Source organism: Benincasa hispida, chromosome 9, assembly GCF_009727055.1.
Source record: "Benincasa hispida cultivar B227 chromosome 9, ASM972705v1, whole genome shotgun sequence".
Taxonomy (NCBI): domain Eukaryota; kingdom Viridiplantae; phylum Streptophyta; class Magnoliopsida; order Cucurbitales; family Cucurbitaceae; genus Benincasa; species Benincasa hispida.
This window is the reverse complement of record NC_052357.1, coordinates 14,059,560-14,123,167: the sequence shown is the minus strand read 5'-3', so window position 1 is coordinate 14,123,167 and position 63,608 is coordinate 14,059,560. Positions and strand designations below refer to the sequence as shown.

At 34.9% G+C, this 63,608-nt stretch overlaps 4 protein-coding genes across 5 annotated transcripts; 2 read left to right on the top strand and 2 right to left on the bottom strand.

Annotated features, from left to right (window-relative positions):
* The first annotated feature begins 11,962 nt into the window (after positions 1-11,962).
* LOC120085091 (cation/H(+) antiporter 28) lies at positions 11,963-16,272 on the top strand. 2 transcript variants are annotated; one of them, XM_039040945.1, is made up of 5 exons: positions 11,963-12,230; positions 12,307-12,515; positions 13,506-14,483; positions 14,575-15,165; positions 15,432-16,272. In XM_039040945.1, the coding sequence occupies exons 1-5, from the start codon at positions 12,143-12,145 to the stop codon at positions 16,044-16,046; spliced, it is 2,481 nt and encodes an 826-aa protein (XP_038896873.1). In that variant the 5' UTR covers positions 11,963-12,142; the 3' UTR covers positions 16,047-16,272. The 2 variants fall into 2 exon arrangements, with proteins under 2 accessions (XP_038896873.1, XP_038896872.1); XM_039040944.1 differs by having other exon boundaries at positions 11,965-12,515.
* Positions 16,273-17,667: 1,395 nt separating this feature from the next.
* On the bottom strand, positions 17,668-20,594 carry LOC120086665 (DNA-directed RNA polymerases II, IV and V subunit 11-like). Its single transcript, XM_039043408.1, has 5 exons — positions 20,499-20,594; positions 20,269-20,358; positions 20,098-20,176; positions 19,293-19,388; positions 17,668-18,622 (listed from the first exon to the last, which is right to left on the bottom strand). Exons 1-5 carry the CDS (start codon positions 20,549-20,551, stop codon positions 18,590-18,592), a joined length of 351 nt encoding a protein of 116 aa, XP_038899336.1. The 5' UTR covers positions 20,552-20,594; the 3' UTR covers positions 17,668-18,589.
* A 2,944-nt stretch (positions 20,595-23,538) lies between these two features.
* Positions 23,539-31,195, top strand: LOC120085718. The gene is made up of 12 exons (XM_039041876.1): positions 23,539-23,794; positions 24,003-24,363; positions 25,048-25,225; positions 25,299-25,348; positions 25,950-26,042; positions 26,126-26,214; positions 27,140-27,218; positions 27,346-27,428; positions 28,391-28,469; positions 28,568-29,309; positions 29,450-30,083; positions 30,626-31,195. Exons 1-12 carry the CDS (start codon positions 23,763-23,765, stop codon positions 30,765-30,767), a joined length of 2,562 nt encoding a protein of 853 aa, XP_038897804.1. The 5' UTR covers positions 23,539-23,762; the 3' UTR covers positions 30,768-31,195.
* A 984-nt stretch (positions 31,196-32,179) lies between these two features.
* On the bottom strand, positions 32,180-34,779 carry LOC120087346 (protein TAB2 homolog, chloroplastic). Its single transcript, XM_039044336.1, has 5 exons — positions 34,139-34,779; positions 33,925-33,994; positions 33,636-33,807; positions 33,351-33,494; positions 32,180-32,664 (listed from the first exon to the last, which is right to left on the bottom strand). Exons 1-5 carry the CDS (start codon positions 34,630-34,632, stop codon positions 32,405-32,407), a joined length of 1,140 nt encoding a protein of 379 aa, XP_038900264.1. The 5' UTR covers positions 34,633-34,779; the 3' UTR covers positions 32,180-32,404.
* Between the last annotated feature and the right edge of the window lie 28,829 nt (positions 34,780-63,608).

The window sequence follows — 63,608 nt, the reverse complement described above, 5'->3', positions numbered from 1 at the left end:
GGCAATCTTGAGGAGACCATTTACATGGTACAGCCTGAGGAATTCATTGCCCAAGGTCAAGAGCAAAATATTTTCAAACTAAGTCCATCCATTTATGGGCTGAAACAAGCGTCTCGATCTTGGAACATTCGGTTTGATACTGCGATTAAATCATATGGCTTTGAATAAAACGTTAATGAACTTTGTGTTTACAAAAAGATCGTCGACGGTTCAGTAGTTTTCATAGTGTTGTATGTAGACGATATCCTACTCATTAAGAATGGTATAGGACTACTGATTGTAGTTCAAAACTGGCTAGCGATCCAATTCCAAAAGAAAGATTTAGGAGAACTCAGTTTGTTCTGGGTATACATATCTTTTGGGATCATAAGAACCATAAGAGTGTATTAACATTCAGCAGATGTAACAAAGATCAATAAGCATTCAAATTCACAAATTTTGGCATAAACTAAAGCATGCTCATCTAAATAAGAAGATTTTAGATCATACCTTTGTAGAACTCTTCAAGATCTCGATCAATCAGCAACAGTCTTCTTCAAAGATCACCACGAACCACCTCAAGATCTTCCCCACTATTCTTTTGGAGCTTTAGATCGAGTTGTGGGACTCAAGAATTGCTTGAAGCAATGTAATCGCAAGGAGAATCTCACAACCTCACTCGATGAACAGTTCTTCAGCTGAAACTTTCTCTCAAATTTCTATAGAATGCATGCTTCAAAATCACTCCATTATTCTTTATTTATTTCAGGTGAACATGCAAAGAAGAATTATGCATGGCTTACAGCTCATGCTTGGAGTTAATGAAGAAGAGAAATGGGTTTTGTGTAAGCATGAAGCAGATGATATGGAAAACTTTGAAATTCCATTTTGTGCATGTATTTCAAAATTCCAATTTATCTCAAAATCAAATTTTGATTTTAAAATCCATTTTGATTTTAAAACTGAAATTTTAATTTTTTAAAATTAATTTCATAAATTAATTTTTAAATAAAACTAATTGATTTAATATCAAATATTAAATTAATTTTTGCACAAATCCATCTTCATATATTTAAATCATATTTAAATATATATTTTCCTATTCCATTTAATTTGAACATTTTAAATTAATTTCTCAAGCTACTCTAAAGCTTAACCATTTACGAGATAGTAGGGAGACCTCGCGGACTTACAGATCATGGGCTCCAACGATCCGAGATTAATCAGTTAAACTCATTAGACCGATATAACCCTCATTTGTTAACTGATGGGTCACTCCACTATATCCCATAGTTGAACTCCCCTCACTGTAGATATATTATATCCACTTAATATAACCATAATCAGTAAGTCGATCTGTCACAGGTTGTTCGTAATCACAGCTGGGTCAATATATCAATTTTACCTCTGTGAATACATCTTGCTCTTTAAGTTTGCACTGACCCTCTAATGAACAATTATGATTCGTAACATCTATGAATTAAATCCTTTCTTTATCATGAGAATGGGGCCTCGATTGTTCAAGACTTGGAATCAGTACTTAAGAGAACAACCTATCTGCTAACCCTAAATCGAGTAGGAGTAAATTTCATCTTGCAAGGCTATGTCCCAGCTATTCATCCAGTCTTATCCCCAAAATGGAAAGCTTATTGAGCAGTGTTATTGAACTACTCTCACCGTTTGCAGTTCAAAGGATAATCTCGAACAAACAGGAGTTCATAGCTAGCTCAGGTTAAGATCGAGTTAACCTAGGTTATATTAATAAATGAAATAGTCAGTTTTAACAGTAAACGGTTGTTATAAAGAAAAGTGACTATTTTCGTGGTCTAGTCTATATGCAAACTCATTACATAGGATGCCCCCACTCACATGTCTCAATATGAATGATCTGTGGATCACATCGTTTGTAGCACTTTACAACTTCTTGTAACAACTACAAAATGGGCCGCATCCAATAGTGTTACCAGGATAAGATACCCAATTTCATCCATATACTTATTAGACCATTTGGGATATATACTGTTAACTTGATCTTATTTATGTCACTACATAAAGTTACAGTATTCAGACTATAGCCATGAATATGTTTACTGGGTTTTCACAATAAGATGCAAAATCAACAATTTATTATTATTGATAAATAGAATGTTTAACACAAACTGCGAGTTCTAGGACATTCCCAACAAGAACAAAGTGTTAGCACTGTCTTAGGCATCATACATTGGCAAGATGTTGCTTAAGTACTCGATGCAGGACTTCAAAAGGGGCCTACTGCCATTCAGGCATAGAGTCACTTTGTCTAAGGACATGTGTCCTAAGACGCCTCAAGAAGTTGAGGAGATGAGACGGGTCCCATATGCATCTGTCGTTGGCAGTTTGATGTATGCGATGCTTTGTACTAGGCCAGACATCTGCTATGTTGTGAGAATAGTCAATAGGTATCAGTCTAACCCAGGCTAGGGTCACTAGACCACAGTTAAGAACATCCACAAGTATCTTCGGAGAACGAAGGACTACATGCTCGTGTATGGATCTAGGGATTTGATCCTTACTGGATACACGGATTCTGACTTTCAGATTGATAGGGACTCTCGCAAGTACACTTCAGGGTTAGTTTTTACTCTTAACAGAGGAGTTGTAGTGTGGCGAAGCACTAAGTAGGGGTGCATCACTGACTCCACGATAGAGGACGAGTACGCAGCGACTTACGAAGTTGCTAAGGAGGTCGTTTGGGACAAGTGGGAGATTGTTGGGGATGATGCCCTAAAGTCTCATGTCCTGTAGTTTGTATACACATTTTGTTCAAATGCTTGTGATGTATAATATATGATATTTTCTTCACTACTTGACTTTGCACATTGGATGTTTTATTTGCTTTACCACAAACCAATAAACTAAAATCCTTGGTTGTCATTATGTAACTTAAACATGTATAAGGTAACATACAAGTTGATCATATATTAAGTGATAACCAAAATGGTCTATAGTATATGGATATAGGAAGGAAACCGTATCTTAGTAACGCTACGTATGTGACCCGCTTTGTGGAATGGTTACAAGTGTTGTGACTTACCACAGATGGTCTGATCCTAATCATTCGTGTAAGGACATGCGAGCGGGGACGCTCTATACAAAGATTTTGTATAAGACCTGATCACCAAGTATTAATGTCTCGTTTATATAACGTCGTTCATGATCACTTCACTAGGATAACCATAGGTAACATGACCTCAATCCTGAGTGAGTTGGGAACTCCTGCCATTGAGGGCAGTCTTTTGGTTTGCATGGGTGCAAGTGGCCAGGTCGCCGACTCAAACCTTCCACTTTGGGGATTCGTCTGATTTGGGAGCTGGGAATTCAGCTACACAAGATGGAATTCACTCCTTCCCCGAAGCACGGGTAAGTAGATAGATTGTTCCCTTAAGGGTTGAAACCAAGGCTTGAACGATGTGGTACCACACACCTTCTCATGGACAGTTATGATATTAAACTATAGGTTATGAATATAATATGATTATATTTATTATTTTATTAATTGGATAGTTATGGGATAATTGCCCGGCGTTTTCTCTGTAACATACGTTAGTGGGAAGTTCCATTCGGTTTTTGTAACTAAAGAATAAAATGAAAATTGTTTTCATTTGGCAAGGAACACGATTAATTGCTCAACAAAGTGTTTGTATTCAATCGCTTAGTAAATCAGAGCCTATATGATAGTGCGAGTTTACTAGACGATCGCTTACATCCGCGCGCGCTTCTTCTAAACGATCGTCCACATTTTATTATACGATTGCTTGGCACCCGAGCTTTACTAAACGATTGTATAGATGATCTCTTAGATTTTCCTATATGATCGTGTACTTCACCTAAACGATGAAGCATCATGTCTATACGATAGACGTTGCCTTTCTCCCACTTGCTTGATCGTTGTATACGATCTGTTTTTCTCCTACCCTCTACCAAATCCGAACAGAACACACTCTTTGGATTCTCACTTCGAGAATATTAAGGGTTCCAAGTGGTAGTGTCATCCCCGTCTTCTTTCTATTCGTGTGGAGTCCGTTTGTGGTAGACGATCGGAGTTTTGCTGAACATTAGCATGTTGTTCCAGCGAGAGCGAGAGCATTCATTCGTGGAGAGAGCGAGTTTTTCTTAGAAGAGTCTTTAACTGGTAAGTTCCTTATTCTCTTATTGTTTTATCTTTAAGCATGTCGGTAATTTAATAGTTTAATGCATATTTGTATGTGAGAATGTAAATTTGGAAATTCTGTCACAATGTTTTGGAAAGATACGCTTCAACTCAGAGGTACTCTTGTATAAGAATTCCTTCAGGCTAGACACTAGTAGAGGTGATGGAAGCTGCCGATTGAGGTCCCTGCAGATGGCTAAGAAAGAGAGGCAGAGAGAGTTTGCAGGAGAGGAAAACTCAAAGAGAGAGGTTGAGGTTTATACATGTTGGGATTGCCGTTGATACTAGAGACTTACATCTCACCTAAACGACCATAGATGACATGACCTCAATCCTAAGTGTTTTGGGAATTCTTGCCTTTAAAGGTGGTCCTTTGATTAATATGAGTGCGAGTGGCCAGATTGGCTATTCAACATGCCTACCATTTTGGGGACTTGTTGATCTGGGATCTGGGATCTCGATCCACAAGATGGAATTCACTGCTTTCTCGAAGCAGGGATAAGTAGAGAGATTGCTCCCTTAAGAGCTTATTTCAGGGTTTAAACATAGTGACCACAGCTTCTCTTTGGAAGAGAAGACTCAGTCATAGTAGGGGTATAACTTATGTTCATTAGAGGGATCAGGGGTACTTAAGGAGACAGATGTAACTACAGGGGCATAATGGTTATTGGCCCAGTTGTACTTACGAGTGATCTGGGTTGTCGCACTGCTGATTGATTACGATGAACACATAATATATCTATGGTAAGGAGAGTTCAACTATCGGTCTTTAGTAAAGTGCCTGGCAGTTAACAGATGGTGGATCCCGTGACTAAAGAGTTTAGTCAGTTATTCACGTACCATTGGAGCTTCAAGCTACAGGTGCATAATGTCCCTTTGGTAGCTCAATGGATTCAGTTGAGGATCAGTTCTTGGTGTTGATTTGAAATTTTCAAATTAAAAAGAGGTAATTTGATTATATATGAAATAATCGGGATGATGTATGAGATACAACTAGTGGAGGATTGATGTAAATGAGATTTACATTAAACACCATGGAATAGAAAAAGAACTATGGTTTATATGTTTAATGAGATGAAATATTAAAACTATAGGTAATAAATATAGTATGATAAGTTGGTTATATTTATATTTATAATAATATTAATTATTGGATAATTAATTATTTTTCTTTAATAACCAATTGAGTGGGTGGTTATTGGATTTTCATGGTAACCATGAGATAAAAGAAAAATGGTTTCCCTAATTTTAGTAAGATTTACAAATTGTTGAAAAGGTTTTCATAAAAAGTTTTTTAGATTTCTCTCAGCGCAAAAAGGATCTCACGGTAGTCGTCAAGTAAATATAGATTTACTAAACGACAGCTTGGGCGAGCTAAACGATCGTACAGTATTTACTAAACAATCGCAGAGCTTTTGCTAGACAATCATTTGCCAAAGTAAACGATCGTATAGTGTCTGTAGGCAATAGATCGAGCTAAGCGATGAGCTAAACGATCACATAGATTTTGCTAGACGATCGCATAGCTTTAGCTAAACGATAGGGCATCGACTTATGCAATAGGTCTCCGCCATCTCCTACTTGCCCAGTCGTGAGGATTCTCACACCGAGAATACCAACATAGCCTTCTTGGTGGTGTCATACTCAATTCGACATTGTCGAGGTGTTGTGAAGGTCGTTCGTGCTATTGCTGAGGAGTTTGTGGCCGAGGCTATCATTGAGGACGAGCGCGAAGTGTTCGTGCAGTGTTGCGGTCGTGTAGATCGAGCTTTCGAGGTTGTTGTTGTTCAAGCGTCGTTGTGCGAAGGAGCGTGGAAACGCATCTTCAAATGTTCGTAGAGTTTTTTTCTTTGTTCATTTGACTTTTCATGCTCTAAGAGCGTGGAAACGCATCTTCAAATGTTGTTCTTCAAATGTTCATGATGCATTATTTTATGATGTGAAATAATGGATAAAATGCGTTAAGCACTCAAGTTTTCTCAGTGGAATCCAAGTGTAAACCCCATTGAGTTCCTGGTAAGTCCGGGGTCAAACTCAGGGATTTGTGAAAACAAGTTGCAATGGTAATTTTTAGAAAACCTTACGGTAACCGGTAACTCTATTAATTGTTGGTTTGTTATTGATTGCGGTAATGAAAATAAACAATGCAGTGGATTTGAGAAAAGTCTGATTGTGTGATAGATGCACTAAGTATTCGGATGAATGGGTTGAGAAGGTCTTTAGCTAGCGTTACTTGGGAATGCGTCAAACTATGCGATTGTGCTACAACATGCACAACAAGACATTTTCCAATGCAAATAGGATGCTCCTAAGTCTAGGACGCATGCGTGAATGCAAAAGTGTCCATAGAGCTTATTCCTAAGTCTCTACTCTTTTCCTATGCGATGATGCAAGATGCATAAAGGCAAGGTGACCACACACAATCATATCCTATGTCTAGGATGCATGCGATGCGTTAATAAGAAACAATGCTTATTCTTAAGCTCCTATCTCTTGATTATGCGTTCTAATCTGACTTTCCCGAGCCTAGATTCTAACCTGACTTTCCCAAGCCTAGATCCTATCCTTACACTACCCTCTTGAGTATCTCTAATGGACGAATTAAGCATACATAGTAAAGATAATCGCATAGAATGAAGATTCCTAGTTGTGCTAGCTAAATGCTTCTCAACCCATTCAACAGATTTAGCTACTCATGCGTAATAACAGAGAAGTGAACAGATATAGAGAAGTAAATTCCATTTTTATAAATGAGTTTGAGTACAAAATAACAGTGGAGATAAAGGTAGAGAGCCTGGTAGCAATTCTTTGCTGACTGAGGCTTTTACACTGTCAATCTCTATTCGGTTCAAAAGATATTCCTATTTCCGCAAGAGTCGGCCCTCTCTCTGTTCTTGAAGCTTCTGGTGTTCTCCCAAGTTTACCGGAATGATCTGTCGGCACAACCTTCTTCTCTCTGTTCTTGAAGTCTCCCTTATGTATTCCAATCTTGAGCTTTGGGTTTGGGCCCCAACGGGTACCCATGTTTTGGAGGGAGTGAGGAGATAGACCAATGTGGGTTCGGTGGGCGTCCCACACGCGCACCACCGTCCGTTCGTCCAATTGATCGGGCGAGGCGTGTATATGATTATTAATTTTTAATAAAAAGGAAACGATCCTCCTGTTCTTTTCGTCCGTGCACATTCTAAGGCTCACCGCCTTTTTCGCTCCCTACCGTTCCACGCTAAAGGCCTATAAAAGGCGTGGCCTTCAGCAGTTCAAAAATACAATTCATTGTTCACTTCATTTCATTTTCCTCTCCTCTTCCATTTTAGTTTTCCGAGCAGTGAGTTTAGAAAGGGTGTGTATTTCGGTTGGTAACGGTGCATTTTCGATCGGGTTTCTTTTGACTGTTTTATCCGAGGACGACATGGCAATTTTCAGAACTGCTTGCACATTTTAGCAGAGCCACGAAACGTCTTAAAGAAAGCGAGCTCCGCGACTCAGCCTATAACGAGTTTCTGTTTTGCAGGTCTTGCTCTTTGCTTGACCGTCGTGACTTGATCGTTTACTGTTCGTCGTTTTGAGGGTCCTGCCCTTTCCAACAAGACCACAATAGGGAAGAACCGTTCATGGAAGAATACAATGAGTAAAATTATTATGCGTGGTTAGATATCATTTGAAAGATTTTAAACCTTAAAGATTTGCTAAAAAGGGAAAAAAATACGAATTTGATATATTGAGTTTGAAGTTGGTGTATGCATAGTCGTGCAGTTTTAAAATATGATGTCAACTGATTATGGAAGACGGTTAGTTTACTAACGAAACAATGCGATAATTAAATTAATTACTTTACTTTACTAAAAAAAAATGTAATAAAATGATCACTTGATCATACATGATGATTTGTGTGTGCGGAAAAAATCAATTTACATACAATACCCCTCAAATTTGAATAGTGTTTCATTTATGTCAAATTTTCATTATATAGAAAATTAAAATAAAGTTGCAAATTAGGAATTGAATATGTGTTAATACGTCATTTGAGTCCAATACACCAAATAAACATGTTAAAAATTTTAGTCATAATTTTGAGGATGACACCAGTAGGAAGGAAAAGAAATGAAATATATGTCTTACAAAATTTATAGTGGCGAGACTTTGTTGATCATTTAAATCAGTATATTTGGTGCAGTTACTTAAAAAAGCTTTTCAGGATTTAAGTTGATATTTTTCAGCTCTTTTTGTATTTGGCAATTCATTGTTTTGTTTAGTTTTAAGGAGAAATTTTTATTTTGGAATTTTGTGGCATTTTCTACTTTAACATTAAGTTTTGTGTTTTGTTTGGTTGTTAAGAAAATTGGTTTAAGAAATGAACAACTAAGAAATATGTGAGTATCTACATAGAAAAAAATTGACTATAATAACGATAAGAACATTTTAAAACTTTTTTTCTTTTTAAGGTTATTGGTACGATTGTAATAATACAAATTTTGAAAGTTAAAAGTATTCTTAAAAAGAGATACTGACATTTTTTTCCCATATACTAACTGTTTGAATATTTTTTTTTAAAAAAAATGAAAGTATTATTAAACTTCTACCAGTTAGTGGTTTTTTTGAAATAAAAATATAAACAATTTCATACAAAACAAAAGACGAGAATATTTCTTTTAACATTTTTTAAGGGAAATTTGTATGGATAGCCTCTTAAAATTTGACCTCGTTTTAAAAAATGCTCGAATTTTGGCTTTCTGCTTACGTCAGCTGTGTGTGAAAACACCGTTTTAACCCCAAAACGCGCGCGAGGCCAAACGCAATCCACGCTCTTTCCTCTCGTTCCTTCATCTCGTTTCTTTTGCTCTTTCATCTTGTTCCCCGATTTACGTTGCTCTCCTTTATTTCTTTCTTGATTTTCCCTTCTTTTGAATTTTTCCTCTCATTGATTTCTCTTATTTCTTCCTCTTGCTTCTTCCTCTCACTTCTTCCTCTCATTTCTTCCTCTCGTTTCTTCTCTCGTTTTTTCCTCTAGCTTTTTCCTCATCATTTTTTTTTAGTTTTTTCCTTTGAGTTTCTTAACTTCATTTGAATTCTCACTCTTGTTTCTTTCTCTCGTTCTGATTCACACTCTAACTTACATCTTTAATCTTAGAAGAAGAAAAAAATGTAGACATAAACAGAAGAAATCACAAGAAAAGGAGGGCAACTAAAGAAAAGATGGTAGGAAAGAAATCTTGATGGAAAAATGAAAAAAAAAACGACGTAAACATAAATTGTCGGAAAAGAAAAAAAAGAGAAATTGCTAGAAAAACAAATGGCGTCATAAATATAAGAAATCGCTGGAAAAGAAAAAAGAAAAAAAAAACATAAGAAAGACGGAAAAATGGAAAAAAAAACCAACAAAGGGGAAGGAAGAAGGAATAAGGCTTAACATGGTAAATTCACAGGTTGATGACATCAACAAAGCCAAAACTCGAGCAAATTGAAAAGTGAGGTCAAATTTCCAGATGGTACCAAATTTTCATTTTTTAAGCTTAGAATATCATTGGAACTTTTAAAAGTTCAAGTTTATTTTTTAAACAAGGTATAGGGTTGAAGAGTATTTTATAATTTAACCTAAAATAAAATCAAGAAAGTTAGAAAATACGAAGGAGAAAAAAAAGGGTATTTCCAAATTTAAGAAAAAGGCCCAAACTATTTATAGTGGATAACAAAATTTAAAAAGAACCCAAAACCGGTGGAAGAAAGCCCGGCCCAACTAGTGAAATACGGAAACTATCCACGCCTAATCACGACTCGATAACGATTAAATTGGACTATCCAAATCCGCCCGACACCCACGTCCCTCTTCCACATCTTCTTCTTGCAACAACAAAAGATCTTTGTCTATCGCCCTCTATCTCGCGACTTCTACCTTTGTTCCTTATTTTTTTTCTTCCGCCACTATTGCTTTAGATTTTTTGGTCTCTCCTTCGTCAATAATCATAAGCCAATATCCATAACTTATTTCGTCGCCTCTTCCTCTTAAACCAAAATTTGCTTCATCTTCATCTTCTTCTTCGTTGCTGCTTTCAATTTTTCAATGTTACAATCTATCATCATATCCTTCAAGGTAATAATCATCATCTTTTCTTTTCATTTCATTAATTCTTCTATTTAATCATAATTATTAAACAATATTGATCCTAATTTTGTTTAACTAGATGGTAAGCAAAAAAAAAAAAAAAAGCCAAAGTTGATGGAAGCAAAGGCAAAAGAAAGAAAATATTGAAAGCTGAATCATCAATAATCAGAGCAAAAGTAAACAAATCTAAAGAGAAAAAAAAAGTAGACTATCAATAGAACTTTAACATAAATACATACTTGTGCATTATGTCAACTATTTATCTTAGGAACTTTAGCAAAAATTTTAACATCAATCCATCTATTCTTTATATATTTGAATTAAGATAGACGGAAATAGAGCTCTATTTCTGTCTATCTTCTATCACTTTCTATTTGAGATAGACAAAGATAGATATAGATAAAATACTATCTTTGTAATGATAAATATTTAACACTAATATTTGTTTCTATAGTTTCTATATGGTTTGTATTCTAATTTGTTTAATTGAGTGGATCTATTCATAACTTTGAATTGAGATAGACGGAGATGAGATAAACAGTGACACAACACTATCCCTAATAGACAAAGATAGACGTCTATATTTGTCTATCTACAAAGATAGGCGTCTATATCTATCTATCTACAAAGATAGGCGTCTATATCTGTCTATCTGAGGTAGACAGAGATAGAGCACTATCTTTATCTATATCGACTCCTTTTAATCTAATCTTGTACTAATTTGGAATTTTTGACTAACTGGCTTTCAAAATAGCTTCGCAATGTTGTATGAAAAGCTTGTTGGAATTGTGGAGAAAAAGTTCAATAACTTGGTTTATGAATTGGTTCAAGAACAATTAAAAGAAGAATAATTGTTCTTCACTCGACAACGCAATGTGAGACATAACAAGACAATAGAAGAAGGAGAAGAAGAGGTACCCGTGTGATCGATCCAATCGACAAAGAAGAATAAAATCTTTGAGTTATGTGGTGACAATGAAATGATCAATTGAATTGAAATCAGAGAAAAAAATGAATTGAAATCGACGATGAATGGAATTGAATAAAATTATTTTAGAATTGAATGAAAATGAAGCTCGGAAGAAGAAGAAGAACGAAAATCGTCGTAGGAAATCGAGGGTAGTTTTGGGATTTTTTTAAAAAATATCCGTTGATACGATTTTTTTGCATAATATGTAAATACTTTAGGGGCGTTTGGGGCAACGAGTTAGTTATTATAGTCCTATGTTATTATAGTTGGGTTATAATAGTTTGTGTTTGCGTTGTAAATTATTTTAGTTTGGATTATAATAGTACGTGTTTGAGGTACAAATTATTTTAGTTTAAAAAAAGAAATAGTAAACTAGAATAAAAAATTGATGAATGTAAGATAATAAAAACTTTAACAAATAGTAAATACGGTAGTAAATGAGGAGTTTTGAAATAGTGTTAAATGGAGAATACAAAGCCAACAAGAGCGTAGCTCAACTAGCATAGTGTTCATATTATCGATCTCAAAGTTTGAAGTTCGTTTCCCTCACCCCACACTTTAATTACAATATCTTTCAAAAAAAAAAATGGAGAATACATAATAGTATTTAATGTAGAAATATAGTTATTATAATCTTAAGATAATTTTTGCCCCGAACACCCATTTTATATATGTATATATATATATATTTTTTCTATTTTTGACCATTTCCCTCCAAAAGAAAAAAACTGATAATTGTTGTTTCTGCGCATGCGAGCATTTGTTTGTTGTTTCTGTTTTTTTTTTTTTTTTCGATCCCTTACATGGCTCTTGTTCCTCCTCAGAATGCTCCTTCATTTTCTGCTTAATTTAAGGTGAAAATCCCAGCCATTCGATCAGGAACAGGTCTGTTGGATCAACAACAATGGTGCAATCCTTCATCAGTTCCAAGGGAAAAACTAGGATCAACAACAAAAACTTCATCACAGAGAAGAGGAGGGGAAAAAATAAGGGTAGAAAACTTGTTTTCTTCATCTTCTCGCAGAAAAGCAGAAAAGGGATTTTTATGGTGATTGGGAATCCCGCGAGGAAGAAGAAGAAGAAACGCAATGGCGAGGACTAGAGATCGTGAGCCATCGCGATCGTTAGCAAATGCTACATGCACAATTCGGCTGACTGAAATTTTCGGGAAGGCGACCAGGTCTATTTTGGGCTTCTTTCTCATGGTGGGTCTTTGCAATGGCGTTCATTACCTTCTGAGGCCATTTTCTCAACCTCGCATTACCTCTGATACGATCGTAAGTGTCTCTTCTTCTATTCTCTGCTAAATTCACATCCATTATTGAGATTTAGGGTCTCGTATTTAGTAGAATAATCTGATTCCTGAGATTTTGGGTCTGCGTTTGGTAGAATAATCTGATTCCCGAGAATCTGAGATTACGAGTCTGGTTTTAGGTAGAATTATGTAATTCCCAGATCTTGGGTGTTTCAAAAATTCACATTTCCTGCTAGCCCGGACACTCACGGAAAAAAAAAGTAAGAAGAAGAAGAAGATCAAGTTCCCTGGTAGAAATAGAGCAGTGAGATGGGATGGTGAAAAGGGTAGAAAATCTGCCATTACTACTATTGCTACTGTTCTTATTATCATTATTACTAGGCTAAATGTATCAGATGTTCGTTAAATCTCTTCTGAAAATTATCAATTTGGTCCCTCTATTTTTTTCTTTTTTATTTTTTTTATATTGAAATTTGTTAAAAAAGAAACTCGTGTCTCGTTAAATGATTGGTTTATTAACATAGTTTGCCATTGGGCAAACATATGGACTTGCCCTGTTGAGAAATTGGATTTTGTTAACGGGTGAGTCGAATTTCGAAGATAATAACAATAGTGTAATGATCAATCATTTTTAACAAAGGGCCTAACTGAGATTTTTTTAAATCAAATCAAATAAAACAAAAGTTTAAGGTCAAATTGAGAATAACTAAAAAGATGAGGGACCATTATATATATGTTGCCTTATGATTATGATTATTTATTTTTGGTCAAAATTGCTCCACTGTTTTGGGTCCTTGAGAGTCTCAACTTTATTTCTGGATGGTTATTAGTGTATTCACGAGTGACTTCTTCTTTTCAAGTCACTCTCATAATAACTCAAGTCATAGCTGTATTTATACCGAGCGTCCCCCCCCCCCCCCCCCCCCCCGCCCAATTAAATGGTTTGCAAACCGCTTGCTTTCTTGGTCTTAATTTAAATGCTTATGATTTCCAATGTTCTTTGAACACGCAGGTAGGTTTGGTTATTGGAAACTTCATAAGGAAGCAACTTGATATATCAACGATTAAGACACTGCGTTATATCGTCGACTTTGGTATGATATGCTATATGTTTGTGCTAGGATTGGAGGTGGATCCATATGTACTCTTCAAAGCACCTACACGTGATGCTAAGGTAGCTTATGCTGGAATGATTTCGACACTCATCTTAGCCTGTTCCATAATCCCATTTATTAGCTTTGCAAAGTCAAAAGAGATCAGTTTCATAATCTCCCTCTCAACTGTCCTCTCTAGCACAGCTTCTCCTGTGCTAACCCGTTTGATTACCAGTCTTAAAATAGGCAAGTCAGATATAGGCCGGCTCGTCATTGGTGCCGGAATGCATTCTGATTTTATATCCACTCTCATGATTTGTATTGGTTATCTCTTTTGCAAATGCCAAGAGACACGCATTTCCCTTATAAAAGGTTTTCAATTAGGTATTCTATTATTGATCCAAGCAGTACTGACAGCGAAGGTTTCACCGGTATTCATGAACTGGGTAAATAATGAAAACCCCGAGGGTAAACCTATGAAAGGTCCTCACCTGGTTCTTGCAGTTGCTTTCATGGCCTTCCTTTGCTGCTGCCCTACTGCATTTGGTTACAATCCGATTCTCAGTGCATTCTTAGCTGGAACGTTTTTACCTCGAGAAGGTAGAGTATCAAGATGGGCAATTGGAAAAATTAACTACCTGCTCACTACCATTTTCTTTCCCATCTTCTTCGTTTGGATGGGGGTTGAATCCAAGTTGAGTGACTTTGAACCTGGACAAATAATGACATGGGTCAGGTTAATTCTGCTTTTTGCTATTGCAACCGTAGGAAAAGTTGTTGGTACTGTCATTGCTGGGGCAATTTTGGGGTTTCATTGGCCCGAATCAGTAGCACTTGGACTGCTGTTAACCATGAAGGGCCATTTTCATATATACTTGGCTATTGCTGCAAAAACAGTAAGTACACTTTCTGCTAATGCACTTTTATCTTGATAAATACTATACTAAAATCGAACTATATCACCTTATAAATGATGAACAAATGCAGGCTGGAAAGATAACTACATCTACGAGCTTGGTGATGGTAATTGTAATATTCTTTACAGTCGTGCATGCTCCAAAAGTTGTAGCGCATATAATTCAAAGGGCAAGGAAACGCACGCCTACACATCGAATGGCTCTCCAATTGCTTGATCCATCAAGTGAGCTTAAGATCTTGTTATGTGTACATGGACCTCAGAACAGTGCAGCAGCCATTAACATCATGGAGATTTCTCGGGGGACAGCTAACCCTGGGGTTGTTGTATATGTCACAGACATGATTGAACTTACAGATGAAATAGCATCCACATTAGTTCAGGGTGAAGGAGTGGACACTGTGACTGTAACCCACACAGGAGTGACACAAATGAGAGACCAAGTTACTTCTGCAGTTCAGAGCTATGTAGATGAAAATGGAGAAGGGATTACCCTTAGAAGAATGTTGGCTCTCTCAACATTCAATTCTATGGCTCAGGACATTTGCATTTTGGCAGAGGAATTGATGGGAGCTCTTATCATATTGCCATTCCACAAGAGCCAGCGTGGAGATGGGTCGTTGAGTGAGGGCCAATCAGCTTTCCGCTATGTGAACCGCAAGGTAATGATTTTAAAGGACTGGCAATTCTGCAATAGCTAGAAACTTAGAACTGGTTCATTTCACGTACAGTAGTATGAAGATAGTATAACATATATAACTACAGTCTCAAGGATATTGGTTGATTATAGGATGTGTAGTGCTGAGAAAGTAAAGATTATTGTTGTCTTAAAAGTTTTGAGAATTTGGTATTCCATTAATCCATACAGACATTGTCATCAGTACTTCATTCTAAATGCATCAGTGGCTGACAAATTTCATTCAAATAGGTTCTCAGGCATGCCCCCTGCTCCGTGGGAATCCTAGTGGATCGAGGTCTTGGATCAGTAGAGAAAGTTTCAAGGTCGTATGTATCTCAAAATGTGGCAGTCATCTTCATTGGTGGTAAAGATGACCGAGAAGCATTAGCCTACGCCGGTCGAGTAGCAAGGCATCCTGGAGTTAAACTTTCTGTGATTAGATTCTTGGTGGATGCTGATGCAGAAAATGCTGCAAGAAGAGCTGGGACTTACAGGATAAGTGTTGCCGAGCAGGAAGAGGAAATGAGACAAGACGACGAATGCTTTGCCTACTTTTACGAACGGCATGTGGCTGGTGGGCATGTTGCTTATGTCGAAAAACACCTGGCCAGTTCCTCGGAGACTTATTCTACTTTGAAATCACTGGAAGGGCAATACGCCCTCATAATTGTAGGTCGAGGTGGGAAGGTCAACTCGGTGTTAACTTTTGGGATGAATGACTGGCAACAATGTCCAGAACTGGGTCCCATAGGGGATATTCTTTCCGGGTCTGAATTCTCTGTTAGAACCTCGGTTTTGATCATCCATCAGCACAATCTAAAAGGAGAACTAGATGGACTTGATGATGACTTTTCAATTATGTAGATGTCAAGAAACGATGAGATTAGTTGTGATAGGCATTTAGAAGCTAATTGTAGAATTGGAATACAGTGATTTGTAGAACTTTAGTTGCTGGAAATGATAGAGAAAGTGTAGAAATTAACCGGTATATACAGTTCTGACCATTTGACTTATTCTGTAAAACAGTGATTTCTAACCAGTTGAAAACCAAAGCGAATTCTCATTTTAATCGACTACTAACAATTTGTTGAACATCTCATCCGCAAGTTATTTATTTATTTATCTTTTTCTCTACAATATGTTGGAGAGTTGAATCTCTTTATGGTACAAATTGTATTCCAGTTAAACCATGCTCATTTTAGTATCTAATCTTATATGTTCCTTTTACGTTTTATTCTTTTGAGTCAAATAATCTCTTCATCGAAGTTAATAAACTTTTATGAAGAATGGAAAATAGCCCATAGCAAATTTCCAAAATTCTTTCTTGATTATTGTTGTTTAGCTTACTGTCTAGTAGACTAAAAAATTATATAAAACTTACTCGAATTTGAGTTGAACGTTGGTAGAGTTTATTTCAAAGAACACTTTAAGTGCTTAAAAAAATATTTTTAGGCACCAAAAAAAAGTATTTTTAAAGACTTAAAATGTCAAAACATCTTAATTTAAGGGATGTGTTTGGTGCGTGATAAAAGTAGAGAGTTGAGTTGAGTTGGTAATTATTATCTGGATAGTTAAATTATCTGAGGAGTTAAATTGTTATGTTTCTTTGCAGAGTTAAGTTGAGATCTGATGCAATTTTTTGTGAACGATATTAGTTCTATTTTTTTTTGTTTCATTCTTTTATTTTTTTAGTTTTATGATTTGTTATTGTTGATTAATTTTCAAATATACACGTATTTTCTCAAATCATTTATGACATAAATTGGACAATCTCAATTTTTTTCTCAATTTATAGAACATAATAAATTATTTTTCATATATTCTTTTCGAAAATGGTAATAATTCTAATTCTCTTCAAACCATGGGAGAAGAGAGAAGATGATGGAAGAAACTGAACAACAGACTCGGAAGAAGAGAGAAGAAAAAAATGGTGTAAAAAAACACCAGAAGATTCCTGGGAGATTCCGCCTTGGATGAAAGTAACTGAGAAATTGTTACCAATGACAACCACTATGGAGAAACTTTGGAAAGTGAAAATCAAATTTGGGGAAAAATCCAAATGGTGGAGATGAAGGAAGAGAGAAGGAAATGAAAATATAAACATGTGGTTTTAATAACCCACAGTTTTTCTTTATGGATTTAACAAATATGGATAATAAATACCCACCCAACCTAACAATTTATATCCATTTATCAAACACCCCTCAATGATATTTCTCTAAATTCTCTCTGCCATTTGCATTTCTTTAAATTCTCTCTGCCATTTGCACACTGACCTCCTCTTTATGCCAGGGAGTAATTTTATTTTTCTTCCAGGTTTCTATAATTATGTCATACTTTATTTAGCTGTGAAAAAATCTAAGCTAAGATCGTGAATGGCTGTTCCTTTTCGGAACAGGGAAATGCAGGGAAAATTTTCCTACACTACAATCAATGGTCCATTATGTCAACATGTCAACATGCTTTTTAAAATAAGGTTGAAACCACTGATATTAAAATTAACGTAGGATCCACCAATATTTAAAATAAGATTGAAATCACCCAATATTTATGAACATAAATTCAAAAAAAGTGTTAGACACATTGAATTGATAGTCCGTAGAAGTTGAGAGCTCAAGCGAAGGGAACATAGTACCCGCAGTACTAGAAAATTTCCTTGGCATCTATGGCAATTAGCAAATGGCGGTTGCCTTTCTCTACCGTTTCTTCTGTCTTTCATGCATTATCAACAACTTGAGCTATTTGCATGGCGTTGAATGAAAGCCCCTTATCTTGTGCTCTCTTCCATTAGGTGCAATCATGGTGGTGAAGATAGCTTCTATATCATCAATTTGCAGTGCTTTTTTGGGCTTCGTTTCTCTTCCATTCTGTGTTGTCTCTTGGTGGTGAAGATTCCTCTAATTTAATTTTCATGTTGGAAGAATTTGCAGAGATTGGAAGAAAAACGTTTATGTCCTACTAAGGACCCGTTTAGATTGACTTAAAAAAAACGTTTTTCAAAAAACTCATTTTAATTTAAACATTTTTTATCAAAACAGTTTAAAATACACTCCAAATATTATTTTAAATGGTTGTCAAGAATTTCAAAATGTATTTCAAACACACCCTAACAATAAAGGTATTTTTCAAAATTTTTGAAACGACAATAGTATCAATGAAAATTAGAGGTATAATTGAAACGAAGTTCAATTTTATTTCAAATCAAATACTACCTAAAATGCCTTTTTCTCTCTCTATTTTAAATGAAAATTTGAACATTTAAAAGAAAAAAAGAATACAATCAACTCCCACCAAAACCAACGGGAGCCAAACTAAAAAGTGGCCGTAAATTTTATTATTGGCATTCCATTTCCAACTCGAGATTATTGATCATTTCGAACTTTCCCTTGGTTTTCTTGGAAAGCAAACTAATAGTTCCTCGAGAACCTTGAAATCTCACCCTGCATCAAGCAATTCACGAATGTAAACAACAATAATAATGTTATTATCTTCTCTTTTTATTTTTTTTTCCTTTTAGATATTTACACTTGTAACTTTTTATCCCTTAAACTTTGCAGACAAGTTCTTTTTTCCTTTAACTATTAAATTATTATGCTGCAGTTAACAAAAGCTTCAAATAATTTGAAATGGACTTGTATTATAAACTACATGTATCCCATCCATGTTTTTTAGTACAATAATTGCAAGATATGGGGATTGAACCTCCGACCTCTAGGGATGGAGCATGTGCCAATACCACAAAAGTCGAGCTCACTTTAGTCCCATGTCGCATCGGAGTTGAATTTAAAATAAGTGATCCAAGTTCTATACAGTATATTAAATGTAATATGAACGTTTAACAAGACCACACAAATATTCATGTGAAGATCAAGGATTGCATACCCATATGATTCCCTTCCTTGGATATTCAAATTCAGATATCCCACTTAATGTACCAAAACAAATAAAAATAAATCAATCATTTACAAATACAAGAACAAAAACAAAAGAAAATAGGCATAAACCTAAAATAATCAGAGGACTGGATTCCCCCATTATGAATAAGAACAAATCATACTCATACCACCCAAATTGCAGAAAGAAATAGTCAAGGGGGAGGGAAAGCATTACCTCAAGCTCATATTTCAAAACGTCAAGCTCCTTGTCCAAATCATTGATAGCCTGATTATATGCCTGCATCGGTGAAGACTGGCTAGCCGTTTGTATCTGCAGAAAAATTACATCGAAATAATAAAAAAGTAATGATAAAAGAACACCATCAGAACTTAATGGCCAACTGTAATTTAATCAATAACAGAGCACAGTAAAGCTATTTAGAATCGTATTACTTAAAACCAATCAATATCTGCCGAATCTTTGCTATCTTCAAGAAATTTCTAATCGTGGTTTTCTCCTCAGGAATTCAAAATCTTTCTGGGGGGTAAACGAAAATGTTACTAGAATTGGATAAGGAGCTTAAGCATTCAACTAACGTTTCACTTCCTCGAAGGAAAATTGATTTTATGAACTCCAGTTGAAGAGCCGAATGAAGAATAGAGGAGAGACAATTACCTAATTCATCTAATGACTAAAAAAGTTATACAAACAAAGGTTGAGATTGTAAATATTTCATCATAAAAAGTACTTAAAATGTATAATTCGAAATTTCCTGTGAAAAGTTTCTGCTTTGCCCTGCCAGTCGAGGAAATTCTCATTCGATCAGTCATTCTCAAATAACCGATAACTAACCATAAGAATTAAGAAAAAATCAACGCTAATTACGTAATAAAATTCGATCAGTCATTCTCCTCAAGATTATAATCTTCCATTACCAAAAACCAACATTGCTTTGGAAAGATGCTAATAATGCTATTCGTTTAACCATTCATGCAATAGAGCAAAGATTATACGATGAAAAGATAATCGAAGTACTAACCCGAACAAGTATTCTGTACTTGAGAGGATGAGGAAGCTGGTAGCCAGCAAACAACACATTATCGTCTCTGTGAAGTTGCCTGATTATTCAGGCCATATATGTTAATAAACAAGAACGAAGAAATGAATTAAAATTGCCAGAAACTATCTCCGATTAACAGAAAACCCTTACATCCGGAGGATATGTCCGATAGTATGATCCTCTCTCTCTAATATAAAGGTCGCCGCATTCATGATCTTCGTGTCTCTCTCGTATGAAACCCTACAATGTTCAACAAAATCGACGACCGTCCAGAAAAGAAAATCACAACAGAGACGGTGGCAGTGTATATGGAAAGAAAGCAAAATATCCGTCGTGAAAATGAAAGAGATAACGAAAAAGCTAGGGTTTCAAAAATCAACTTCTTGGCGCCCTCGGGGACGACGAAGCGCTCGTAGCGATCAGGGACATTCATCGTATTTTCTTCTTCTTCTTCTACTTTTCCTCTGAAACTGAACTCTCTCTGAAAATAGCTTTATGAAGATGGCGACGTGGTTATTTATATACGAGCAACACTTGGCCCTTTTTGGCGGCCCAGCCACGTGTCATCGAGTTTTTTTTTTTTTAAATAATTAAATTACCGATTTAGTCCAATTTTGGACTTGTGTTTTCGTCCAAAAATTTCAAAATTATAAATTTAGCCACTTTATTGATTTTGAATTTGTTAAAAACCTACCAACATACGATTAAAATTTTAAGGATCTAATTAAACTTGTTATTTAAAAATTCTTTAATTTATATATGGTTTTTCTTTTTCGTTTATTTAGTTCAATGGTATACGAGGTAGGATTTGATCGATAATATATGCTAATTATTGAATTGTATCTTACTCATGTTGAATTGTATCGAATGGGAAGGAGAATCTCCGGTTAGATGGAAAATGAGAGAGGGATTGAGGATAATTTTTTTCTTGTTGGCTAAACGGAGACGAAGACGGGGATTATATTCCCCATCCGCATCTACGTCCCGATTTCCTATGCCGCCCCAATGTATGTATTATATAATTATATTTATGTAATAACAATTACTTATTATTATTATTATTTTATCGATATACTTTTTACAAAATTTGTGTCATAAAATGTTAGTTATTTTCTAATTTTCATTTAAACATTTTCGTATTTCAATACATTTCTAAATTGTTTTAACATTTAAGACTTTCGATCTTAAGCCATAAATGTTGTAATATTTAAATGGAAAGTTAGACTATGATATTGTAATATTTAAATTTTAACTTTTATAAATTATAGGATTAAATTATATTTTTACATATAATAGTATTATTTTTATAATGAATTTTTATACTATTTTCTTTGAATGAAAAATCTATTGGAAATAAATCATTTAATATATATAATTTTATTTGATTGAGAATAAACAAAATTGTTAAAAATGAATATATTAAAAAAAAAAAGGAAAAAAATTCTCGCAAGAAATCCGATCCCCGCGAATTTCCTGCGGGAAACCCTTGTCCCGATTCTCGCAAAAAATTTGGTGGGAACTGGGAATGAAATGGAGGGCGAGGATAGGGACGAGAAAGTCTTCCCCATCCTGCTCTGTGGATATCTCTACTCATATTAGCTTTTAAAATTTTCTTTTTAATTTGTCTTTTCTTAAACAAAAAGAAACGATATATATGTATATCCCATATGTTTGTATTCTATTCTTTTTGTTTCTTTACAATTTCTTTTACAATATGAACATTTATTTTTAAGACATTAGATGAAACTTGGTAGGATTTGAATAGTTGGCGATGGTGTTACATAGGATAGGAAGGAGTTGAATGTGAGGGGATGTCATCGGGAGTCTCCATGTCAGGTCCAAATTAGTAGGGGTTGACATTGTGTAATGGTTGCATGACACTTGATGCCATGTCTTTTATATTTTTCAGTGTTTGAATTAGATTTTAGATGTAGGTAGTTTATTTTCATTAATTAATAAGTATTGATGTCGTACTAAACAATATAAGTAGATATGTTGTCTTATTTTATGGTTAGGTTGCACTAAATCAGATTTTAGTGTGTAATGTACCTATGATCTTACTTAGTTGGCCCGTGAAATGTAAATGTACCTATACTCAGTGTTAAGTTGCATTGAACAATACTGCGTATAAGCACAAATAACAATGAAAACTAGGTGATTCTCAGTTTCATCAATTTGTGACCTATCTTAACTCTCAAGGATCTACTAATCTCATATAGTTTGTTTACGACTCATTTAGACATAAATTTAACTTCATTATAACAACATGCACTATAACTAACTTATTAACTGCCAGTTTTTTTCTTCAGTGTTAATTTTATCTTACTTAAATCGGGTCATTGAGTATTTAGATTTTATAACAATTATGTCAATAATAAGCCGTTTAAGGCAACATTACTTGAATTACATACTATTTCAATAGCTAAACTACAGATATTTTTGTGAATATTGTTTTACTTAGAAAAATGCTGTCCATAACAAGTGTTTTGGTATATTTCTCGCCCAAAATTACTAGGTCTCATACATATATCACTATCCGATCCTTCCATTTTGGGAATAATAAATATTGATAATTGCTTCAAATAAAAAAATTGATAAACATTAAATACAATATTCACAATATCGAGGATTAAATAGATGAATTTACATCAACACCTACCTACTTATTAACACACATTATTTGGTATCATATTTTGTTTCCCAAAATGCAAAAGAAAATCAAAAGGTAGCCATCAAAATTACTATAGCCTACTAGAAATTTAAAAACACAACACTTAATACATAAAAATCCAATCTCTTTATTTTATCATTCCTAATCTAGATAATAAACTAAAAAGAAAAAAAAAAAATCTAAAACAGCCCATATTATACATAGGAAATATATTTCACATAAATAAATTAAAATTCAAACTCTCAAACGTAGGTTTTATGATAAAACAATATTTAAAAACAAATATATGATGGAATACTCTACCTATTTTACATTAAAATTTGAAAAAGAAAAAATAAATTCATTAATTTTTTTTAAAACAATACTACTAATATCAAATTATTGTAAAGTTATTATGTTGCATTTGATCTAATTTCATATAAAAATACAGATCTTCAATTTATATTCTATAAAGTCAATGGTCATTTATATGAGATATCTAAAATTTTATAATTTTTTTAACGACTAAATGTTATAAAAACATTAAAAAATATATTTGATTGAAATTTTGTTCAAACTATTGGTGAAAAGCTAAAGATTGATGTTGCCATGTATGAGTGAGATTGTGAGAAGGTGAAGAGGTAAGGCAAGTAGGGTGACTTCTGAAAATTTGACTTGAAGCGAGGGGTATTTTCGTCAAACCAAGAATAAATTGACGGCATTTAGACAAAATAAAAATACGGTCTTTGTTTCAAACAGAGCGAAAAAAATTTTACTTCGCTCAAAATCTCTGCCCCGCCCCGCCCTTCGTCTTCGATTCTCAAAACTCTCTCCTCATCGGTCCTAATATTTATAAAAATTTCAAATTTTTTTTTCGATTTATATATATTTTATATAATTTTGGATGAGATTAAAATTTTAGAGGGAGAGAGAGAGAAGAAAGAGATCCCTAACGCACAATCAAAAATTCAAAATCTCTAAATCTCTCGCAAATATGGCATTTCACGTAGCTTGTCCAATTACATGGTATACACACTTCCCCTCTTTTGCTCTCTCTTTTTTATTTTTCTTCTCATTCTTCTAATCCCATTTTACTTCTCTTTTACTTTCGCTTTCTTTTGGGTGTTCTCTCTTTCGTTGCCGTTTCTCTTTCTTTTCTCTCAACTACCCATCTCGTTTTGGGGTCTTTCCGCTTTGAAACTTCACACGGGGTTCTTTGTTTTTTGTTGTTTAGTCGAAGGATTTGCTTCTGTTCGCTAGGATTTGCTCCAGGTTTGCAGAATGGGAGAGCTAAGAATGAGTTTCTTGATGGGGTGCTTAAGGTGGAGGAGTTTCTCAAGGATCCTTGGGGAATTAGGGTTAGAGATGGAAAGGGAACGACAGTTCAGGTGTGGGTTCCGAAGGTTGCGCCGCCGCCTCCACCAGTGCAGCCTGTTGGGGTTGTTGGTGAGGCGTTGGGTGGAGCTGATGGGGTCGATGAGATGGCGGCGGCTATGTCGGCTCAGACAAAGCGTATTGCTCTTCAACGTAAGGCTGCTGCTGCTATGATTGCTGCTGAGGACTATGCCAGGCGGTTTGAGTCTGGGAATTTAGTGGTGAGGGTTTTAGTTTTGATTGTTTTATTTATGATGTTGGAGATTTGGCTTTGTATTGTTGGTTAGTTGAGTATGTTTTTGTTGTAAAATATTGTTGAGTAGAATTTGTGTATGGGGATTTGTTTTTCTATTGTTGTGATGCTGAATTTAGCTTGATTTTTGCTGATTAGCCAGTACGTATGGTAAGTCATTTACCCCTTTTCCCTAGAAAAAGATGTAGCAGATCGTGCATTTTAGATTACCACGAGTACTATTTGGAATTTATAGGGGGCAGATCTTTAATAACTTTTATAGTCATTTTGAATACTTGGACATGCTCTGGATGGATGAGGTTTTCTTTCCTTCTTTTGGTCGGTAGTTACTAACCGCAGATTTGCATTTGGCTTTTAGCTAGTGAGAAATACAAAAAACTTAACTCGGGATTATGCAGCTGCTGATAGCAATTATATAGTCATTTGGTTTTTACTAGAAAAGTAAATGACCTATACTGTCAGGGCTGCCTCGTGCCAAAATTCCCTCTGGTTCTTTTTCAGTATGGAATGCCATTTATAAGATATTTTTGAAGTTCCCTGTCAGCTGCAGGGGCAATCCAATGTGAATGTAATGTGCAGAATATGTTTTAATAGTGGGTTTTCCCCCTTGAACAGCGTACAGTTATAATAGTGGGTTTTCCCCCTTGAACAGGATGCCTCCGGTAATGTTGTAGGGGAAGAGCAGGGGCAATCCAATGTGAATGTAATGTGCAGAATATGTTTTTTTGGTGAAAACGAATCTAGCGAGAGAGCAAGGAAGATGCTTTCATGCAAAACTTGTGGGAAAAAATACCATCGCAGCTGCTTGAAATCCTGGGCTCAACACAGGGGTAAGGCTACTTGGTCACAAGATTTTTTTGAGACGAGAATTATTTTGAACACTTGCTATGTGCTTGTTCGCAGATCTATTTCACTGGAGTTCTTGGACTTGCCCTTCCTGCAGAGCATGCGAGGTAATAAGCAATATGCAGCATTCCTCTATATTATCTCTTCATCAACGTCACTAATTATTAGTTACTTCCATTTCAAAGGCAACACATTTTCATTTAATAGCCTGATGGTCTGTAACCACCAAACTTGATGTTTTCCATTATCAATAAACTCCAATCATGGGCATTATGATGGGGTTTATACAGAATAGAGGGAGTGATACTTCAAGCTTTTACATTTCTGTCTTGGGTGAATCAGAAATCACTGATCTTACTACTTCTCTTAATTTAAGTTTGAATTCAATAATTCATATGAACAGGATTATATGCAGGTTTAATAAATATAGATAATGGTACACTAAATGATATAGTGAACGTTGTATCATACAACAAATGACTGGTGAACTTGAGAGTAATTCTTCTAGTTGCATATTGGCATGCTACTATCCAAGTCTTATACCCTTGGTACTGAGCTTAATATTGACATGAATTGTTTTTCATCATTTAAAAACTTGGTATTTTGCTAGAATCTTCTATCTGAGATGTAATATTGGTCCTTAGTTGATGAAATAGGAGCACGTTGCCATGTGATTTAAATAAGTTTTTCTTTACAATGTGTACTCAGGTATGCAGAAGAACTGGCGATCCTAATAAATTTATGTTCTGCAAAAGATGTGATGGTGCATATCATTGCTACTGTCAGCATCCTCCTCACAAGGTAGGAACATTTTCCCGTTATTGAGGTTTTTATCCCATTCTAGTAACCTTCTTATGGCTGATCCATGTGGTTGAATATTGTAGAATGTAAGTTCTGGACCCTATTTGTGTCCGAAGCATACAAGGTGTCACAGCTGTGGGTCTAATGTTCCAGGAAATGGTCAAAGTGTGAGGTATGCATTTTCTTCTCTTGGATGGTCTTGCTGATAATTTCTATTTTGATTGGAGCTTTTAACTATCACTTGTGTTAGTTTCCCAATTCTTATCATTAAAAAGACCCTACTTTGTCACATTCACCTCATTTTCTATTGTTCTTACTTTTGATTGGTATGGTAGATTCAATGCTTTAATCTATAAGTCACCATCTGGAATGTGTGAAGTCACGCATTAGCTGAAGATGGTCTAGTGGTAATGTAAAATGAAGTCCCTTTTAGCTTCAGTCTCTATTCACTTCCTTCACTTTCACCTCTCTGTATTCACTAGGTCTATTATGGTGACAACTGTCTAGGTTTGAAATATTTGCTAGTCAAGCTACCCACGGCTTGTTAATATCCTAGAGAACTAACCTCAATGGTTTTTAACCCTTAATTTCTTCTAGACCCATGAGCTTTTATAATTATGCCAAATGTTCAGGACATGCAGTTTCAGAGTTGCACTTACATTATAGCGTATGAATACTATCCTTCTATATTCTGCATCGTGGCAATGCCTATAGTGATTATTATATTGAATTAAAAACTCAATTTTATGTGGTGTAAGTGAACTCCAATCTGTTTTTCTATATATGCAGTTTGCAAACTCAAGTTCCCCCTCAAGGAGGATCTCTTAAGTTTTTTGGCTTGCTTGTTGCAATTGACAATTATACTTTTTGTGCAGTTTATCAATTAGATAATTTCTGCTAATGATGCATTTTTGTCAGCTTGTCATGATTATTTACAGAGAACAATTAATTATTACTATTCTTCAAATTTATTTGCACCATGCAATGCCATGAGTTTATTTCCATGGGCACGGGGAATGAAAACCATTTCTTTTGAATTTCCATGAGTTGAACTGTTGAAGACAAGAAAACACCTTATGCTTGCTGTTGAAATGCAGGTGGTTTCTGGGATATACATTTTGTGATGCATGTGGTAGATTATTTGTAAAGGGGAACTATTGCCCTGTGTGTTTGAAGGTAACAACATTTTTATAAACGCTATATTTTGGGATTTTAAGTTGCTTGTGGTCATATAAAGTATGGAAAATCCAGTTTCTGTGGTGGGGGTAATTAAAATGGTGAGTTCACTTGTGTGTTCTTTTAGGTTTATAGAGATTCAGAATCTACTCCGATGGTTTGCTGTGACATTTGCCAGCGTTGGGTACACTGCCATTGTGATAGTATCAGGTTTTACTCTTAATTATCTTTTGTTTGGTACACGTCCTTGTTTGCCACCAGTGTTTTAAAAAGCCCTTAGAGCGCAGGTCTGGCTCCTCACCTTGGCAAAATAAGGCGCGCGCCTTTTATGGAGTGCCTAAATGCAAAATTTATTTTTGTTTGAGGTCTTTTTTCCCCTTCATATTTCCACTTCAACCATGCTTTCTCTTTTTAACGTAATATTTTTATCAATAGTGCGCCTCACGAAAAAAGGGCCGGTGCCTTTTTGTGCACCTTGCGCCGAGGCGCCAGAGGTCCATCGTGCCTTAGTGTGCCTTGGGCATTTAAAAACACTGTTTGCTACTAATGATCTGACAGCAGTTTCCTGATTCTTTGGATTAAATGATCTATATTTGGACATTTTATTTTCAAAATTTCTTCTCGCCTGACTCCTGAATGTGTGGGAAACAATATGGAGCCAATCCTATCTGATATCTTAGTTCCACGTCTGACATCAGTGTTTCGTTCAACTAATAATCAGTCCAAATTTGATAAACGTGAATGATGGATAAGCCTAATTATTTATACTGGTGGTTGCTATTGTTAAATTAGGGATTGTACGTAAGGTTCATACAACTATTGCTTTCCTTTGGCTACATTGTAATAACCTTATCGTTCGGATGGTGTCATTGTGAAGGTAGTCTAGAATTGTTCTCTCGATATGATTTGATTTCTCTTTAGCTGTAACTGATCAGTAACACGATCTGTCTTTTCCTTGTGAAATCATTACAGCACAGTATTGAATTAAATTTATCGAGTTCCCGATTCCATGTGTTTTTAGTAAATACATTAATGATGAAGTTGCTGTTCTCAATTTTTAACTGTGTCAGTTGTTCTTTCCCCCCTTAATGATGCCAATCTTTTAGGTTTGAAGTAGAGGATCTACACTTGTCTTTGCACCTGCTAAGTTCAGTTTGTTTAAATTTTTACAGTGATGAAAAATACCTACAGTTTCAAATAGATGGGAATCTCCAATACAAATGCACTGCATGTCGTGGAGAATGTTATCAGGTTTTCTACACACAACCTTCTCTCCCCAGTGGAGACACTCATAGGAGGTAGATGGTTTTTATTTATTGTTTTCGAGGCCCTACAACTTTATTTTGTAGGTAAAAAATCTTGAGGATGCTGTTCAAGAGATTTGGAGAAGAAGGGATGAAGCTGACCGTGATCTAATTGTTAACTTGAGGGCTGCTGCTGGATTACCCACACAAGATGAAATATTTTCCATTTCACCTTACTCAGACGACGAAGAAAATGGTCCTGCGGTTGTTAAGAATGAGTTTGGACGTTCATTAAAACTCTCTCTGAAGGGGTTAGCTGACAAAGTGCCCAAGAAGAGTAAGGATTATGGGAAAAAATCATCGAATAAGAAGTATGCAAAAGAAAAAGGAGCTCCTTTAGCCAATCGATCTGAACTAGATCAGAGTTTCGAAGGGCGAAATGATGTTCAACAATCTGGTTTTGGTGAAGGCAATGAGAAGAATGGTGGTTTGCAACCCCAAAATAATAATGAAGGACTGGACACATATTCATCTCCCGTTGCTGGGAGTCTCAGCCACAATGAGGGGATGTGCTCTATTAATCAACCAGGGGTCTTGAAACACAAATTCGTGGATGAGGTAATGGTAAGTGATGAAGAGAAGACCTCAAAAGTTGTTCAAATCAAGGCCAGCAAGGCTCAGGGTTTGGATACTGGAGAAGATTCAGGAAAATATGCCAGTAAGTCAAAGACAGCTAAAGGAAAGAAGCTAGTAATAAATCTAGGTGCACGTAAAATTAATGTTGCTACTTCCCCAAAGTCTGATGCTTCAAGTTGCCTAAGAGAACAAGATTTGGTTGCCTCTAATGGTATGGTTTCTAGAAAGACTTGATAAGCTTGTAGTGCGGTGTGTTTACCTTGAAGAGGAAGGGTTGGGATCGGGATTGTGTTCTCTTTTTTTAGATTCTACTATCCAATATCTAATTTGTATATCTCTTTCAATGTGCAGGAGAAAAGGTGAATAACTCCAGCCAATCAGCAGGACTGAAGGCTGGGGAAACAGAGAAGAGCTTTCCTAGCTTTGGAAAAGTTAGAATTGGATCATCTGACACAAATTCTGCATTTGGCAGAGGAAATACTGCTAGTGGATCTGAAGTTGGTCCTCCAGACGGCCCTCGCGTATTTTCTCGTAAAAGAAACATGGAAGGAAGCACGCCTGCAGTTGGTTCCTTCAGTGACATTTCTACGATAAAAGAAGAGAAGGTACCTTCAGGAAAACAACTTGAAAGTCGATCCCATATACGCAATGATGGACATGGTGATAATGGACAGACACCTTTACCACAGTCTTTGCCTAGAGACTCAAAACCTTTGTTGAAGTTCAAATTTAAGAAACCTCCCCTTGAAAATCAAATTTCTTGTCACGAGGAAGAAAAAAGTCTCGTCAAAGGCCAGCGGTCAAAAAGGAAAAGACCATCGCCCTTAATGGAGAAAATATCCTTCAATGAAGTTGAAGACTTGAAACGGTCTCATCAAGATAATTTGTTGGATGAGATCATGGATGCTAATTGGATTCTCAAAAAATTGGGTAAAGATGCAATAGGGAAGAGGGTTGAAGTCCAACACCCATCAGACAAATCGTGGTAAGTTTTTTTTTTTTTTTTCCCCTCTCTCCCTAATACACTTGGAAAGCCAGAGAGTTTATACATTATACACTCGAAAACAATTGTCTAACTAAAGCCTAGTGAGATCTGTAGGCATTGGCCAATGATTACCATCTTAAATGATCAAGAAGTCATTTCTTTGCTAGGCTTATAAAGCACATTTTGGTTTGAAATAGATATTTTATTCGTGGTTATATTTTCATTCCTGTAAGACGTTCCAATGACTACAACAGTGCCAGTAGAGATGACTCTGTCTATGATTTTTGTACATGGGATCATTGTGCCCTAGGAGTTCCTAGTCTTCAATTCTTGCTTCCTTTCTCTTCCACATTCTCAAAAGGGCAATAAACAAAAGGAAGATGAATGAAAGAACTTGTTCAATATACTTAGCAGTTGAAAGTGCGGCAAGGTCCCTACATCCATTTTTAAGAACTATAAGCTAACTTCATTACTCTTGGTCAGAATTGAGATAAATCTCGTGCATCACTAATATTCTATATTGCATTTGATATGATGTTCAGGCAGAAAGGAGTTGTTTGTGACATGATCGATGGTACATCAACATTATCAGTCACCCTCGACGATGGTAGGGAAAAAACATTGGAACTTGGCAAGCAAGGAATTCGCCTCGTTCCTCTTAAGCAAAAGAGATCGAAATCATGAAGGCTGAAGCCAGATCCCCCCTAATTATACCATGTTGGGGTTCTTCTCCAGTGTATATGCAGTGTGTATGGAGATGATTCTTTCGAGGACCTGAAGGAGAAAGCAAACAGTGGCTTTCTGGTTGCTTGTGTGGAAGCTGACACTTCTAACTCGAACATTTCATGGAGGCTGAGTCTTTATCCCCTTTGCAGAATTGGGTAGGCAGTCTCCTCGAATCAGTTTCCTGGTAGTGTTTTTAAGCTTTCATTTTGCTAAAATTATAAAGTTTTACTTTTAGGATATCATTGTGATAGAATAGGGAATGGTGGACAGTCGACCTAAATGGCCATTTGGGTTGCTATTGGATAGGACTCTTGTTCAATGAAAGTATGAGATTTTTTTATTTTTTTTCATTCTATGAGAAGGTTCCATTCTATTGTAACATCTAATTCGATTTGTCCCTAATTCCCTTGCATATACATACATACATAAATATATAATCAGTTAATTTGCAAAGCTTATAGGCTTATCTCTCAACATAGCAGGGCAACCAGGGTTGTTATTAAGAGAATGTGATAGAGCCTGATTCGCCCAACAAATTGGTGTCACGTAGTTCAATTTGAAAAATTAGGGATGATATAACATGTTGAAACCCATGGGTCTTAATTTGAGATTGAATAGGTTTATTTGTGAAATAGTTTCCATGTTCGTGTCTACTCTCATTTATCCTATTTGCTTGTTCGATGATGGGTTTACCCAAACCTTTAATGTGATGCGACTTGAAACCTTTAAGTATCTTGAGATTTTTCTTAGGAAAACTTATTCGATTTGACCGTTAATTGTGCAACTGCCTGTTTGTTGTAAACCATTGAATTTATTGTTGGATTAAAATCACTTGTTATTTATAGAATCACTATGAAACATATTTTTAATCATTTAAAATTAATTTTGATGACATAAAAATTGCATTTAAAAGTTCAACATTAAACATTAAATTATATTTGAGTGTTTAAAGACACATTTGGAGTGATTTGAACACGAGAAAAATGATTTTAATAATTTCAAAATTACTCCGAAAACCTACACTAATAGTTGAAAGAAATATTAGTAAATAAGGAGAAAAAGAGAAAGAAATGTTAGTAAATTGATAAGGAGAAAAGGAGAGAAAACCAAACGTTTTTTTGAAAATGGAGTGGAAAAAACCCACCAAAAAGAAGGTAACAAATAGTCAAGGGCTTCAATTGTAGAGAAGAAAAGATGAAGGCCAAATGAAAATCCTATCGATGTATGAGACAATTTTTCTTGATTTATGAAGATAAACTTTGATACTTTGTCTGAGATATACATTTTTCCTTTATTCGATGCAGAAGTGATAACATAGAAGGAATTGGTAACTTCTGAGCTACCAAAATTAATGGATTGGGAGATGCAAGTTTTGCAGTGTCTAAAATGCATTCCATTTTCGAGTTCATTTCTCAAGCTTTGTTGGAGTTTAGTGTTCTTAAAAAGACTCTCAATGGTCCCATCTCCCAAAAGGGCACCACATCCTTTAATATGAATTGTTTGTACAATCAACAAATACTAAAGTTACAAGATTTGGCATGCTTTATACGACTACCTACATTGTTAAAAAAGGGGGAAAAATGCAACTACATTGATTATACTGGCGGCGGCGGCAAGTCTAGTAGAAGCCAGAATCCAACACAGTCCTCTGAATCCAAGTCGTCTTGTATGGCAAGAAAATGCAAGCCTCCACAAGCCTTTTTGGCTGCTTCCCAAGCTTCGGCCTCAGCAGTTGTCACTGGAGTTTTCTTATAGGTAGCATAGACATATCGAGTTGCGATCCCGACAGATAGAATCAAACAAGCACGAGATGTATCGGCTTCGACTGAATATACTTCCATTCCATTCATCCACGCTGTGGAACATATAGAGAACAAATGGCAGATTGTTTTATAGCCGTCATGCTGCAAAGTATTGTTTGGGGAACATGTATGAAACAGCAGAGTGAAATTTCTTACATCACAAAATCTTAGGGATGGATGACATGTCTTTATAGAATTGTTTAGGTTAAATCACAAGTTCAATCCTAACTTCATCAAAGTTTATCTAATCGATCAATGTAGTAAAAGTCCATACACTTTTAATCTTGCATTGTTCAAGACTCTAAATTTTTAACTTTATGTCTAATAATAATTGATCTTGATACTTTTTAAAATTTTGTGAATTTATTAGACACAAAATTTAAAGTTTAAGATCCATAATTTATGTGTGACAAATTTGACAATATTTTAAAATGTTGAATGTGTTAGATACAAAATTAAAAACTTGGAAATTCTTGAGACACTTTTACATTATAGGATCTATTAGACAAAAGAATATGTCCTTTTTTTTCAATTTCAAATACCTATTTGACACCAACATTACAATTTAAGGATTAAACTTGTAATTTAAACAATTATATTATTCTACAATGGTAGGGGCACATAAAATCTTTGGGAAGAACAATTTAGTAGACTGGGAAGATTAAAATTAGAGAGATGAAGGAATTTATCGTGAATCATTTGTTTGTGTGTTTGAGAACACCACAAGTCTGTGGCATACCTGCCAATGGTTGAGCTCGTGAAGTTGCAACAGACAACCCTGGGATCATTGTCTTCTCATCAATTTCAATCCCCAGTAAATCCAGATCAAGACTGGAACCAAACATGAAAGTTTCCTTTAAGTTTGAGACCTCCTCTTGAACAGCTGAAAATTAATGGAAGATCAAGTAATTATAGGAGAAACTATAAGAACAACAAAGCAACATCCCTTTGTAAGGTAAAGCAGCAACTTTTCAGCCATGTTTAGAGTCAATGCCAAGCAAAGGAAGAAAAACTATTGGTATACCTGAAAAGGGCAATTGAACAAATGCCCACTTCTCTCCGAAAAGATTCTCTGGAAGTTCCATTGGAAATGGATTATCTAATGCAAGGAGGGGTTTAGATCCTTTCTGAAAACCAGGATGACGCGTATAAACGGTCTCGTAGCGCTCTTCCAGCCACAAAAGCAGGGAAAGACACTGGTGGGAACAATGGAAATTCTTCAGCACAGAAAGCGTCTAATCATAACCTAAATCCATTCAACTTCACCAAGAAACAGAATCGAAGAAAACACCTATAAATTCATAACTACCAACCCTTTTACTAGGAATGGGCTTTATGCCAAGCTCGGTACATGCTTTGGTAATGATTGTCTGCATCTGTGACCTATAATCCCATCAACATTTCAATCATATAAAGACACCATTCTTCAACAATTTGCTAAAACTACTCAATCATAGGAGATTTTATCCACAGTTTCGGACATATTTTGAAATTCAGACGCATAAACACAAGAATCAGAAGATGTACCTGAAGAAACGGATTTTCTCTGGTAATGGTACTCCCAACTCTTCAGTAATCGAGGAAATCGCGTCTCTCAAAGTAATGCTATTAATAACATTGTTAGGAAAATACTTCGTGTATTGAAGAGAGAGCGAATTATCACATGCTACAAGCTCCCACACCTTCTTCCCTCTGATATCCAAAATAGGTCTGGAGCAGAAATCCAGCTCCCACTCCGTAATGCTCTCCGGATCGGTTGCCGCATCCAAATAGGCCAACTCCAAGGTCGGGTCATCCTCATCCTCGTTCAATTCCACTTCTTCCGGCGCCGAAACCGAGCTTTCCGATACAGAATTTGATCGAAAACGACGTAGTGGTTGCTGATTGATACGTCCACTGGCTGAGAATCTGTTTACGGTTTTGATCGACTGTGAAAACGGCGACGAACTAGGTTTGGACTTGCTAAAATGAAGCCCACCTAGGGTTCTTATTCTGGTGGGGTTGAAGCTTAAGGTCGCCATGGAAGAGGAGCTCTCTCAGTAAAGATAAGCTTTGTGAGTTGAGACAGAGAGCCAGTTTTGTTAGTTATTTTTCCGCCACAAAATATCCTTTCTGGAAATTTGTGTTTTCTTGGGCTCTCTCAATTCTCAACCTTAAGAAAGCCTCAAAATGATATGAATTCTATTTTATTTGCCAATTTCTAAAACAAACCATGTAATTTATTGGACTATGATGGGTGGTTTTACTAGAAATTTCTATTAGATAAGGCATTTTACTTTTTTTTAAGCATGATAGCCCTTAAGGAGATTCGAACCATAAACTTTGTGATTGTTAACACATAGCAAAACCAACTGAGCTATGTTATCTTTAGCTATTTGAATTGCACTTAACATTATAACATATTACTTCAAACGACTTGTGAATTTGTAAATTATGTAAAATAAAAAATGTCAACCTGAGCATAGCTCAATTGATTAAGAGACTAGTAAACTATCTAAAGATCATAGGTTTGAATCTCTACTTTTATCAAGTGGAGATTCGAACCTCTGACCTCTTAGATAGATTACTAATGTCTCCAACCAATTGAACTATACTCAAGTTGATATTCATTTTCCTTCTTTGTATTTATTAAAATGAGATTCATAAATATAAATAATATGAATTCAAACCACAACTATTTTAAAAAATTGCTATTTTATTATATTTCATATCAAAATTCCATTTCAACCACATTTGGATGCATCTTGGGCAACATCCATCTTTTTGCTGTCCAACCCAACCACACATTTAAAAAAAACTTAAAAATATTTCAAAAAAAAAAAAAAGATTTTGTCACATAGAAAATTGTGGTTGGATAACTAAATGAAGTGCAACTACAAGGATGTGCCTAAATACTTCTCTACATTTTTATCTAGCTTTTACTTTCTCTTCCTCTAGCTACGAAGATGTGCCTAAATACTTCTCTAAGATGTTTCAGTTTTGTTAGGTTTCTCTTGCCTATACTTGGAATCTCATTCCATTTTAGTTTTAGTACTTTCAAATGTTTAAATTTAGTTTGTGTACTTTAATAAATTTTAAAGGTAGTTCATACCATCAGCATCAGTAACCTATATTTATTAATTTTTTCGATATGTTTTTTTTTTTTTTTGCATGAAAACTTATTAGCATTATTTTGATAAAAATTTACTTGTAATAATTAGGAAGAAATTTAAGATTTGTAGGAAGTAAAATGACTAAATTTGAACATTTTAAAGTACACAAATTACAATGAAATGAGACAAAAATATAGAAACCTAGATGATATATCTTAACTTATATTTTATTTCTTCATCAAAATTGAGATCTAGCTTTGTGTGGATCAGATAAATATCCATAATCTGCATAATCAATTAGATCAAATTTTGATTTATTTGAATAAAATAAACCCATGTTGATTGTTCCTCGGAGATAATGGAGTATATGTTTAATTCTATTTCAATGTCCTTTTGTTGGAGAAGAACTATATCTTGCTAATAAATTTACTGAAAATGTAACATCTGATCTTCTATGATTAACAAGATACATAAGTGCACAAATTGCACTAAAATATAGTACTTCAGGACCAAAAAAGTTTTTTATTATTATCTTGAGATCGACATATATCTTTCTTCATATCTAGTGAACAAACTTCCATTGGAATGTTAAATGGATGTGCTTTGTCCACATAAAATCTTTTCAAAACTTTTCCTGTATAAGTTGACTGATGAACAAATATCCCATGTGCTAAATGCTTAATTTTCAAGTCAAAGCAAAATTTTATTTTTTCGAGATATTTCCTTTCAAATTCTTTCTTAAGATATTCAATTGCCTTTGAAACTTCTTCAAGAGTTCCAATTATATTTAAGTCATACATATATAATTATAATAGCAAATCATGATTGTGAATTTTTTTATTTTTTATTTAATATAAAAACACATGGACATATTGGATTGTTTCGATATCCTTCTTTCAACAAATATCTACTCAGGCGATTGTGTCGCATTCTTCCTGATTGTTTCAATCCATATAGCGATCTCTGCAACTTTATTGAGTACAATTCCCAGAAATTTGATTTATATGTTTCAAGTATCTTAAATACTTCTGGGATTCTCATATAAAATCATTATCAAGAGATCCATATAAATATTTTGTGACTACATCCATAAGATGCATATCCAAACTTTCATATACGGTTGGACTAATTAAATATCTTAGTGTAATTGCATCCACCACTGGAGAATACACCTTCTCTTAATCAATACCAGGTCTTTGTGAAAAACTTTTGCAACTAGTCTTGCTTTATATCTTGCTACCCCATTATTTTCATTTCTTTTCCTCACAAATACCCATTTGTATGGTTTGAAATCTTCCGGTGTTCGGACTATTGGTCCAAAAACCTGACGTTTTGAAAGTGAGCTAAATTCTGCCCGATTGCTTCTTTCCATTAAAACCAATCTTTTCTATGTCGAATTTCTTCAACAGATTTTGGTACAAAATCTTCATTTTTAGATATAATATCAAGAGCAACGTTATATACAAAAATGTTGTCAATAACTATATGAGTTTGGTTCCATCTTGTTTCTGTCATGACATAGTTTATTGGAATCTCATTATTATCTTTATGTATCCCACCTTTTAATTTAAATTCAAAAATAAAAATATTATATATAAATTAAAACTAATTTCAATTTATTTAATGTATAATTATATAGTAACCACCTTGCTATATAATATACATATAATACTATGTGTAGATATAACATATAACCTATAGTTGATATCTTTCAATGATTTACGATATTTAATATAAATCAAATTTACATTAATTATATGAATCTAATCTATATAATTAATATTTGAATCATATTCAAATATTTATTTTCTCTCAAAATAAACTTTATATTATAATGTATTAAATACATTTACTAATTATATCCCATATCATTAATTTAAATTAATTATATCACATATAATTAATTTATTCAATTAATTTGAACAATTCAAATTAACCCAAAATTAATTTGATTCTCAATTATCCCAGTTGAGCTCCCGAGGGGGCCTTATGGACCTGTAGATTGAAGCTCCAATTGTACTTGAATAATTAATTAAACTCTTTTAATTAATTTACCCAATTTCATTAACTGTCGGTCATTTCATTAAAGATCGATAGTTGCACTCTTCGCACTACAGATATATTTCTGGGTCCATTGGATATAACCGATCGACGGTGTGATAACCATTCACAAATTACTCGTAAGTATAGCTAGGCCAAAATTACTGTTTTGTCCTTGTAGTTACATCTAACTTCTTAAGTAACAGTGATCCCTCTAGTGAATAATAAGTCATAGTCCAACTATGACCAAACCCCTATCGGGCCAAGAGAGGGTGTAAGGCTACATTGCTCAAACCTCATAATTAACCTTAAGGGAGCAATTTATTTATTCACCCCGACATTATGGAATGAGTGAACTTTGTTTTGTGAGCTATGTTCCCAGTTCACCAATCAGACGAATTCCAAAATGGTAGGCATATTGAGTCGGCGACTAGCCATTCACATCCATGTAAATCAAAGGACCGCCTTTATAGGCATGAGTTCACAATGCACTTAGGATTCATGTCATGTCACCTATGATTATCCTGGTAAATGTAAGTTTCTACTATTAATGGTCTTATATAATGGGATTATTCATTTCGTGGTCCGGTCTTATACATACCATTTTGTATAGAATACCCCCGCTCACATGTCTCTACATGAATGATCAGGAACATATCATTTGTAGAGCTTTACAATAATTGTAATATCTATAAGTGGGTTGCATTCGTAGTGTCACTAAGATAAGGTACCCAGTCTTATCCATCTACTGCAGACTGTTCAGGTTATCACTTAAACACGATCCACTTGTATGTCTCCACATACATGTTTAAGCTATAGAAGATAACCTTGGATATTTGTTTATTGGTTTTATAGGTTAATGCTACTAAATGTCAAATAAAATACATTAGATTTTATTAAAAAAAAATAAATTGTTTGTATAATACAACTAAAAACTACAAGACACATGAGATTAAGGCATCAACCTCAAAAATCTCCCACTTGTTCTAAGGCTAGTGAGATGTACATCATAAAAGTCATACTAATAAAAAAAGTACACAAAACAAGAAACTAGGGCATAAAATGCGCCTAGTACAAAATCTCCCCTCTGCTCTAGACTAGATGTGGCATGTCCCATAGACCCATACTCTGCAGCTGATCCACAAACACCTTAGCCATGGGAGTCTTCGTAAATGGATCAGTAACGTTGTGCGCCAAAGCTATTTTTGTGATAATCACATCTCCTCGATGCACAATCTCTCGAATGAGATGATACTTCTGCTTTATGTGCTTCTCGCGTTTGTGACTTCAAGGCTCTGAAGAATTAGCCATAACACCACTATTATCAAATAAAAGGGTGATGAACTTTGATATGTCTGAAACCACTTCTGGATCAGTCAAGAATTTCTTGAGCCACACATCTTCCTTAGCAGCTTCACAAGCTTCTACATACTCAGCCTCCATAGTGGATTCAGAAATGCACCCTTACTTGGTGCTCTACCAGACTACTGCTTCTTTGTTAAGAGTAAACATTGATCCTGATGTAGATTTCCTAGAATCCCTATCAGTCTGAAAATCAGAGTCCGTGTATCTTGTAAGGATCAAATCCTTAGATCCATACATGAGTATGTAGTCCCTCGTTCTTCGAAGATACTTGAGAATGTTCTTAACGACAGTCTAGTTGATCAAATCTTGGATTAGACTGATATCTACTGACTATTCCCATTGCACAACAGATGTCAGGTCTAGTACATAACATCACATACATCAGGCTACCAAACAACCGGTGCATAGGGGATTCGTCTCATTTCCTCAATCTCTTGAGGTATCCTAGGACATTGTTCCTTAGACAAAGTAACTCCATGCCTGAAAGGTAACAAACCTCTCTTGGAGTTTTGCATTAAAAACTTAACAAGCATTTTGTCAATGTATGATGCATGAGACAAGATCAACGTTTTGTTCTTTCGATCGCTAAAGATCTTAATGCCCAGAACAAAGTGTGTCTCTCCCAAATTTTTCATTTGGAATTTGGTCGCTAGCCAATCTTTAATTTCAATCAGTAGACCTATATTATTCTTAATGAGTAGGATATCGTTTACATACAACACAAAGAAAACTACTGAACTGTTGATGATTCTCTTATAAATACAAGGCTCATCAACATTTCGATCAAAGCCATAAGATTTGATCGCAATATCAAATCTTATATTCCAAGATCGAGAAGCTTGTTTCAATACATAAATGGACCGACTAAGCTTGCAAACTTTTAGCTCTTCAACTTGGATTATGAATCCCTCAGGCTGCTCCATATATATGGTCTTCACAAGATTGCCATTAAGAAAAGTAGTCTTGACATCCATTTGCCAAATCTCATAGTCATAATATAAGGCAATGAACAGGAGTATCCAAATAGACTTCAACATAGAAATAGGTGAGAAAGTCTCCTCATAGTCGACTCTCTCAACTTGGGTTTAACCTTTTGCCACAAGTCTAGCCTTACAGGTTTGTATCTTCCGATCCACACCCTATTTTCTTTTGTAGATCCATTTGATGTTGGGGTTGATGTCCTAAATCTCATGCGATCTATAGTTTGTAATTGTAATGTATAAACAATTTATTTATTTAATAAAATCTTGAGGCATTTTATTCGAAATTCAGTAGCATTAACCCACAAAACCATTAAAGTAATATCCAAGCTTATCTTATGTACTTTAAACATATATGTAGGGATATACAGGTGGATCATGTTTAAGTGATAACCTAAATGATCTGTAGTAGATGGATAAGGCTGGATACTTTATCCTAGTGACACTACGAATATGACCCGCTTTGTAGATGTTACAATTGTTGTAAAGTGCTACAAATAATCTGATCATGATCATTCATGTGGAGACATATAAGCGATGGTGTTCTATACAAAAGGGTTTGTATAATATTGGACCACAAAATGAATTGTCTATTATATAATGCCGTTAACAATAGAGACTTACATTTCATCAAGATTACCTGAGTGAGTTGTGAACTCCTGCCTATGAAGGTGTGTTAAGATTAATGCCCTAAATCTTGTAGGGTCCTGTAGTTTCTAAACACATTTATGAACAAACACTTTGTTATTTATAATATGAGATATTTTATTCATTTCAGTCTATGAAATATGAGATATTTTAGTTGCATTAACCATAAACGAATAAACTAAGATCCCTGGTTATCTTTTTAACTTAAGCATGCATGTGGAGACATACAAGTAGATCGTGCTTTAAGTGATAACCTAAATGGTATGTAGTATATGGATAAAGGAGGGATACCTTATCCTGGTGACACTACGAGTGTGACCCGCTCTGTAGGTGTTACAAATATTGTAAAGTGCTACAAATGATTTGATCCTGATCATTCGTATATTAGACATGCGAGTGAGGATACTCTATACAAAAGAGTTTGTATAAGACCGGACCACGAAATATTTAGTTCCGTTATATAATGCGGTTCATAATTGAGACTTTCATTTTACTAAGATGACCATAGGTAACATGACCTTAATCCCGAGTGAGTTGTGAACTTTTGTCTATGAGGGCGGTCCTTTGATTTGCATGGGTGAGAGTGACCAAATCGCCAACTCAAACCTACCACTTTGGGAATTCGTTTGATTGGGGAGCTGGGAACTCAGCTACACAAGATGGAATTCACTTTTTCCCCAAGGCAGGGGTAAGTAGATAAATTGTTCCCTTGAGGGCTAATTTCGGGACTTGAACAATATGGTGCCACACCTTCTCTTGGCCAGAGAAGGGTTTAGTCATAGTGAGACTATGATCTATTGTTCATTAGAGGAATCCGTGGTACTTAAGGAGTTAGATGTAACTATAGGGGTAAAACGGTAAATTGGCCCAATTGTACTTACGGGCGATTTGTGAAGGGTCATCGTACTATTGATTGGTTATATCCAATGGACATAGAAATATATCTGTAGTGCGAAGAGTATAACTGTCGGTCTTTAGTGGAGTGCCCGACAGTTAACGGATGGTGGATATCGTGATTAAAGAGTTTAGTCAGTTATTCACGTATCGTTGAGGCTTCAAGTTACAAGTTCATAAGGTCCCCTTGGTAGCTCAATGGATTTAAGTTGAGAATCAATTTTTGGGTTAGTTTGAAATGTTCAAATTAACAATAGGAAATTTGATTATATATGATATAATTAAATTAATTCAATTATATATGATATAATTGATATGATGTATTTGATACGTTATTTGATTGGAGGAATTAATATAAATATGATTTATATTAAATGCCATAAGAAGAGAAAAAGAACTATGGTTTTATATGTTGCATATGATGCAATATTAAAAATATAGGTTATAAATATAATATGATAAGTTAGTTATTATTTTTATTTATAAAGTATTAATTATGAGATAATAAATTTTCTTTTTCTCCAATAACTACCTTAGTGGGTGATTTTTTTTACGGTTTATGGCAATTGAGGGATAAAAATGAAAAATAGTTTTCATTATTCATTCCACACAAACGAAACAAGTAATCTGATTACTTTTGAGAGACTAAACGATAGTTATCGAGTTTTCTATACGATAGAACTCATTTCTACATGATCAAGTATCAAGTCTATACGATAGATCTTCTCCTTCTTCTACATGATTGTTCATCGCATAGTCGATTGTTTACTCATTCACTTCCTCCATTCTTCTATCCAAATTCATACAAAGCCCACAATTTCTGGATTCTCATACCAAGAATGTTGCTCAATTGTTTTTTTTTATTTGCTTTACCACAAACCAATAAACATAAAATCCTTGGTTATCTGTATGTAACTTAAGCATGTATGTGGTGACATACAAGTGGATCATGCCTTGAGTGATAACCAAAATGGTCTGTAGTATATGGATATAGGAGGGAAACCTTATCTTGGTAATGCTACAGTTGCAACCCACTTTGTTGAATGGTCACAAGTGTTGTGACTTGTCACAGATGGTCTGATCCTGATCATTCATGTAGGGGACATGCGAGCGGGGGCATCCTATACAAAGAGTTTGTATAAGACCTGACCACGAAGTGTTAACATCTCGTTATATAACACCGTTTATGACAGAGACTTCACTTCACTAGGATGACCATGGGTAACATGACCTCAATCCTGAGTGAGTTGGGAACTTCTGCCATTGAGGACGGTTCTTTGATTTGTATGGGTGTGAGTGGCCAGGTCGCTGATTCAAACCTACCATTTTGGGGATTCGTCTGATTTGGGAGTTGGGAACTCAACTACACAAGATGGAATTCACTCCTTCCATGAGGCAAGGGTAAGTAGATAGATGGCTCCCTTAAAAGCTGATTCCGGGGCTTGAACGATGTGACGCCACACACCTTCTCTTAGCCTGAGAGGTGTTCACACATAGTTGGACTATGTTGTATTGTTCATTAGAGGAATCAGTGGTACTTAAGGAGTGAGATGTAACTATAGGGGAAAAACGGTAAATTGGCCTAGCTGTACTTACGAGTATCTGTGAAGGGTCATCGTACTCATGATTGGTTATATCCGATGGACACAGAAATATATCTGTGGTAAGAAGAGTTTAGCTGTTGGTTTTGAGTGGAATCACTGACAGTTAATGGATGGTGGATCTCGTGGCTAAAGAGTTTAGTCAGTTATTCACGTACTGTTGAAGCTTCGAGCCACAGGTCCATTAGGTCACCTTGGTAGCTTGGATAAAGTCGAGAACCAGTGTTTGGGTTAATTTGAAATGTTCAAATTGACAAGAGAAAGTTCAATTATAATGATATAATTGAACTGGTTAATTATATATGATATAATTGGCTAAATGTATGAGATACATTATTTTGGAGGAAATTAGATATAAATATGATTTATATCAAGTGGAGGAGAAATTACAATAGTAGATATATGATATCAAACTATACGTTAAGAATATAATATAATTATATTCATTTATTAATTAATGGTTAATTATATGTAATTGGTTGAAAACTTCTCCTCAATCGTGCGTTAGTGAGAAAATTTTATTCAGTTATTGTAACTGAAGAATAAAATGAAAAATATTTTCATCTTGCAATGGGTTTGGAAAAATCGCTCAAGGTGTGAAAACGTCACGATCGCTTAGCTGAGAGCCTATACGATAGTGCCTTATCGCTTAAACGATCGCACACCCCACGTCTAAACGATCGTACGCCTTCTCTAAACGATCGCTCAGCTGAGAGCCTATATGATAGTGCCTTATCACTTAAACGATCGCACACCCCACGTCTAAACGATCGCATGCCTTCTTTAAACGATCGCTCGTCTTTTCTAAACGATCGTTTAGCGTGCTAAGTTTACTAAACGATCGCTTACTCTTTACTAAACGATCATTTAGTAAAACCTACAAGATCGTGTAGCTTTCTCTAAACGATAAGCATCCGCTATACGATAGCCTTCTTCCACTTGCTTATCGTTTTACATGATCATCCCGTTCCTTCTTCCTCTACCAACTCCATCAAAGACCATTCTTTGGATTCTCACTCCGAGAATACCAATGGCTCTAAGTGGTGTGTCGTCCCTGCTCTTGCTTGTTCTTTGCTGCCGTTCGTGTAGACGATCGTGTTGCTGGTAGCCGACTGTTTGTTGGGCGATAAAGAACATAGAGGTTTGCTTCCACTGGGTTGAGTTCGAAGTGAAGAGAGTCTTCAACTGGTGCGTATAATCAATCTTTTGTATTTTATTTATCAAAGTATGCCATTAATTAGTGTTAAATTTCATAACTGTTTATTAGAATGTGTGTTTGGTAATTCGATCACAATGAAATAGGAAAGATCCGAATATGCTCATGGTTACTCTTGTATAAGAGTTCCTTCAGAAGACCAAGGTAATCTTGTGGTGGTGTCGAATTATGTTCGAGGATTGAGGATTGAGTTGTACTCGTTGGTGATCAAGGATTTTCCAAAGGCTTGTTGCATTCATGCTTGTTTATTGAGTTGCTGAACGACCGAGGGAAATACGTGAAGAAAGGGTACTTCAAAGGTATTGTTTACTCGATCCCTTGAATGTTTGTTAAGAATCATGCTGCAATTTATCTTTATGCATAGCTATTTCTGAATGATTGTAAATGTTTATGTTCTTTCACAATGGGGTTTGGAACGATCTGCTTCCGCTCACTGGTTCTCTAGTTTTAGAGTTCCTTCAAGGCGATCCTTTGATTTGTATGGGTGAGAGTGGCCAGACTGCCGACTCAATAAGCCTACTATTTTGAAGATTCGTCTGATTGGGGAGCTGGTAACACGTCTACACAAGATGAAATTCACTATTTCCTTAAGGTTTGGGTAAGTAGATAAATTGTTCTCTTAAGGACTAATTCTAGGGCTTGAACAATGTAGCGTCACACCCTTTCTTGGCCCGAGAGGGGTTTTGTCATAGTTGGACTAGGACTTATTGTTCATTAGAGGGACTAGTGGTACTTAAGAAGTTAGGTGTAACTACATGGAAAAACGGTAATTTTAGCCCAGTTGTACTTACGAGCAATTTGTGAAGAGTCATCGAACTGTTGACTGGTTATATCCAATGGAGACAAAAATATATCTGTAGTATGAAGAGTGCAACTTTCAGTCTTTAGTGGAGTGACTGGCAGTTAATGGATGTTGAATAATTTAACTAAAGAAGTTTAATTAATTATTCAAGTACCATTGGAGCTTCAATCTACAGGTCCATAAGGTCCCTTGGTAGCTCAACTGAGATAATTGAGAATCAAACTAATTTTGGGTTAATTTGAATTGTTTAAATGAATTGAGAGAATTAATTACACATGATATAATTAATAAAATATATTTGATACATTATAGTATAAAGTTTATTCATAGAGGAATTAAATATTTGAATATTATTCAAATATTAATTATATGGATGAGATTCATATAATTGAATTTAGTATACATATGATTTATATTAAATACCATGCATTGTTGAGAAAAATAAAAGCTATAGGTTATATTGTATTTGATATAATATAAAAACTAAAGGTTATGTATTTTATTTAATATAACATATAGTTTAATATATATATTATATAATAAGGTGGTTATATATATATAGCAAATAATTTATTAAAATAAATTATTTAAAAAACAATAATTTAGAAGGGAGTTGTAACTCCCTCCCCTTTTTTTCTCTCTTAATCTATCGTGGTAGTGGGAGTGGTTTTGATATCTTCTTAGTTTTCTTCATAGAGAGAGTCTCTATGTGTTCTTCAAACTGAAAAAGAACATAATTTCTCTCCTCTAAAAAATACTCTCCCTCTACCCAAAAGATTACAGAGCCCACACCTTTTGTAATTCTCATCCCCTATAGAGAATACAAAAGGCTCACTTTTAATGGTGTCTAAACTAGTTTGGTTTTGTTGTGAATTTTGGTTCTGTTCAAGATTCCAAGAGGAGAGTTCGTGACCGGTTCGAGGGATTATGTGAAGACTTTGGATTCTTCAAAGGTAAGTAATTTTTTCTTCCCTAATTCCCTCTTCTAAGCATGCTGTAATTTTCTATATTATGTATAATTTTTTGTACTGTAATTTTATTATGTGAAAAATTGAAATTGGGAACGATTTCACTTTTGTTGCAGACCTCACGGTTCCTTCATTTACAACCTATAGGTTTTACCCCATCGAGTTGATATAAAAATTTTTAAACTGAATTGAAGTACATAGAGTCTATTTCGAGATCCATGGCTTTAATCTATTCATCTTTGTCAACATCCTCTATTGCGTTATTATAAGACAATGGATCTTCAACTTTGCCATCAGCTATAATAGCTAGGGTTGCTGTTAAACCCATATAATGTATAGGCGGGTTCACAACCCTCCCACTACGTCGAGGCTTCCCCCACGTTTGAGGTGGATGTGACCTCCTAGATGAACCAACTTCAACAACTTTTGTTGAGGTATTGGGCTCTTCAACAACTCTTATTGAAGGTTCAGTAGTTGAAGGAACTTGTATGAGTTGAACCTTGAGTAGAAGCGGATCGACCATGCTTTACAAGAAAAGGTTTCAAGAAATATCACCTTTGTAGAACCTTTTCTTCACGAATTCCCCCGAACGGATCATGAACAACTTGAAGACCTTCTTCAAGATAACCTCGAACCAAAAACCTAGACACTACCACAATAGAAATCTTGATATTCTCAGGGTGAGAACCTAGGAATGATGGGCTCTGACTATTTTGGTTAAGAGGGAAAGCTTAAGGTGGAGGAAAGGAAGAAGATTGAGAACTTTCTAATCTCAAGACAGAACTCACAAAACTCTTCTGTAAAAAATCTCAATCATCCAACACTCTTGCAAATTGTAGAGGAAGAAGAAAAACCATTTTTTTTATTCCTCTTGCCATAAAAGATAACCACCACCCACTAATGTGAGTGAAGAGAAAAGATGGGGAAGAGAATTGTAACTCCCTTCCTTATTATCAAAATAATAATAATAATATAAATATAAATATGATAACTAACTTATCATATTATATATATATCTTATACTATATGTTATATCAAATATATAACCTATAGTTTTAATATTGTATCACATATAATATAAACTATAGTTTCTTTTCTCTATTATATGACATTTAATATAAATCATATTTATATTAAATTTAACAACTATGAATCCAATTTATAGAAACTATATTTGAATCTCATTCAAATATTTATTTCCTTCCATTAAGCTAAAATGTATCAAATACATTATGACAATTATATCACATATAATTGAAATAATTTAATGATATCATATATAATTAAATCCCTTTATTAATTGGAACAATTCAAGTTAATTCAAAAAGTGATTCTCAATTAAAGCCTATTGAGCTACCAAGGGGACCTAATGGACCTATAGTTTGAAGCTCCAACGGTTCGTGAATAATTAATTAAACTCTTTAATTACATTATTCACCATTCGTTAACTGTTGGACACTCCACCAAAGACCGACAGCTGCACTCTTCACACTACAAATATATTTCTATATCCATTAGATATAACTAACCAACAGTACGATGACCCTTCACTAATTGCTCAAAAGTACATTGGGCCAAATTACCGTTTTGCCCATGTAGTTATATCTAACTCCTTAAGTACCACCGATCCGTCTAATGAACAATAGATCATAGTCCAACTATGACTAATTCCCTCTCAGGCCAGGAGAGAGTGGCGTCACATTGTTCAAGACCCGGAATTAGCCCTTAAGGGAGCAATTTATCTACCTACTCCTCCCTCGGGGAAGGAGTGAATTTCATCTTCTGTAGTTGTGTTCCTAGCTCCCCAATTAGTCGAATCCCCAAAATGGTAGACTTGTTGAGTCGGCAATCTGGCCACTCTCACCCATACAAATCAAAGGACCGTCCTCATAGGTAGGAGTTCACAACTCACTTAGGATTCAAGTCATGTTACTTACGGTCATCCTGTTGAAATGTAAGTCTCTATTATGAACGGTGTTATATAATGAGACTAAAAATTTTGTGGTTCGGTCTTATACAAACTCCTTTGTGTGGAATATCCCCGCTTGCATGTCTAATACATGAATGATCAGGATCAGATCATTTGTAGCACTTTACAATAATTGTAACACCTACAAAGCGGGCCATACTCATAGTGTTACCAAGATAAGGTACCTAGCCTTATTCATCTACTATAGACCTTTTAGGTTATCACTTATGAAGGAACTCTAAATAGAGAATAGTGAGTGGAAGTGGATCATTCCAAATCCCATTGAGAAAAAACACAAACAATTACAGTCTAAAAGAATAGATTATGCACAAACAATAAATTACAAGCATGCTTCTTTAAATGAACAAGGATAGAGTATGCAAACCTTTGACAAACTCTTTCTTCAAGTATCCCTCGATCAATCTCCAATGCGTCCAATGAAGAACTTGAACGCAATGATCAGAACAACCAACAATACGAACTGAAGAATTCTTGATCACTATCGAGTGCAACTCGATCTTCGACCCTCGAACGGAACAAGAACACCACCACAAGAGTTACCTTGGTATTCTCGGTGTGAGATTCCAGGAATTGTGGGCTCTGTGTGACTTTAGATAGAGGAATGAAGGAGGTGGATGATCGAGTAAACAATCGAGTAAGTGGGAGAAAGAAGAAGTCTATCATATAGACTTGATACTCGATCTTGTAGTCAGAAGAAGCCTATCGTATAGACTTGCTACTCAATCGTGTAATAATGAGTAACTATCATATAGTAAACTCTATACTCAATCGTTTAGTCTATGAGATGCTATTGTTTAGTAAAACACTTTTACTCGATAGTCTTTCTTTTGTGATATCGATTCAATGAATCATCAACCAACTCTGATTTTGGAAAACCATTTTCCTTTTTATCTCATAGTTACCATAACTGTGTATAACCTCCCACTTAAGTCTGCCATTAAAGAAAAAGAATAATTAATTATCATATAATTAATATATTATAAATAAATGTAATAACCAACTTATCATATTATATTTATAACCTATAGTTTTAATATTTCATCACATGAAATATATAAACCATAGTTCTTTTTCTATTTTATGGTATTTAATATAAATCACCTTTATATTAATTCCTCCAATGTATCAAATACATCATATCAATTATATCACATATAATTAGATTTTCTCTTGTTAATTTGAACACTTCAAATTAACCCAAAATCTGATTCTCAACTTGAACCCATTGGGCTACCAAGGAAACCTTATGGACCTGTAGCTTGAAGCTCCAACGGTATGTGAATAACTGATTAAACTCTTTAATCATGATATTCACCATCCATTAATTTTCGAGCACTCCACTAAATATCAACAGTTGCATTCTTCGCACTACATATATATTTCTGTGTTCATATGACTAATCAACAGTGAAGGAGTGAATTCCATCTTGTGTAGCTGAGTTCTCTCAGACCAGGAGAGGGTATGACCATTATGTTCAAGACCCAGAATCATCCCTTAAGGAAGAAATTTATCTACTTACCCCTGCTTCAGGGAAGGAGTGAATTGCATCTTGTGTAGCTGAGTTCCCAACTTCCCAATTAGACGAAACCCCAAATGGTAGGCTTGTTGAGTTGGCAATCTAGCCATTCTCACCCATACAAATCGAAGGACCGCCCTCATGAGTAGGAGTTCCCAACTCACTCAAGATTAAGGCATATCACCTATGGTCATTCTAGTGAAATGTAAGTCTCAATTATTAACGGCGTTATATAAAGAGACTAATCATTTTGTGGTTCGGTCTTATACAAACTCTTTGTATAGGATACCCCTACTTGCATATCTCCACATGAATGGTCAGGATCAAACCATTTGTAGCACTTTACAACACTTATAACATCTACAAAGCAGGTCGCATCCGTAGTGTCACCAGGATAAGGTATCCCTCCTTTATCCTTATACTACAAACCATTTAGGTTATTACTTAAGGCATGATCCACTTGCATGTCTCCACATACATACTTAAGTTACATGAAATAACCACAAATCTTAGTTTATTGGATTGAGTAAATGCTGATAAAATAACACTTATTTTATTAATGAAAATATGTTTACAGAATGTTTACAAACTACGAGACTACCAGGAGAATTAGGACACTAATCCCAATAACTTAAACGTGATCCACTTGTATCTCTCCACATACATATTTAAGTTACAAAGATAATCTTGGATGTTAGTTTATTGGTTTGTGATTAATGCAACTAAAATATCAAATATTTTATAGACAATGAATAAAATATCAAATATTTTATTAAATACATAATGAGTTTATTCAACAATGTTTACAAACTATAGGACCCTACGAGATTTAGGGCATCAACCCCAACAATAGTTTCACTGGAAAGTTCATTTAACACTATCTTAATGCAGGTCTTATACTCCCTTATGTGGCCCTCTTTTAAAAATGTGCCAAAACACCGTATTATCTTTAGGATCGTAAAAGTAACCACCTCTCGGTCCTTTGGGGGTAACCTACAAATAGACACAATTTTGAACGAAGTTTCAATTTCTTAAGATTTTCCTCAAGCACATGTGCTGGACAACTTCAGATCCTGAAATGACGTAAACTACCTTTACGACCATTCCATAACTCCAAAGGTGTTTCAGTAACACTTTTGATTGGAACACAGTTCAAAATGTAGGCTGCAGTCTGTACTGCATAACCTTAAAACGAGTCAGGTAAGGAAATATAACTCATCACAAACCGAACCATGTCTAATTGAGTTCAATTTCTCCATTCTAATACCACCATTCTGCTGAGATGTACCAGGTGTTGAGAGTTGGGATACAATTCCATGTTCTATCAAATAATCCTGGAATTTCATATCCATGTACTCACCACCTTGATCATATCGAAATGTTTTAATTATTTTATTTAATCCATTTTCAACTTCAGCCTTGTACTCCCTAAACTTTTCAATGGCTTCAAAATGCATTAAAAAACATACCCATATCTAGAATAATCATCAGTAAAAGTGATAAATATTCAAATCCTCCTTTTGCTTTAACAATCATCGGACCACAGAGGTCTGAATGTACAAGCTCTAAGGATTATTTGGCTCTGTGACATTTTCCAGTAAAAGATCTTTTAATCATTTTCCTTCAAGGCATGACTCAAGTATAGGTAAAGAATTTTCTTCTAACTTGCCTAGAAGTCCATTCTTAACCAGTCTCTCAATCCTAAGAGATTTATGTGTCCTAATCTTAGGTGCCAAATATGCGCATTTTCTTTAGTGATAAATTTTCTATCTTTTATTATGAGTTACCATAGTCTTAAATAGTTCAGTATTTAGGAGAGCTTTTGTTGCTAATGGTCTTAGCACATAAAGATTATATTCGAGATTTTCAGAACAAATATGTACTTCATTCTTGTAAACAAACATTTTATATACATTAAAATTTAAAGAGTATCTTTGTTTAAGCAAACATTTTACAAAAATTAGGTTCCTTTTCAAGCCTAGAACCACATATACATTATCTAATAAAATATATTATTTCTGGAAGTAGAGTCGAAATCCTCCCACTCCGTAGCTGAGACGACGTACTCAGTTCCAACACGCATTGTCATCTCACCAACATTCAGTTGTTGTCAGGAATTAATTCCCCAAAATGAAGAACAAATGTGGTTAATGGCTCCCAAATCAGTTATCCAGGTGGAATCATCATTCTCTATTAAACAAGTTTCTAATACAAGTAAATCGTATTTACCTTGTTTGGCCTTCTTCTTTTTTGCAAGTATTTGGGACAATTTCTCCTCTAATGTACTTCTTGGTTACGAAACATATTCCCTTTGTAGCCTTGACCTTTTTGCTCTTTTGGGTTGCAGCTGATGGTTAGCCTTTCCGTTTCCACCTTTCTTTTTCTTCTAGTTTTTGGAGCTGGAAGAGGAAAGCACAGACTTAGCTCTGGAGGTTGAACCTCTGTAGAATTTTTTTGAGGATGAGGTAACATTTGCCTTACCCTTCTATTCCTTGACTTTCATCATGGATTGATAAGTCGTAACTCGTTGAGCATGGTGGTCAGACTGTAGTTAATCTTGCTCATAACAACATTGCTACGGAACTGTAGGAAACTTTCAGGTAAAAGTTCCAGGATGAAGCTAACCTGACTGACCTCATCAATGATAGACCCGTTCATCATTAAAGTGGACCATCATGTTTAGAACGTGTTCTCGAATAGAGGCCCCTCTGGCATGCAGGCATTAAAGATGAATTTGAGTGCATCATGCCTGAGTTGAGTGGACGACTGTCCAAACATTCTTTGCAGGGACTCCATGTTCTCACGGGGAGTGAGCATCGGCTCATGCTTCTTGGCCAAGACCTCGGAAAGGCTTGCCAAGATGTACGTTTGGGCCTTTTCATTTGCCCATACCCAGTGTTCGTATGCCTCTCGAACGTTTCGAGTGGTATTTGAAGTAGGGACTTGAGGACACACCACAATGAGGACAAATCTCAAGTCACCGATGATCAAAACTGTATTGATTGTGTTTTTCTAGGTTGTGTAATTATCGCCAGTTAATTTGTCGACGGATAACATGTTAAGTGTCACGGAAGTCATTTTGATAAAATTGCTTAAACATACAATTTATTTATATTAGTAATCCATGCATAACTCATTTTGGAAAAACTAATCAAATTAGCAAAATATTTTAATGCACCCTATTTGAATTTTATTTTGCAATGGATGTTTCAATGAGATATGGTAAAAGCCACCATAGGTTGGTTAGGTACCCCAATGAGACCATCTCAACCAATAAACAGAACAATTCTTTGTTCCTGTAATTATTAGTCATCATTGTTTGGCCTAGAAATTGTTAACTTGCTTAACATTTTATTTATGTGTAACCCCTCATTTTAGATTCTAGAGTCCTGCCCCAATGGGCCAACCACAGGAAAAACCAATTAGGGCAAAAACTAAAGCAACCCTATCGATTTTTGAAGTTTGAGTAAAGAGTCATTAAAATGTCATATGTAGGGTGACACAAGCAAACGTGTCTCAAGGCCGAGTATGAAAATTTACTACAAACTAGTGAGGGAGACTGTGGGATGTGTTGACACACGTCTAAGTCCCACTTACTATAAAGGCTCTCTTCATTCACCTTGGTATTAACCTATACAAACAACACCCATATGGGACACAAGCAAAGGTGCCTTGAGGCCGAGTATAGGTCTCATGGTGTGAACTATGAAGAAGAAACGTGATAGGAACAATGAAGTTTCATATACCCCATTTTCCTCCAACTGCGTATTTTTACCTAAAGTTAATTTAACTTAGAAAAAGTACCGCTACTTATTTTTACTAAGTTATTGTTTATATTTTCCTAATAGTAACATTTACTTTTGATAGTTAAACTACTTTGATTATTGTTCATTAAACATTTTAATAAACTTTTAATCAACAATTGCATGCTTGTAACAAATCTATCTAATTCATCTTACAAGTCGGTTCCCAGGTAGGGGTATTCCATTTTCGTCAACTTAAATACCCCAGTCTAGACAAAACTGGTCTTAGACAAATGTCCCTTATAGATACATTTGCTACAATTTTAATCTTTTATTAAAATCAATTTAATACTATTAAACTGATTAAAAAGATTAAACTAATTTTTAATCAAATTAGAAACATTATGAACTTAGGTCTATGTGAATCATATTTTTAAACTATTTTAAAAAATAAGTTTAACCTAAGTTAGCATACAACTCTTTCTTATTGATTTTAATTTCTAATTTCATTTAATTATAGCAATTATAAAGAAATGAAATAAATTAAAAATCAAATATTACAACTATTGACAAACTAAATAAAATTATAACAATTATAAAATTACCTAAAGGAGTGTCATGCTTCATGCAATCTCAATTGTAATTTTCATTACTTAAACATACATGACCATTATATACTAAAGTAATGAAAATAAAATTATAACATTCGTATACACATCCAACTATATATTATAATTCTTATAATATAAATAATGCATGGCAATGTTATTATGCATGCAAACAAATATCATAACATTTATATTATATGATGCACGAACATGTTATAAAATTAAATCATGCAACTATATTATAATATTTATAATACACACGATGCATGAAAAAATACATAACCTATGGTGAGATTTTCTATATGGCATATATTATAATATATGTAAAAAAAAAAAATCATACACCAAATACATAATTTAAATATCAATAAATGGACCGGAATTGGACTCTTTAACAATTAAGTAAATTAATATAATTTTTATATTAATTTAATTAATTAAAAAATACAAATAAAAAAACTTCAAAATAGACTGAATTGGCCCAGTGTCACGAACCAAATTGCAAATTGCTCGAATCAAGCAAACCAGACTATCTAAAATCCACAAACCGCACACGAACTTGCCAAAATGGCTTTCTCCTCCGTTTTGGCTCCGATTTGGGCCTCGTTTTCTCTAGAACACTGTCGAAAAAACTCATGAATGACACTGGACTTACAAATTACGAGCTATTGCAAATTTATGCCCAAATAATGAGTTTCTTACAAAAAATTTGTAAATGAAAGCAATAATCTACATACCAATCCCAAAAATACCATAATATATATTATATATATTATATATATATATATATATATATATTATCCAGTAATTCAATCCCACCATGATATCTTTGAAATTAATTTCGGAAAAATTAAAAAAAAAATTGGGACCAGACTTGTCTTTTGATATCTAGGACTGTGAGGTCCGATGCGGAAGCGGGGATTAGTCTCAATTTTCAATTTTTGCAGAAATTAAAATTATAGAAACCTAGTTACGTATTCTAAAGGAGAAAATTAAATTTTACAGCATGCTTCTTAAAATAGTAGAGAAGAAATTTAGAGTTTTGCTATACTAACCTTTGAAGACACAAAATCTTCACAAATTCCTTTCGATCGGGCACGAACCCTTTTGGATGACGAACACCTAAAAAACACAACAATACTAAATCTCAATTTGGTTGAACACCACCAACAACGAGACCTCCTTATTCTCTTAGGGGATGAGAACCATATGAGTGTGTGAGGCTCTTTTAAGTTAATTTTGGGAGTAGAGAGAGAATGAGAAAATTGAGAGAGAAACCTTTTTTTCAAAATGATTATGGATCAAGATCAATTGATCGCAAAAAGGAATATATATATATATATATATATATATATATATATATATATATATATATATATATATATATATATATATATATCTGTGTATTTTGGCACGAATATCCAGCAACCCAACCCACGTCTAATTAAAGAGAGAAAATAGGGGAGGAAGGTTATTAAAATAACTCTCTCCTTTTAATTTAAATTCAAAATTTAAATATATATAATATATAGTAGGATTAAAACTAATTTTAATTTATTTAATATATAATTATATAGTAACCACCTTACTATATAATATACATATTATAATATATGTTATATCTAATACAACATATAACCTATAGTTTATATTATATGGAATATAATATAATCTATAGTTAAAATTCTCTCAATAATTTACGGTATTTAATATAAATCAAATTTGTATTAAATTTAATTATTGAATCTAATCCATATAATTAATATTTGAATCATATTCAAATATTTATTCTCTCTCAAAATAAACTTTATATTATAATGTATCAAATATATTATACCAATTATATCACATTTAATTAATTCAAATTAATTATATCATATATAATTAATTTCCCCAATTAATTTAAACAATTCAAGTTAATCCAAAATCAATTTGATTCGCAATTATCCCAGTTGAGCTACCGAATGGACCTTATGAACTTATAGATTGAAGCTCCAATGATACCAGGATAGCTAATTAAACTCTTTTAGTTAAATAACCTAACTTCCATTAAATTTCGGTACTCTACTAAAGACCGACAGCTGTACTTTTCGCATTACAGATATATTTCTGTGTCCATTGAATATAACCAATCAACAGTGCGATAACCCTTTAGAAATTACCCGTAAGTACAGTTGGGCGAAAATTTCTATTTTGCACATGTAGTTACATCTAACTCCTTAAGTATCATTGATCCCTCTAATGAATAATAAGTCATGGTCCAACTATGACCAAACCTCTCGGACCAAGAGAGGGTATGACGTCATATTGTTCAAGTCCCAGAATTAGCCTTTAAGGGAGCAATTTATCCATTTATCTCGACATTAGGGAATGAGTGAATTTCGTCTTGTGTAGTTATGTTCCCAACTTCTCAATCAAACGAATCTCCGAAATAGTAGGCATATTGAGTTGACGAACTAGCCACTCCCATCAATGCAAATCAAAGGATCGCCTTCATAAGTAAGAGTTCACAACTCACTCAAGATTCAAGCCATGTCATCTATGGTCATCCTGGTGGAATATAAGTATCTACTATTAACGGTGTTATATAATAAGATTATTCATTTCGTGGTTCGGTCTTATACAAGTCTTTTTGTATAGAATACCCTCGCTCACATGTCTTTACATGAATGATGAGGATCAAATCATTTGTAGAACTTTACAAAAATTGGAACATCTATAAAGCTGGACATATTCGTAGTGTCACCAGGATAAGTTGCCCAACCTTATCTATCTACTACAGATAGTTCAGATTATCATTTAAACATGATCCACCAGTATGTATCCACATATATGTTTAAGCTACAAAAGATAACCTTAGATGCTTGTTTATTGGTTTTGTGGGTTAATGCTACTAAATGCCAAATAAAATACATCAAATTTTATTAAATAAATAAACTGTTTGTACAATACAATTACAAACTATAGGAGCCATGAAATTTAGGACATCAACCCCAACACAAGTGACAATGCATGTAAAATAGCATGTCCTCATACAAATGTAGAAAACTTAGTTTCATAAGCAATGGTCTAGCAATTAGCTGTAAACGTTTTATGAATGATTCTATTAAACCATTTTGTGTATGAATATGAGTTACAGGATGTTCAACACTTATCCCAATTGACATACAATAATTATCAAAAGCTTGGGGTGTAAATTCACTAGCATTATCAAGATGAATGGTCTTAATTGTATAATCAGAAAATTGTGCTCTTAACTTAACTATTTGAGCAAGTAATCTTGCAAATGCAATATTTCGACTTGATAATAAGCACATGTATGACCATCTGCTAGATGCATTTATTAATACCATAAAATATCTAAATAATCCAAGTGGGTTAATAGGTACACATATATCACCATGAATTCGTTCTAAAAATGCAGACGATTTAGTCCCTACTTTGACTGGTGATGGTCTAATGATTAATTTGCCTTGAGAGCAAGCATCACATGATAATTCATTACATTGAAGAATCTTCTGGCTCTTCGATAGATCTTCATTTTGTTGGAATACAGAAACAAGCAGCAGAAGAAAACAGGATCATTAAGCATTCTAATTCCTTAAATTTGACATTAAAATAAGCATGTTCATAGGGTAATAAGATGGCTTCAAGAAATACGTACCTTTGAAGAATTCCTCTTCGATCCAAGTTGCTCCTCACGAATTCTAAGCTCCAAATCTTCAGTGAACCACAAAGAGATCTTCTCTACTATTCTCAGCCTTGAATTTGAGTGGTGGAACTCAACAATGAAGTAAATTTGTGAAGGGAATAGAATGAGTTTCAGGTCAAGAACATCTTCTCTGTTGAAAACTGATTTTTCAGCAACCCTCTTCATCAGATATTTTTTAGAGTTTTATATATCATCTTCATGCAAGCACTGAGGCATTGGTTAATGCCACTTCAATTTTTACTTGCAAGTTGTGGCTAGGTATTGAATTAGGAATTAATCCACCAAATTATTGTTAATTCCACTAACTCAATCAAATTGAATTAATTTCAATTTCCATTTTCAAATTCTAATTTTAATTAATTCCAAAATTAACCAAAATCTAGTTTAATTAAATAAATAATAATTTAATATCAAATATTAAGTTAATCATACACAAAATTTTGAACATGAATTCCATTCATGTAATGCTCCAATTTCGTTTAATTTCAATAAATATAACGTTAATTAATTATATCGAATATAATTATACAAACCCTAATTTGAATTTGAACTATTCAAATTCAAATCCTAAATTCAAATTGAACATTTCATATTGAAATTCAATTTGAACACTTCAAATTGATATCATTCCAAATTCATTTAATTTACTAATTCAAGATGTTCATGTTTTATGAGCTAGTAACGAGACCTTATGGACCTACAGATCATGAACTCCAATGATTTGAGATTAATTGGCTAAAACTCTTTGGACCTAATTAGTCGATATTCGTTAATTATCGAGTCACACTACCATAGCTCGATGGTTGTACTCTCCTCATTGTAGATATATTTGTGTCCACTTGATTTAACCATAATCAGTAAGTCACCGCTTCATAGGTTGTTCATAATAACGGCTGGTTCAAATGTTGTTTTACCCCCGAAATTACGTCTTGCACCTTAAGTTATACTAATCCTCTAACGAACAATTTTTGTGATCCAATCACTAAACTGGATCCTTCTCGGGCCAATGAGAGAGTGAGGCTACTTGCTCAAGACCCGGATTCAACACTTAAAAGAACAACATTTCTCCTATCCCTCAATTGGGTAGGTGATGCGTTATTTTATTGAATGGAAATATGGATGATATGCGTTGATGGATTGTGTTGTGCACTCAAGTTTCCCTAGTGGAATTCAAGTGTAAATTCCCCTGGGTTTCCTGGTAAGTCCAGGGTCGAACACAGGGACTTGTGAAAATAGTTATGTTGATAATATTTATGACACTTACTGGTAACCAAGTAAATAATAAGGTTTGGGTGTGTTGTTGCGTTGGTGAAAAAGAAGTAAATAAAGGCGGCGGATTTAAGAAAGATAGTTGCATTGATAGATGCAATGAGTATGCGAAGAACGGGTTAAGAAGATCTTTTAGCTAGCGTTACTCGGGAATGTGTCAAACCTTGCGATCATGTTACAACCATGCACAACAAGTCATTTCCCAATGTAAATGCGATGCTTCTAAGTCTAGGACGCATGTGTTGAATGCAAAATGTCCATAGAGCTTTGTTGAATGCAAAATGTCCATAGAGCTTATCTCTAAGTCTCTACTCTTATCCTATGCGTTGATGCAAAATGCATGAAAGCAAGGTGACCGCATACAATCATACCTTATTGCTAAGATGCATGCGATGCGTTAATAACAAATAGTGCTCATTCCTAAGCACCTATCTCTCATTTATGCGTTCTAATCTGGTTCTTCCAAACCTAGATTCTGACTTGACCTTCCCAAGTCTAGATCCTGTCTTTAGACTACCCTCCCGAGTATCTCTAATAGACGAATGAAGCATACATAAACAAGATAATCACAAAGATGAAGATTCCCTCGTTATGCTAGCTAACTACTTCTCAACCCATTCAATTAATTTAGCTACTCATGATTAAATAACAGAGAGTGAACAGATATTGAGAAAGACATTCCATTCTTATAACTGAGTTGAGTACAAAATGATAATGGAAAATAAAGGTAGAGAGCCTAGTAGAAATTTCTTGCTAACCGAGGTTTTTTACACTGAATCTCTATTTTGATCTATAAATGTTCCCGCTTCCGTAGGCATCGGCCCTCTCTCTGTCTTGGAGCTTCTGGTGCTTTTCTAAGCTTATCAGAACAATCTATCGGCAAACCTTCTTCCTCGCGTCCGCCTTAAAATGGAAGAAAACTACGGACAGAGGCGTGAACTTATAAAGTGATGAAGTAATCGACTGCTTATCCCCTTCTTCGAAGAATGCACTTGGTATTTATAGAGTCTCCATGGTGAAAGGCGGCTTCTCTCTCCCGGTTGTACAGATTGGACAACTTTAATTCCTGACTGATGCGCCAGATAATTGTCACCAATAAAGCTGAATGTACTTTGTGACCGTTATCGGCTGTCAACTTAATTTGGATCCGACTGCCGTCAGCTTTCTGTCCCATCGATTTTAATTATCCTTTCACCCAGATGCGCCCACCATGTTACGCCGACCAAGTTGCAGTGATTCTTCTTGGGCGAATGTTTGTGAGCACGATCAACGCAAAGTCTTGTAGTGAAATTGCGCTCGACCAATGTATTCCTATGATCGCAATCTCTGCATTGCATTAACGCATATTATGCATAAAAATATAAAGATCAACTGCTCTAATGCGTTGGACGCGTGCGACGTAATATTATATAATTTATACTTAATAGACGCAATTTAATATATTTCATCAACGCAATCCAACATTGTTTAAGAAATTAGTACTATGATAACGTGCATTTCTGCCCGTTATCAGTAGCCGTGAATTCCGTCTTGCACCCTATGTCCCCAACTATCTACCCAGTTTTACCCTTGAAATGGGAGGCTTATTGAGCTGGTGCTGTTGAGCCAAACTTCACCTATGCAAATCTAAGTATAATCCCGAATAAACAGGAGTTCATAGTTAGTTCAAGGTTAAGATCGAGTTACCTAGGTTATCTAAACGAAATAGTTAGTCTTAAACAGTAAATAACATTATAAAGTAAGAGTGACTTATGTCTTGGTCCAATCCTACGCAAACTCTTTACATAGAACGCCCTCACTCCTCATGTAAATACATGAACAAATCAGGATCACTTCATTTGTAGCATCTTATTATTGGGATTAGTGTCCTAATTCTCCCAGAGTCTCATTGTTTTGTAAAGATACACATTGTTCAATGAATAAAATAAGTGTTATTTAATTCTGACATTTACTCATATCCACAAAGCTCCTTGGTTATCTTATATGAACTTAAGCATGTATATGTGATATACAAATGGATCATGCCTTAAGTAATAACCTAAATAGGTCTGTAGTATAAGGATTAAGGTGGGATACCTGATCTGGTGACACTATGGATGCGACCCACTTTGTAGAGGTTTGCAAGTGTTGTAAACTACTATAGATGGTAGATCCTGACCATTCATGTGGAAGAGCGGGGGTGTCCTATACAAAGAGTTTGTATAAGACCTGGACCACGAGATGACTAGACTCTGTATATAATGTCGTCAATACTAGTGACTTGCATCTCACCTAAACAACCATAGGTGATACGACCTCAATCCTGAGTGTTTTGGGAACTTCTACGTTTGAGGGTGGTCATTTTATTAGTATGGGTGAGAGTGGCCAGATTGCCAACTCAACATGCCTACCTTTTTGGGGACTTGTCTGATCTGGGAGCTGGGAACTCAATCCACAAAATGGAATTCACTCTTTTCCTAAAGCAAGGATAAGTAGAGAGATTGCTCACTTAAGGGCTGATTCTGGGGCTTGAACATAATGGACACAACTTCTCTTTGAAAGAGAAGACTCAGTCATAGAAGGACTATGACTTATGTTCATTATAGGGATCAGTGGTACTTAAGGAGACAGATGTAACTACAGAGGGCATAACGGTTATTGGTCCAACTGTACTTATGAGCGATCTGTGAAGGGTTGTCGCACTGCTGATTGGTTGAGATGGACACATAATATATCTGTGGTAAGGAGAGTTCAGTTTTTGGTCTTTACTGGAATGCCTGGCAGTTAACGGATGGTGGATCCCGTGACTAAAGAGTTTAGCTAGTTATTCACGTACCGTTGGAGCTTCGAGCTATAGGTCCATGAGGTCCCCTTGGTAGTTCAATGGATTCAATTGAGGATCAGTTCTTGGTGTTGATTTGAAATGTTCAAATTGACAAGAGGTATTTTGATTAGATATGATATAATCGGTTTGATGTATGAGATACATCTAGTGGAGGATTGATGTAAATGAGATTTACATTAAGTACCATGGAATAGAAAAAGAACTATGGTTTATATGTTTCATAAGATGAAATATTAAAACTATAGGTTATAAATATAGTATGATAAGTTGGTTATCATTTATATNAGATGAAATATTAAAACTATAGGTTATAAATATAGTATGATAAGTTGGTTATCATTTATATTTATAATAATATTAATTATTGGATAATTAATTCTTTTTCTTTAATAACCAAGTGAGTGGGTGGTTATTGAATTCATGGTAACCATGAGTTTAAAAGGAAAATGCTTTTCCTATTTTCAAAAAAAAGTTTTACAAACGCTAAAAAGGTTTTTGAGCTTTCTCTCTCGTGCAAAAGAAAGTCACGTAGTCATCAAGTAAATACGGATTTACTAAACGACGGCTGGGCGAGCTAAACGATCGTGCAGTGGTGAGCTAGACGATCGTGTAATATTTACTAAACGATCGCATAGTTTTGTTAGACGATCGCTTGCCCTAAGTAAATGATCGTGTTGTGTCTATAGGCGACAGACCGAGCTAAACGATGAGCTAAATGATCGCATAGCTTTTGTTAGACGATCGCTTAGCTTTATCTAAATGATTGGGCATCGACCTATACGATAGGTCTTCGCCATCTCCCACTTACTCATTCGTGTACGTGATCAGTGTTTCCTCCTTCGTCTGCCTCATACCAAGTCTGAACAGAGCCCACCCTTTGGATTCTCACATCGAGAATACCAAGGTAGCCTTGTTGGTGGTGTCAGACTCAACTCGACATTGCCGAGATTTTCTGGAGGCCGTTCGTGGTGCTGTGGAGGCCGTTCGTGGCCGAGACGATCGTTGAGAACGAGCATGAAGTGTTCGTGTGGTGTTCCGGTCGTGTAGATCGGGCATTCGAGGTTGCTGTTGTTCAAGAAGTCGCACATCAGAGCGTGGAGATGCGTCTGCAAATGTTCGTACAGTTTTCCCTTTGAGCATTTGTAGTTATTCATGTTGTAATTTCTCTGTATGATTTGCATAATCGTATGTTTAAGTCGACTGTAAATATATTGTTCATTCATGAGTGTGATTTCGTATTATCTTTCTTCCACTGCTCATGGAATTCTCACATTTAATTTCCTTCACTTACAATAAATTGTAATAACTACTGAGTGAGCCGCATCCGATAGTGTTATCAAAATAAGGCACCAAACCTTATTCATATACTATAGATCATTTAGACTATATACTCAAACCTGATTCACTCTTATGTCTCCACATAAAGTTCAAGTATTCATATAATAATCATGGATCTTTTAGTTTATTAGAGTTATTTCTAAAACGAAATATCCAATTCATATATTCAATACAACTTTATTGAATCAAACTTCAATAACAACTTTATTGATTTACAGAATGAGTTTATTGTTTATCAACCACGAGTTTTAGGACATAAAATTCAACACATTTGAATTCTCAAGAATTCTTCTTATCATTATAGACCCTGGATGACTTAATCTATCATGTCAAATTGTAAATATCTGGATTCATGAACTTCAGGTTCATTGTTGCATATGTTTCAATTACT

What these genes read in the sequence shown, in the direction of transcription:
- LOC120085091 (XM_039040945.1), top strand. Translation starts at nt 12,143, where the DNA reads ATGGTGCAATCCTTCATCAGTTCCAAGGGAAAAACTAGGATCAACAAC. An exon ending in GAGGAGGGGAAAAAATAAGG is followed by an intron (nt 12,231 to 12,306) that starts GTAGAAAACTTG and finishes GAATCCCGCGAG; the next exon opens with GAAGAAGAAGAAGAAACGCA. An exon ending in GCATTACCTCTGATACGATC is followed by an intron (nt 12,516 to 13,505) that starts GTAAGTGTCTCT and finishes TTGAACACGCAG; the next exon opens with GTAGGTTTGGTTATTGGAAA.
- LOC120087346 (XM_039044336.1), bottom strand. Translation starts at nt 34,632, where the DNA reads ATGGCGACCTTAAGCTTCAACCCCACCAGAATAAGAACCCTAGGTGGG. An exon ending in TGTTCAATTGCCCTTTTCAG is followed by an intron (nt 33,495 to 33,635) that starts GTATACCAATAG and finishes ATTAATTTTCAG; the next exon opens with CTGTTCAAGAGGAGGTCTCA. An exon ending in ACGAGCTCAACCATTGGCAG is followed by an intron (nt 32,665 to 33,350) that starts GTATGCCACAGA and finishes TATGTTCCACAG; the next exon opens with CGTGGATGAATGGAATGGAA.
- LOC120086665 (XM_039043408.1), bottom strand. Translation starts at nt 20,551, where the DNA reads ATGAATGTCCCTGATCGCTACGAGCGCTTCGTCGTCCCCGAGGGCGCC. An exon ending in GTCCCCGAGGGCGCCAAGAA is followed by an intron (nt 20,359 to 20,498) that starts GTTGATTTTTGA and finishes TGAACATTGTAG; the next exon opens with GGTTTCATACGAGAGAGACA. An exon ending in ATCGGACATATCCTCCGGAT is followed by an intron (nt 20,177 to 20,268) that starts GTAAGGGTTTTC and finishes CTGAATAATCAG; the next exon opens with GCAACTTCACAGAGACGATA.
- LOC120085718 (XM_039041876.1), top strand. Translation starts at nt 23,763, where the DNA reads ATGGCATTTCACGTAGCTTGTCCAATTACATG. An exon ending in ATCCTGGGCTCAACACAGGG is followed by an intron (nt 25,226 to 25,298) that starts GTAAGGCTACTT and finishes GCTTGTTCGCAG; the next exon opens with ATCTATTTCACTGGAGTTCT. An exon ending in TGCCATTGTGATAGTATCAG is followed by an intron (nt 27,429 to 28,390) that starts GTTTTACTCTTA and finishes AAATTTTTACAG; the next exon opens with TGATGAAAAATACCTACAGT.